Here is a 72089-nt window from a genome sequence, read left to right on the forward strand (position 1 = left end):
TCATCCCTAATAAACTTTTTACTCCTTTCACATTTTTAGGATCTTTTAATCTTTGTATGGCCTCTATTTTCTTCTTTTGTGGATTTAGCCCATGTGCAGTCACTTCATGCCCTAGAAAGTTCACTTTTTTCTTGCACCATTGTGCTTTTTGCAAAGATACTTTGGCGCCTGCTTTCTGCAATTGGCCAAGTACATGTCTTATTTCATCAAAATGGCTTTTCAGGCTTTTATTTTTTATCAGGACATCGTCCACATAAACTATTGTTCCTCTTTCCGCTGCATCCGGCATGGCCTTTCTCAAAAATATGCCAAATTCACTCCCACTATTGATTTACCCGAACGGAGCTCTAAGCCAGGCATATTGAGTCCTGTCAAATGTAAAGGAAAATAAATGTTGTATCTCCTCTGCCAATGGCACGCACCAATATCCAGAGGTGAGATCTAATGTGGTAAATACATTTGAACCATGTACCTGAGCTAGGCCCTGATCAATGAATGGCAGTGGCCATCTAGATACTGGTACTCTTTTATTTAACTCTCTCAAGTCTGCACACAGCCGTCATTGACCATTTGGCTTTAACACACCTAAAATAGGTGTATTGGATGTGCTATGAATGGGCCTGATGATTCCCCGCGATTCCAAATTTTTAATAATCTCTGCCAATGATTCTAAACATGCCAGCGGTAGTCTATACTGGCGTACAAACACTGGATTTCTGCTACACCCTTCTGGTAGTGTGGCCACATGTAAATCAGTTAAACCACAATCATAAGCATCTTTTGCAAATACATCCTTAAACTCCATAAATATCTCCCTCAGATTGTCCCTATCTTCATTGCTTTCACACGCATTCGCTAAGGAGATCTGCTCTTCTACCATTTTGGAAAATTCTGGAAAATCTTCTGGTAAGGGAATCTCGGCGCTTTCCTCTAACTGTGTGGCTGTGTCTTTTTGTAAAGCTGCCACTTTTAAATATTTTGGCATATCAGCTTACACTTCAATGGGCTGATTTTCTGTTTCATTTTCATTTAAATTAAATATTATGCAATCCTCTTCATGGCAGCACACTGTCTCATTTGAATCATAAGAATACACAGAATTAATTTTAAATATTCCTTTGGGCTGAGAGTCCAGGTGTTCTGGCAACTCACCCTTGGCATCTACATACTTTTCAGGAATATTTCCAATCACCATGTTATTTAAATCTGCCGTATAATGTGATTTTTGTATGGCCATTCCTAATGGGGAGTTTTCCTCTAAATGAATATCCTGACAACCTTTATTATTTACCATAATTTTTACAGATCCTTCACCAATATCTACCAATGGAATGTATTCATAATCCAGGCCTTGCTGTTTTATGGATTCATTCAGGCATACAAATGCATCAGAGCCTTTCATCTGCTGTCCATTTTTGCATTTCAGTGTTATTGCAAACTGTTTTGTAAATGCCGGAATAATAGTATCTTTCCTCATTTGTAATTCGATTGCATAAGGAACCAGTTGTGCACAATGATAAGCCCTTCTTTTGTCTTCAAATTCAGGTGCCGGACCACCTAGGCGTGACCATATTTTTTGATTAAGGAAATCTAACACCATACACATTCTGTGCATGATGTCATTGCCCATGTAAAATTCATTTTGTGCTCCACTCACTATCCATACATTATGGTAAATTGTTTTCTGCCCAATGCTAATTTTAAGCATGCATCTGCCTGCAATTCGGTTTTCAAAGTCTGGACTGTCCAACCCAGAAACATATTGGTTTTTAATCCTAAATCTCGGGATTTCTTCCCTCTCCATTATTTTTTGTAACAATTTCTCATTAATGAAACTCCTTTCATGTTCAAGCTCTAAAGTGGCTTTTATTGTTTTAAAATAGTCATTTATACCAACATGAACCCATGGTTGCTCATCTTCCATGTGTATTTCTGCCAGAGTGGTAATGTGTTTTTCTGAATCTGTTTTAGGAGCAATATTCGGTTTGCATGTTTTCTCTTTTAAATAAAAACGTAATGTGTGCTCAACTATGGCAGTCGGCCAATTTTTCCTTGGGTCCAAGTATATTTGTACAGGTAGTTTTTCATTGTCGCTCTGCATTTTGTCTTGACACATTAATATAACAGTGACACTAGGTATGCAGCTATTCTGGAGATATACCTCCACAGCATCATTTGTTTTGGCAACAGTGTGACATTCATTTATATTGCTGTTTTGTGATTATAGTTTCTTAGGCCTCAATGGTTTTTTGGTTAAGGACCACAGCACTCCATTCACCCCATCTATTAGAGGAGACAATCTTTTCAGACAATCTGTCCCCATCAGAAATGGAATTTCACAAATAGATGTGATCAATACCTCTTGTTTCATTCTGTGCTTTCCTATTTTCATGTCAACCTCAGGTACACCTATGATGGGCACCTCCTCCCCATTAAAGTTATGCACTGGGCCTTGATTTTCCTTCACTGTGATCTGACTCCGTGGGGGTCTCCCTTCATTGATACTCTTTACCAGCTCCTTGGACATAATTGTGGCCTGTGCGCCAGTGTCAATCATAGCAAAGGTGTGGCATTTTTCTTCTACAGTGATGGGTGCATAATATCTGTCCTCAACTTCCTCTAATACACATAAGAAATGTGAATTCTTACTGATTTCAGGGCTCACCTTTCTCAGGTCTATTTCACTTTTGGCTAAACACATTGGTAAATGGAAAGACATTTTTCCCTCCTTTTTACCCATTTCTGCGCGAGAGACTTTATTCATTTCTCCATGATCAGAGGTTTTTTGGAGTGTGGCCACTGTTCGCCCATCCATCTGGGTAACATCAGAGACCACATTACAACCTTCCAACTGAACATGTGTAACAACATCATTCAGCAATTTGTCATTTTTTAATTCTGTGCATTTGTGATCATTTAGTGTGATACCAGCCCTTTCAGCCTCTTCAAAAATATGTGGCTCAAAGAATTCTTCAGGTGATTGACTTGTACCCTCCTTGTGAGTATTTCCTTTTTCTGTCTGTGTTTGGTCATTGTTTTGCTTGCCCAGGGAAGGAGCTATAGCATCCCCACTTACTGCCTGTCCACTGGTATTCCCCATGCATGAGTCATTTTTTTTAAGTCCCTTTGTTCTTTTGGAATTCCTAATGTTTCTTTTTCATTTGTACAAATCTTTACTGTTTTATTTAGCTCTAGGTTAAACCGTACCTCTTTTTTAGAAGTATTTGCACTTTCTGTCACAAGTTCATTTACTGGCACTTTCACATTTAATCCATTAGGCATCTCAGAGTCGTTATGCAAAATTATATCAGAGCAATCTGTCATTTTGGCACTGCAGTTATCATGAGTACTTAGTCACTTTTCGGAAGCATCCCGGTCATTGCTATGGCCATCAGCCCCCTCTTTGGAAGGTTGTTTTTGCGCTGTACAGAGCTTTCCTATTTGCTCAGCTAACATTTTAACTTGGGCCTCAAGGCACTGGAACCTTTCCATCTCTCTAGGATCCTCTTTCTGTGGTCTAGGTCGATATTGGTTGTTTTCCCCCTGATTGGATCTATTCTGATACCTCTCAGGTGAATGATGTCGGTTGGGATGGTTTCTGAACTCTTGATTCATTTGTGGAGGGGAGCGGGTTGCACCCATCCTTTGATTATAGTCCCCTGGTGGGGAATCATTGTACTGGCGTGGATTGTAGTTCACGTTTTGCCTCATGTCCTGTCTCTCAGATTGTGGGTACTGGCCCCTAGGTTGATTTCCATTATCAGTAAATCGATCCACATATCGGGGCCTATCCTGATTACCATATATCATGGTGTTGGGATCAAATCTGCTCTGTGTCCCCAATGACTGGTAGGGACCATCATTTCTTTGATCTTGATTTTGTCTCTGGTTATTGTTCATACCTGCCATATCATGCCGATATCCTACCCGGGGTCTGTCCCCTAAATACCTAGGGCTGATGTAGCTCTCTCTATTACTAGGATCATGTGATTGGAACATTGGTACAGGAAATGGCGATCGTTGTTGATTACCCCTTTGTTCAGGTGTCACATTATTTTTACCTTGGCTTTGAGCAGACTCAAGGGACATTTTGGCTGACCTGATTTCCATTACTGTGGCTGAGGGTTCTTTAGATTTAGGTCTAGTATCTTTAATTTTATCACTTTCTCTACCCTGACAATAGAGTACCTCATATAGTTTTGTGCTTTGATGTACAATCCATTCAAAGGACTTGTCACGGTCAAATTCACGGACCAATTGGGATATGATGTCTTTCTGTAGCCCATAGAAGTATGCAGTTTTAAACTCATTGGAATTTGAGTCAAAAGATACATCAAAGCGAGAAAATGCTCTTTTTAAGTCTTGTAAAAATTGGCGAGAGGATGTATTAGGTCCAGCAGTAATTGTGTAAGCGACTTTATTTGCCTCCTGCAATGACTGAAAAGGAGAAAAATGACGCCTAATTTCTTTTTCAAACTCCAACCAGGTCATATTCTGCTGTTCATTTAATCCCCTTATGATGCTGGCTGTGGGGGCATCTAAAGTTAAATGAAAATATTGTCTGTACTGTTCCTTAGGTATCTGGAGTGCTTTAAAAATGTCATGCACCGCTTCTAAGTGATCCTCAATGTAGCATTCACCTCCCTTTTTAAATGGTTTGATCAGGGCTTTAATGGATTTCATTATTTTTATGGGGCTACTTGTTGCAATGCATGGAATTGCACTATTTTGTGATTCAATCCTGTTTTCAGGTGTATGAGATTGGTGGCTGCCCCCAATGGGAGTATCAAATCCCCCAAGGGCGCTGCAACCAAGTTCAGTCACCGGCCCAGTCACTGGAGCACTAGCTCTTTGGGCAGAGCTAGAATTCACCTCCACTCCATTGAATGTGGTACCCTGCCGCCTCTCCTGGGACCTGGGAATGCACATTTGCTGTTCTAAGTCCTTACACTTTTTAAGGAGACCGTTGGCTTCATTTTGCAAATAGTTGTTTTCATCACTCATCTTATTAATCACCTCCTGCATGTCGCACATTTGCATTTGGCATTCATTGAACTCTTTATTTCTCTTGTCTCTTTCTTGAATCATTTTAATCATTTCTTGTTCTGCACTCTGGAGATCACATTCTTTTTCACAATGTTCTTTTTGTAAAATCTGCATTTCTGAAACAACCTCATCTTTATCCTGTCTAATGTGGTCCATTAAGGCTTTTAAGTGTACCAATTCTTGCTCACTATCCTCAAATTGTTTCTTGCTTTTGGATAACTGAGTATCAAAGTCTCTGCATTTTAATTGCATGTCTTTTTGGCATACATCCAATTCTGCTCTCAACATTTCCTGATTTTTACTTGTCCCATCTAATTCAGTCTTTATCCTGTTAATTAGCTGAGTATCATTCTCCTGCATTCGCAGGGACTTATTCAAAATAAACCATATTTTGCCGCATAGCCGTATTAGACATTCTTTCTCTGCACTTTTATCGGCTGCATTCAATAATCTTGTAAGGCAGACCTGAATTATGCTGCCTTCTGCAAAAATATTGTCTATTTTTTCTTTCTGCACCTCACCCTGAATGCGTTCACGCCATTCTAACGTGCTATTCGACGACCAATTCCCGTGTGCAAACAACTTTGCCTCTAAATATTGCACTAGATCTGAGAATGTGGTTTCCCTTTGTGACATTCTGAAATTCGTTTTTAGTGGCACACTGCTATTATAAAATGGGTTCCCTTTAATGTGCAAATGGCAGTGTGAGACACGCTTGCCACGCCCAGTAGGTACTCTATGATCACTTTCCCGGCCTGCAACGCACCATAAATATGTAGGGTATTTTGTGGAGATTTGGGGCCTGACGGTATTTTCTTACCGCCGAAAAATAACTTAGCAACAATCACTCCTTGTATTCAGATTGGGCCATGTACAACAATAATACAGTGGACATGCATTATTTCAGCACCCAGACATGCGTATTTGGTATGCGTGGTTGGTATGCGTGGTTGGTGGTATTTTGGTGAGCATAATTCCCTTGTTTTTTTTGTGGCCCCAATATCCAGAATCCCTTATTTTTGCTTAGATTTTTCATGTAATCACTAGAGAGACCTCAGGCTTGCATTTCAGGAACACCACATTTTCATTTTTAGTGTGCCACCATGGCCAATTTCTCTCTGTCTTATCTACGGCAGCGAGCTATCATGTGGTATTTTCACTATCTTATATACGGTAGTGAACTATGTCCCGGGCCTCCCTTTTTGCCGACTCATAGACCTCCGACAAACTACAACACACACAGTTAGTTATAATTGCTCATACTGAATTACATTGTGCACACGGCTGCAACCAAATTTGATGTTTAGCTAGCTTGAAAATGACAATTGCACTGTCTAAAAATCTCCCCACATCATCAGCACTGTTTTGGTAAATATAAAACACACCACCCGTCTGCTTTCAAATATTTTTGTGTATTATAAAAGTTGCATTTAAACACGATCTCACTCTTTACAGAAATAAATAAATAGCACAGTAACAGCATTGTCTGTGATACACTGAAAAGAGAGTGGCGGAGACAAGAACTCAATTTGCAACATTAACATGTGATTAAAGCACAGGAATCTCCTTTCCTACACTGACTGAATATTCTCGTACACACTCAGCCCCCACACTTCTGTAATTACCTTATCTGTTCAGCCTGAGTTTTCTTCAGCTGTTCTCTTTCTGAATTTGGCTCCCTTGAAGATTAACCCCGGTGAAAACAAGCGTCTTTCGTTCTCAAACCGGGGTTATTGCCTGGAATTCTCAGCTTTTGCAGCAGGAATGCTCCAGCCAGGAAAACAGGTCCTTCTCCCAGCTCTGCCAAATCCCGACTGTCCTCCCCCTCTCTTCAAACTCCCCCCAGCAAAACTCTCATCACTGCCTCTAGCATGATACTTGCTATGACGCTGCTCCAATCAGAAATTAATCATGCCATCTCCTCCCTCACTACACAATGGCTCCTTTTTACAGTAACCATTTGTAACCAACTGATTTCCTGTACCTTCGAGCCCTTGGCTTCCTGTAGTTATGTGGACAGAGCAGCAGAGAAAAGAAAAAAAAAATGAATGTGCGTTTAAAAGTTCACTTTCAGAGTAGGCCTATTTCTGCAGTGGAGACACATTTTTATTAGTGGGTTATGTTAAATGCAGTTTTATTAGTCAGGTTAGTTATTAATAATGTTAGTTATTAATTTTCAAATGTGTCTCTTGCACCATAGGCATTTCAGGTGAAAAATAGTGTGCATTTTTGAATGTGCACGTGTGCTTTTAACTGCAAAAATAGATTTGCATCTTATATGTTAAAATCGTTTTTGACTGAATAGCCTGTCTTTACTTATATGTCCATGTTAATCTGGTAACACATATAGCAATGCACCGCACCCATGTGGTGGTGCTGCATAAAAAAAATTGCTACCTGTGCAGTAGTGCTGTACTCTGTGCTGTAACACGCCAAATATCCTTACATACCCTCCTTTTGTTTTTAGAACTTGGCTACAATCCAAGCCAATTCCTAAAAACAACTTGTTCTTTTTTTTCTTTTAAAATGCATGTGTATTGGGATATCTTTCTCTTCCTGACGTAGCTAGTAAAATCAGTAACATTTTCATTTTTACTGATAGCACAATCAACCATCCACCCATGATTAGCACCAGGACAGCCAAACCCACTATTGAGCGTTCCCCCCAGGTTCCCCAATCAAATCTTTCCACTTCTATTATCCCCAGATTACTAATTGTAATATTGTTTTTTCTCAAATTCATTTTTATAACATGTCTTTCTTTGTGATTCAATAAATATTCCACATCCGGATCTATTGGAAAAGTATCCCTTTGAAAAAAATCGATATTTTCCACTTGGCTTTCCCAAACATCATTTGTTACATGAAACAATGTTAACCCCCCAATTGACACAATTGTATCCTTTGGAACCTGTAAATAAAAAACATTATATTTCACCTGTTTAACCACGTATGTTCCATGGTTTAAATGTACTACCGTCATGTTCTTTAAACAGGTGCTGATCAACCATTTACCTCTGACCATCTTAGCCTGTGCCATTTCTTCACTCCCCATATTGCTAATAATCACTTCACATCCCTCTGATATACTTGGGTCAGATTTCAAACCACAAATAGCATCTGTGGCATCAGGAACAAACGGTTTACCTGGACACATATAATTTTGTTCTTTAAATTTTACACATGTTTCCAGGCTTGGTATTAAATAAACTTCAGGTTCCCATGACTGAAATGCCACCACTTCTGGAGTCTTAATCTTAATAAATTTGTCCTCTTGCCAAAATCCCACATTGTGTACCCACTTCGTTTGATAAATAAGTTCAGGGGCTACATATGGGATGCATAGCAAAAATCCGATCTCTAGTCTTTCCAAGTCCACATATAACGGCATTGCATTACCCATTTCGAATGCAATTTTTACCTGTATTATATCAATTTCCCTCCTGGTCAATCTTTCTATCATTTGACGAATAATATCCTGCGAAACAAAATACAAGGGGATACGTCCTTGAATCAATTGTGAAACTGCAGTTTGAACTTCTCTCATATAATTCGTTAATAGTCTATCAACAGGACCCATTATGTTCAATATTTCATTTAAAGTTCTGTCATGCTTAAGTATTATTTTAGTCGCCCGTTGCATTACATCCGCTTGTTCATTTAGAATGATTGCAGTTTCATTTATGAATCTTACTTGTTCATCCAGTCCCCCTCTAATTCCATCTAATGTTTTTTGTATTATTTCTAGGTCAATACTCAGTTGTTGCGCTTTAGTACTCAGTGTTCCTATCGAAATAGAATTGGCTGTTGATATTGTGGTACCTATTATGGCTCCAACTATAGACATTACCAATGATATCGCGAGCATCACCGCACCTCTCTTTCCTCTCTTCTTCTTAATGTCTGCTGAATTCACGAATGGTTTTTCCAATTGCATTAATATATCTCTTATTGACTGCTTAATGTCCTCTTTTCTTATTTCCAGCCTCTCTTTAGTCTGTTCAATCTTAATTCCGGTATTGTTCAAGTGTTTTTCAATCAAAATCTCAGGATTCAATGGTATGTATATATTTTGGAAAATCATCCTTCTAGCAACTCATGATGAATCCTGGTGCCTCATTCACCGCGATACCAGATGCTGGTCCAGGTTCAATGACAACCCGTGCTTCTGAATTCTTGAAGATCCCTCCAAATATCATCATCATTAACCATATCATCGGTATTATCTTCAATGCTGATCGCTTTGCAGCCTTGGTCTTCACCCCTCTTTGGGGCTTTCCCGGAATCCGTCCACGTGGGCTCCAGGACTCCATCGTCCCCCGTGGGCTCTGATCCCGGAACCTCCGACCAAATAATGTTAATTTTCTAAATCAAATAGAAAATAAACAAATTAAGTACATAGCACAATACTAACTTCACCCTTTTGCCAAAAACAAAACATGCTTGGTAAAAATATTTCCTTTTTTTTTTTCTGAAATTAAACACAAGTTAAAAGAAAACAAGCACATATAAAACAGCATTCAATATTTAATACATTTTCTCTCTGCACACCAACCATGAGCTTCCATTATATATATTTATTTATTTATTTATTTTATATTATATATTTTTACATATATTACAGTGTTTATGTGCCATTATAACAATCAACTTTTTAACTTCTTTGTCACTGCCTCCTGATTGTACCCATTTATTTTCTCGTTTTGTGTTCAAGGGACTTTATCTGTTTCTACATGCTCAAGCTGCCTGATCTCATGTCTGGGATGGCATGGTTTGATTTGATTTACATGGACAAATTGCTCTATTGCCGTTTCACCTTCATTTTTCAAAATTTTATAAACTACAGGAGAGACCTTATCTATAATTCGAAATGGCCCCTGCCAGGCTGCTAGAAATTTAGAATTTTTCTGTTTACTTTTTCCAAAATGAAACTTGTACACCTGATACCCTACACTGTATTCCTTTACTGATGTCTTTTTGTCATAATAAGACTTTGCACTGTCAGCAGCTCTTTCCAGATTTCTCTGCACAAAAGCAAATGCATGCTGCAAATGCCTCCTCAGTTCATCAATATATTCATGAACTGTGGATGCACTCACAAGTGTCTGCTCATGTGTTCTGTATAGTAGGTGTTGTGGTAACACCATTTTCCTACCTGTCAAGACCTCATGGTGGCTAACACCTGTTGCCTTGGCAGGAGTTGATCTGATTGCCATCAAAACCAACGGTAAACGTAAATCCCAGCTGGAACCTGCTTCTGATACAAATTTCTTTAAAATATCCACAACAGACCTATTGCTTCTTTCAACTGTACCTGAAGACGCTGCCCGATATGCGATATGTAGTTTCCTTTTCACACCTATTATTTGCCATACCTTACTCATTAGAGTACTTGTGAAATGACTTCCTCTGTCTGACTCAATTCTTTGTGGCAACCCAAACCTTGAGAACACATGGTTCACCAGCAATGTGGCTGCTGTTTGCGCACTACAATCTGGTGCAGGAATGCATTCAATCCACTTCGACATCAAACATACCACACTCAAAATATAACGGTGTCCCCTGCTCGACCTTTTTAAAGGACCTACATAGTCTATTTGCAAATCTGACCATGGGAGAGTTAGGCCTCTTTTCATCAATGGTGCTCTATGCATTGGTAAAGCAGGTTTAAATTGGGCGCATACTAGACATCCTCTAGTATATAATTCCACATCTTGGGACATATGTGGCCAGTAAGCATAATCTTTTAGTATTTCTAATGTTTTTTGTGAACCTCTATGGCCTGTAGTTATGGCATCATGTGCATGGTGTAGCATTAGCCCTCTGAATGAAAGGGGTACTACCCAAGGTATTTGTCCTGTTATGGACTCTCTAATCATGAGTCCGTCCTGTAATCTAATTCGTGTTTTGTTCTTTAATAACACCCTCAACTCTTCTTTTCCCATACAATCATTTTCTGTTAAAGAATTTTGTTCGGGATCTATCAAATGATTATAATAGATTCCCAAAATTTGATCATTCTTTTGTGCCTCAATCAAATTTTGGTCTGGCGTGTCATGACTCCACTGCACCACCGGTTGATCTACCTCCTTTGGTGCTTTAGAACGTGTGACTGCATCAATTTGTATTTCACCCATTAAATAATCAATAGGTAGCAATTCTCCCATCACAGCCCCAATCTTAGCCAGGTGGTCTGCCTTATCATTTCCCTCCTTATCCTCTCCTGGTGTTTTTAAATGCCCACGAATTTTTCTCCAGTATATTGTTAACTTATTCTCTGACACCAATTTGTCTATGGCTTGTATCATTTTTCCATGCTTAAGTGGCTTTTTGTTGTATGTAACCATGCCTCTTGCTTTCCAACCAGGCAAATACTCCACAAAGCTATTCCGTGCATAGTCAGAATCAGTCACCAGGACAATTTCACTGAACTTTTTATCAACTGCAGTAGCAATTGCTTTATAAATGGCTGCCAATTCCGCCACCTGACTGCTCCTAGCTCCAATCCTCATCCCTATACTGGGGACACCTTCACATTTCATCCAGACATTTCCTATTCCTGCCACTAACTGTTTATTACTGTCATTTTCAATGTGAAAAGCACAACCATCCACATATACAGTTGGCAAATCCTTGCATGTTTTTTCATCAAAAGCTTTGTGTGGTGATTGTTCAAATTCCTGCAAACTAGTTTCCACTTTCATTTCGTTTGGTATTTGTTCAGCTGCACAGTCATGTAAGTCAGCTAACCCTTGAGCAATTGGGTTCTTTTTATTTTGTCCATATCTCACTTCTACGGGAAAACCTTGTAATGCCAGTGTCCATGAAGTGATTCTGGATTGCGCTAGATTACCTGATCTAATTCATTTAATCTCTAAAAATTGCAAAGGTTGGTGATTTGTTTCAATAATCACCTTTTCTCCCTGAACAATGGGGCGGAAATGTTGTAGCGCCCACACAGTGGTTAATAGGGCCTTTTCACATTCATTAAATTTCATTTCAACTTGGGAAAATGCCTTACTTGCATATGCAATGGTTTTGTGATTCAAATTGTATTTTTGTGATAACACTGCTGACATACAATGTTCAGAAAAACCTATTTCTATAAAGAAATCCCTGTCCTTTATGGGGTATGCTAAACATGGTGCCTTTACAAGACATTCCTTTAATTTAGCCACTGCATCAGACTGCTCTTTTTCCCATTTCCAGGGAGTATTCAGTTTAAGCAGTTTAGTCAATGGTTGAGTGATTTCTGCATAATTTTCAATGAACTTTCTGTTATAGCCTGTCATCCCTAATAAACTTTTTACTCCTTTCACATTTTTAGGATCTTTTAATCTTTGTATGGCCTCTATTTTCTTCTTTTGTGGATTTAGCCCATGTGCAGTCACTTCATGCCCTAGAAAGTTCACTTTTTTCTTGCACCATTGTGCTTTTTGCAAAGATACTTTGGCGCCTGCTTTCTGCAATTGGCCAAGTACATGTCTTATTTCATCAAAATGGCTTTTCAGGCTTTTATTTTTTATCAGGACATCGTCCACATAAACTATTGTTCCTCTTTCCGCTGCATCCGGCATGGCCTTTCTCAAAAATATGCCAAATTCACTCCCACTATTGATTTACCCGAACGGAGCTCTAAGCCAGGCATATTGAGTCCTGTCAAATGTAAAGGAAAATAAATGTTGTATCTCCTCTGCCAATGGCACGCACCAATATCCAGAGGTGAGAACTAATGTGGTAAATACATTTGAACCATGTACCTGAGCTAGGCCCTGATCAATGAATGGCAGTGGCCATCTAGATACTGGTACTCTTTTATTTAACTCTCTCAAGTCTGCACACAGCCGCCATTGACCATTTGGCTTTAACACACCTAAAATAGGTGTATTGGATGTGCTATGAATGGGCCTGATGATTCCCCGTGATTCCAAATTTTTAATAATCTCTGCCAATGATTCTAAACATGCCAGCGGTAGTCTATACTGGCGTACAAACACTGGATTTCTGCTACACCCTTCTGGTAGTGTGGCCACATGTAAATCAGTTAAACCACAATCATAAGCATCTTTTGCAAATACATCCTTAAACTCCATAAATATCTCCCTCAGATTGTCCCTATCTTCATTGCTTTCACACGCATTCGCTAAGGAGATCTGCTCTTCTACCATTTTGGAAAATTCTGGAAAATCTTCTGGTAAGGGAATCTCGGCGCTTTCCTCTAACTGTGTGGCTGTGTCTTTTTGTAAAGCTGCCACTTTTAAATATTTTGGCATATCAGCTTACACTTCAATGGGCTGATTTTCTGTTTCATTTTCATTTAAATTAAATATTATGCAATCCTCTTCATGGCAGCACACTGTCTCATTTGAATCATAAGGATACACAGAATGAATTTTAAATATTCCTTTGGGCTGAGAGTCCAGGTGTTCTGGCAACTCACCCTTGGCATCTACATACTTTTCAGGAATATTTCCAATCACCATGTTATTTAAATCTGCCGTATAATGTGATTTTTGTATGGCCATTCCTAATGGGGAGTTTTCCTCTAAATGAATATCCTGACAACCTTTATTATTTACCATAATTTTTACAGATCCTTCACCAATATCTACCAATGGAATGTATTCATAATCCAGGCCTTGCTGTTTTATGGATTCATTCAGGCATACAAATGCATCAGAGCCTTTCATCTGCTGTCCATTTTTGCATTTCAGTGTTATTGCAAACTGTTTTGTAAATGCCGGAATAATAGTATCTTTCCTCATTTGTAATTCGATTGCATAAGGAACCAGTTGTGCACAATGATAAGCCCTTCTTTTGTCTTCAAATTCAGGTGCCGGACCACCTAGGCGTGACCATATTTTTTGATTAAGGAAATCTAACACCATACACATTCTGTGCATGATGTCATTGCCCATGTAAAATTCATTTTGTGCTCCACTCACTATCCATACATTATGGTAAATTGTTTTCTGCCCAATGCTAATTTTAAGCATGCATCTGCCTGCAATTCGGTTTTCAAAGTCTGGACTGTCCAACCCAGAAATATATTGGTTTTTAATCCTAAATCTCGGGATTTCTTCCCTCTCCATTATTTTTTGTAACAATTTCTCATTAATGAAACTCCTTTCATGTTCAAGCTCTAAAGTGGCTTTTTTGTTTTAAAATAGTCATTTATACCAACATGAACCCATGGTTGCTCATCTTCCATGTGTATTTCTGCCAGAGTGGTAATGTGTTTTTCTGAATCTGTTTTAGGAGCAATATTCGGTTTGCATGTTTTCTCTTTTAAATAAAAACGTAATGTGTGCTCAACTATGGCAGTCGGCCAATTTTTCCTTGGGTCCAAGTATATTTGTACAGGTAGTTTTTCATTGTCGCTCTGCATTTTGTCTTGACACATTAATATAACAGTGACACTAGGTATGCAGCTATTCTGGAGATATACCTCCACAGCATCATTTGTTTTGGCAACAGTGTGACATTCATTTATATTGCTGTTTTGTGATTATAGTTTCTTAGGCCTCAATGGTTTTTTGGTTAAGGACCACAGCACTCCATTCACCCCATCTATTAGAGGAGACAATCTTTTCAGACAATCTGTCCCCATCAGAAATGGAATTTCACAAATAGATGTGATCAATACCTCTTGTTTCATTCTGTGCTTTCCTATTTTCATGTCAACCTCAGGTACACCTATGATGGGCACCTCCTCCCCATTAAAGTTATGCACTGGGCCTTGATTTTCCTTCACTGTGATCTGACTCCGTGGGGGTCTCCCTTCATTGATACTCTTTACCAGCTCCTTGGACATAATTGTGGCCTGTGCGCCAGTGTCAATCATAGCAAAGGTGTGGCATTTTTCTTCTACAGTGATGGGTGCATAATATCTGTCCTCAACCTCCTCTAATACACATAAGAAATGTGAATTCTTACTGATTTCAGGGCTCACCTTTCTCAGGTCTTTTTCACTTTTGGCTAAACACATTGGTAAATGGAAAGACATTTTTCCCTCCTTTTTACCCATTTCTGCGCGAGAGACTTTATTCATTTCTCCATGATCAGAGGTTTTTTGGAGTGTGGCCACTGTTCGCCCATCCATCTGGGTAACATCAGAGACCACATTACAACCTTCCAACTGAACATGTGTAACAACATCATTCAGCAATTTGTCATTTTTTAATTCTGTGCATTTGTGATCATTTAGTGTGATACCAGCCCTTTCAGCCTCTTCAAAAATATGTGGCTCAAAGAATTCTTCAGGTGATTGACTTGTACCCTCCTTGTGAGTATTTCCTTTTTCTGTCTGTGTTTGGTCATTGTTTTGCTTGCCCAGGGAAGGAGCTATAGCATCCCCACTTACTGCCTGTCCACTGGTATTCCCCATGCATGAGTCATTTTTTTTAAGTCCCTTTGTTCTTTTGGAATTCCTAATGTTTCTTTTTCATTTGTACAAATCTTTACTGTTTTATTTAGCTCTAGGTTAAACCGTACCTCTTTTTTAGAAGTATTTGCACTTTCTGTCACAAGTTCATTTACTGGCACTTTCACATTTAATCCATTAGGCATCTCAGAGTCGTTATGCAAAATTATATCAGAGCAATCTGTCATTTTGGCACTGCAGTTATCATGAGTACTTAGTCACTTTTCGGAAGCATCCCGGTCATTGCTATGGCCATCAGCCCCCTCTTTGGAAGGTTGTTTTTGCGCTGTACAGAGCTTTCCTATTTGCTCAGCTAACATTTTAACTTGGGCCTCAAGGCACTGGAACCTTTCCATCTCTCTAGGATCCTCTTTCTGTGGTCTAGGTCGATATTGGTTGTTTTCCCCCTGATTGGATCTATTCTGATACCTCTCAGGTGAATGATGTCGGTTGGGATGGTTTCTGAACTCTTGATTCATTTGTGGAGGGGAGCGGGTTGCACCCATCCTTTGATTATAGTCCCCTGGTGGGGAATCATTGTACTGGCGTGGATTGTAGTTCACGTTTTGCCTCATGTCCTGTCTCTCAGATTGTGGGTACTGGCCCCTAGGTTGATTTCCATTATCAGTAAATCGATCCACATATCGGGGCCTATCCTGATTACCATATATCATGGTGTTGGGATCAAATCTGCTCTGTGTCCCCAATGACTGGTAGGGACCATCATTTCTTTGATCTTGATTTTGTCTCTGGTTATTGTTCATACCTGCCATATCATGCCGATATCCTACCCGGGGTCTGTCCCCTAAATACCTAGGGCTGATGTAGCTCTCTCTATTACTAGGATCATGTGATTGGAACATTGGTACAGGAAATGGCGATCTTTGTTGATTACCCCTTTGTTCAGGTGTCACATTATTTTTACCTTGGCTTTGAGCAGACTCAAGGGACATTTTGGCTGACCTGATTTCCATTACTGTGGCTGAGGGTTCTTTAGATTTAGGTCTAGTATCTTTAATTTTATCACTTTCTCTACCCTGACAATAGAGTACCTCATATAGTTTTGTGCTTTGATGTACAATCCATTCAAGGGACTTGTCACGGTCAAATTCACGGACCAATTGGGATATGATGTCTTTCTGTAGCCCATAGAAGTATGCAGTTTTAAACTCATTGGAATTTGAGTCAAAAGATACATCAAAGCGAGAAAATGCTCTTTTTAAGTCTTGTAAAAATTGGCGAGAGGATGTATTAGGTCCAGCAGTAATTGTGTAAGCGACTTTCTTTGCCTCCTGCAATGACTGAAAAGGAGAAAAATGACGCCTAATTTCTTTTTCAAACTCCAACCAGGTCATATTCTGCTGTTCATTTAATCCCCTTATGATGCTGGCTGTCGGGGCATCTAAAGTTAAATGAAAATATTGTCTGTACTGTTCCTTAGGTATCTGGAGTGCTTTAAAAATGTCATGCACCGCTTCTAAGTGATCCTCAATGTAGCATTCACCTCCCTTTTAAATGGTTTGATCAGGGCTTTAATGGATTTCATTATTTTTATGGGGCTACTTGTTGCAATGCATGGAATTGCACTATTTTGTGATTCAATCCTGTTTTCAGGTGTATGAGATTGGTGGCTGCCCCCAATGGGAGTATCAAATCCCCCAAGGGCGCTGCAACCAAGTTCAGTCACCGGCCCAGTCACTGGAGCACTAGCTCTTTGGGCAGAGCTAGAATTCACCTCCACTCCATTGAATGTGGTTCCCTGCCGCCTCTCCTGGGACCTGGGAATGCACATTTGCTGTTCTAAGTCCTTACACTTTTTAAGGAGACCGTTGGCTTCATTTTGCAAATAGTTGTTTTCATCACTCATCTTATTAATCACCTCCTGCATGTCGCACATTTGCATTTGGCATTCATTGAACTCTTTATTTCTCTTGTCTCTTTCTTGAATCATTTTAATAATTTCTTGTTCTGCACTCTGGAGATCACATTCTTTTTCACAATGTTCTTTTTGTAAAATCTGCATTTCTGAAACAACCTCATCTTTATCCTGTCTAATGTGGTCCACTAAGGCTTTTAAGTGTACCAGTTCTTGCTCACTATCCTCAAATTGTTTCTTGCTTTTGGATAACTGAGTATCAAAGTCTCTGCATTTTAATTGCATGTCTTTTTGGCATACATCCAATTCTGCTCAAAACATTTCCTGATTTTTACTTGTCCCATCTAATTCAGTCTTTATCCTGTTAATTAGCTGAGTATCATTCTCCTGCATTCGCAGGGACTTATTCAAAATAAACCATATTTTGCCGCATAGCCGTATTAAACAGTCTTTCTCTGCACTTTTATCGGCTGCATTCAATAATCTTGTAAGGCAGACCTGAATTATGCTGCCTTCTGCAAAAATATTGTCTAGTTTTTCTTTCTGCACCTCACCCTGAATGCGTTCACGCCATTCTAACGTGCTATTCGACGACCAATTCCCATGTGCAAACAACTTTGCCTCTAAATATTGCACTAGATCTGAGAATGTGGTTTCCCTTTGTGACATTCTGAAATTCGTTTTTAGTGGCACACTGCTATTATAAAATGGGTTCCCTTTAATGTGCAAATGGCAGTGTGAGACACGCTTGCCACGCCCAGTAGGTACTCTATGATCACTTTCCCGGCCTGCAACGCACCATAAATATGTAGGGTATTTTGTGGAGATTTGGGGCCTGACGGTATTTTCTTACCGCCGAAAAATAACTTAGCAACAATCACTCCTTGTATTCAGATTGGGCCATGTACAACAATAATACAGTGGACATGCATTATTTCAGCACCCAGACATGCGTATTTGGTATGCGTGGTTGGTATGCGTGGTTGGTGGTATTTTGGTGAGCATAATTCCCTTGTTTTATTTGTGGCCCCAATATCCAGAATCCCTTATTTTTGCTTAGATTTTTCGTGTAATCACTAGAGAGACCTCAGGCTTGCATTTCAGGAACACCACATTTTCATTTTTAGTGTGCCACCATGGCCAATTTCTCTCTGTCTTATCTACGGCAGCGAGCTATCATGTGGTATTTTCACTATCTTATATACGGTAGTGAACTATGTCCCGGGCCTCCCTTTTTGCCGACTCATAGACCTCCGACAAACTACAACACACACAGTTAGTTATAATTGCTCATACTGAATTACATTGTGCACACGGCTGCAACCAAATTTGATGTTTAGCTAGCTTGAAAATGACAATTGCACTGTCTAAACATCTCCCCACATCATCAGCACTGTTTTGGTAAATATAAAACACACCACCCGTCTGCTTTCAAATATTTTTGTGTATTATAAAAGTTGCATTTAAACACGATCTCACTCTTTACAGAAATAAATAAAATAGCACAGTAACAGCATTGTCTGTGATACACTGAAAAGAGAGTGGCGGAGACAAGAACTCAATTTGCAACATTAACATGTGATTAAAGCACAGGAATCTCCTTTCCTACACTGACTGAATATTCTCGTACACACTCAGCCCCCACACTTCTGTAATTACCTTATCTGTTCAGCCTGAGTTTTCTTCAGCTGTTCTCTTTCTGAATTTGGCTCCCTTGAAGATTAACCCCGGTGAAAACAAGCGTCTTTCGTTCTCAAACCGGGGTTATTGCCTGGAATTCTCAGCTTTTGCAGCAGGAATGCTCCAGCCAGGAAAACAGGTCCTTCTCCCAGCTCTGCCAAATCCCGACTGTCCTCCCCCTCTCTTCAAATTCCCCCCAGCAAAACTCTCATCACTGCCTCTAGCATGATACTTGCTATGACGCTGCTCCAATCAGAAATTAATCATGCCATCTCCTCCCGCACTACACAATGGCTCCTTTTTACAGTAACCATTTGTAACCAACTGATTTCCTGTACCTTCGAGCCCTTGGCTTCCTGTAGTTATGTGGACAGAGCAGAAGAGAAAAGAAAAAAATAAATGAATGTGCGTTTAAAAGTTCACTTTCAGAGTAGGCCTATTTCTGCAGTGGAGACACATTTTTATTAGTGGGTTATGTTAAATGCAGTTTTATTAGTCAGGTTAGTTATTAATAATGTTAGTTATTAATTTTCAAATGTGTCTCTTGCACCATAGGCATTTCAGGTGAAAAATAGTGTGCATTTTTGAATGTGCACTTGTGCTTTTAACTGTAAAAATAGATTTGCATCTTATATGTTAAATTCGTTTTTGACTGAATAGCCTGTCTTTACTTATATGTCCATGTTAATCTGGTAACACATATAGCAATGCACCGCACCCATGTGGTGGTGCTGCATAAAAAAAATTGCTACCTGTGCAGTAGTGCTGTACTCTGTGCTGTAACACGCCAAATATCCTTATAGAGTGCATTGAAGTGAGCCCAAAAGGGATACAGCAGCGTGTCACTGGTTCTGCACACCCATAGTAGTGGTGCAAGTCAACATGGTACTGATCAGTGCAGTAAGACAAGTATGCTACTGACTACAGTCAACACCCCCTGCCACCAAATCTCACAGAACCCAACACATCAATGAATTCAGTCCAACACTGCTGCACGCATATACAGTGCACGTGCAACAAGATGTGAGTGCACACCATAAGCCATCTTGAAGAAGCTACCCCTCCATCATTCCATGGCACAGGACACATAGCCGGGCCAGTAATGGGGTTGATGCAACCAGGGACATGTGTGTATGGCCAGGAATCACCAGCTGCCATGCAAGACTGCTACAGTTCGCCACCATCAATGTACAAACACTTACCTTCATTCCCCTTCCATGCAGGTGATGGTGGCTACCCTTTGAAGCCGTGGCTCAAGGCCCCTATCCGCAACCCACAGAACAGGCATGAGGAGGACTACAATCGAGCCCATACCCGTACACGGGTGGCCATAGAGCAGCCATTTGGCCTGTTGAAGGCACCATTTTGTTGCCACAGCCGTTCGGGTGGAGCACTCATCAACAGCCACGAGAAGGTGGCCAGGATCACCATGGCATGTGTAAAGCTGCACAATATGTGCATCTGTCGGAACGTGCCACTGCCCCCTGACCTGGGACTGCTACCACCAGATGATGATGAGGGGGTGGATGAAGAATTGGCAGGACAGCATCACAGTGCAGATGCACAGGAGGGATGTGCCGTGTGGCAATCATTGATTGGACAATATTTCTGACACTCAAGTCAGCTGAGGGTGTCAGGATGACAGGGCATCGGGCACTGGTTGTGGGGATACATGTACACCATGCACTGTGAGTCATTAAAAGACACATGCACATTGATCAATGTCCACTCTGATATTTTTTATGCACAACCAGTGTATTGTATTAGTAGGTTCACACGTGAACAACAAAACCTCCACCCTCACCCCCCTCCCCCCAACTCCCATACACACCCTCACCCCCCTCCGCCCAACTCCCATACACACCCTCACCCCCCTCCCCCCAACTCCCATACACACCCTCACCCCCCTCCGCCCAACTCCCATACACACCCTCACCCCCCTCCCCCCAACTCCCATACACACCCTCACCCCCCTCCCCCCAACTCCACAACAGTAGTCCTGTGTGGCACATTGAGGCCACATGTGGCAGCATTGTCTATTGATCCATGCTCCCGGTGCCTGGGGGGGGGGCATGTTCCTGCGCCGCTGAGAACGCAGCAAGCGGCGCGCTGGGCTTGCCAGGGTGGGGGGACTGGTTGAGGGGGTGTCCTCCTGCTGAGTCGTATGAATGGGACGTGCTGCCACAAGGGTGTCTGCAATGCGTCCAAGTGCCTCACACACACGGTTGGTGCTTTCTGTGAACACCTGACACATTTGCCTGAGCTCCTCGAGTAACTCCAACCTGCCCTGGCAGTTTTCCTCATTGAAGTCAGTGATGAGGGCAGTGAGCTGTCCTGCACGTAGTGCTTCCTGGGATGGCGTATCATCCCTGCTGGGGATTGGGTCGACATGCCCTGACAGGGCCTCGAATGGGGTACTGGGCACGGGATCTGCGTCTCCCGGTGCATCGCCACGTGCACTTCAGACTGGTGTGTCACCCTCCCCAGAGTCCCTGCACGACACCTGGGGGACATTGCAGGGCTCGGGGGTGTATACAGTGGGGTAGGAGTCCTCCTCTGACGCCCCACATATGGACAAGGGGCTGTCCACGATTTGCAGAGGGGCCGTGGCTGCCACCTCCCCAGAGATGCTGGACTCCTCTGACCTTGGTGTGGTGATTGTTGCAGGCGCTGATGCAGTGAGGGATGGGGGTGGTGCAACCTCAATGGGCTTCGGAGGAGCTGTGGTGGTTTTGTCCTTCCTGGCCGGTACGCAGTGGTCCCTGCCTTTGGCACTGGATGTGGTGGAACAGCTTCTTTCAGGCTCATCGCCCTCATGCTCACTCCCTGTGGGTGTAGAACAAAGGTACAACATGAGTGGTTGTGTGAGACGCTAATGTCATTAATGGCAGCATTCACATTTCAGTCATTTTGGATTGGTGGCATTTTGGCCGTTACTACATCACTGGTTTCTACGGATGTGTCGGATATGTACGCAGGTGTGGGAGTCACTAATCCTGGCCTGGTCATGTGCAGTCTGACTCGCACACTGCCAAGCCTGCTGCACAGTGTGCTTATTGGGATGTGCTAGTTACTGCACTGTGGTTGGTGGGCATTATGTGGTAGCACTTGTCCCTTGGTGGCAGTTGTCTTGCCATTATCAGAATGGGTGGAGGGCAGTGTGACAAGTTGCATTGGACGGGGCTTGGAAGTGTATTCAGCATGTATTTGCCATTGGCGGTGTTGACTTTGGACACTCACCTCCATCAGCAGACGACGGAGCCCCACACTCCATTTCACCGACGCCCTCGATTGATTCTGTGCCAATCAATGCAGCGCAGGTCTCCTCCCATGGTGCTAGTTTCATTGGTGAACCTGGTCTACCTCCAGTCAGCAGTGCCTGGCTGCAGTTGGCTGCGAGGATGCTCCGCACCCTCAACCGCAAGTCGTCCCACCGCTTGCGGCAGTCCCTGGGGTGCGGGGGGTGGTGCCTACTGCGCTCACCGTTTGAGCAAGTTCTGCCCATATGTTTTTCTGCCGGACCACTGCCTCTCTGCGCATGTCGCTGCTGAACACTACGTCTGCGTGCTCCTCCAGGTGGCCCACCATGGCCTGCAGCTCCTCGGGGCTGAAGCGCTGCTTGCGGAGGTGGTATGCTGACTTTTTCGGGGCTTTGGGCATAGCTGGCGGTTGTGTAGGCCTTTTCCGAGGTTCAGGTTCGTCCCAAGGGTGCTGCCTGGAGAGGATGGCAATGGATTGTGTTTTTAAAGATGGCCGCCGCGCTCCTTCCCATTCTTGTGCGATGACGTAATTTCCTTATCCGTTAATTAGCAGTGACCGTAATTTACGGTATCCGTAAATTACGGTCACCGCTAATTACGGACGGCGAAGCTTCGATGGCGGTGTTGTTAAGAACGTCTCGCTTCATGCCGGTAAGGGGTTTAACGGGCCCTTTAGCGGTATGCCGCTAGGGGATTTACCGGCATGGCGGAAAGCTCGTGCCCGCAAGGTCGGAGTAGCCTGTAATTAGCGGCGTGGTACCAGATCGGACTCGCTCTTTCCGCCATGCCGGTAGAATCCAATACTTACCTCCAACCTCGGAATGACCCCCATTATGTCTAGTAATGCAGTTTCTCACAAGAATCCACAAAGGCAACAATTAACTTACGAGCCATCAAGCACCTTTAAGCTGCAATTCAACAGACAATTTCAAATGCTCTACTGCTGCCTGAACTTTGACCCCTGCTTCACACCTTGAACTGTCCAACAGAGCAGGAAGAGCCAACCAACTTCAAAATGATCATCGCTGAACAACAAGACACTGGCACTAGGAAGGCTGTGCATTATTATTCAGGTGTCTAATGGCACCTCTGACTATATCAGGACTCAAAGGTTAAGATGAGGGAACATATAATACAATTCAAGAAAGTTTGACGAGGCCCGAACTGCCTGCAAGACTGAACCTTCCTTTTAGTGTGATTGAGCGACACATTGGAACCACCAAGATGCACAACTCTGAGACACCACAGCCAGACACAACAAAGTTGAGACACCAAGCCAAGCAGACAAAGACCCTCAAACCCATTTAACGACAGCTCGAACACATGAAAAGTGCCTTTAAGAGCAGCTTGATGCTGTTGGGAAATCAATAAATAAACTAAGGTAGAGAATGTGTAGGTTAGATGTCATTGCCAGTTACCCAGGGAACCCTAAGCCCCTGACCTTGTATTTGTCCTTAGAGATTGGTAAGACTCCCATTCCCTACCTTGGACAATACAGTGTATTGTACTATTATTGTGTGTGTTCCCTATTTAATATAATTGCCTATTTTCCCACCTACAGTACAATTATTACTTACCTAGACTACCTATTGCAACTAATTGGCAATTTGTGACAAGGTGTCACTATAAGAGACCACTGTGAAACCAGCTGATGGACAATGGTGTTTATTCATGTTTTTTTACAGATAGAATGGACGGGGTTTGAGTCACGATACTGCTGGAAAAACCCTTTGTCTGGGGAGTTTTGGCGCTAGGTCATGCCCCTCTCCTCATCCTTTGGTCTTCTGCTAGAACGGACTGGGTTTGAGTCACGATACTGCTGGAAAAACCTGTGTCTGGGGAGTTTTGGTGCTAGGTCATGCCCCTCTCTCTCCTCATCCTTTGGTTTTCTGCCACCATAGCCCACGCATCCCTAATTCTGGTCAGTACTAGCGATGTCTGTTTGTCTGACTGTCGTTATAGATGGCTTCCCCAAATGATGGCTATCTAACTCCGTAAGGGCCTTCTAACTTTCCTACTCCTAGACCCACTTAGTGTTCTACGGGAGTCGCAGGATGGTGCATTCTTGCATATGAGGTCACCTGCTCTCCAAACTTGCTCAGTCTCACCTTACCCTATCTTACTCTGGTGTTCTCCTCATCCCTTTCTCTCTACTCTCATTACTTTACTCGACTACCACCACTACTTCTCTTCCTCAATAATATCACTTCTCACTCCCACTACTACTACACTACTCCAAGTACTACTCCCACTGCTTCCACTTACACCTACAAATACTGCCTCTCTGCTCCTACTCTATTACTACTACACTCACTCCTCTCACCCATGCACAACCATTCCACAGACCCCCTCTCTCAACTACTTTCAGACTCCTTCCGCACTCTCCTCATCTGGTCTTTTGGGTGTCCTTCACCTCCTCTGCTTTGCCAACTACAATACACACTAACTTTCCCAAGGTTTACCTTTAAATACCCAACTTAAACCCAGGATATGCCTACTGACCCTGACAAATCAACTTACCTTTCTTGAGGGGGTGTGACTGGGAAGAGCTTTGGGTGGCTTATTAAAGGCATGTAACCCCCCACCCCTTCTCCATGCTGTCCTGCCACGTTTCTAACCTGGGTAAGATAAGGGCCCATAGGGAACTGCTGTTCTCTAATTCTCTAACCTTCAGAGAGCCCTTTTCTTATTAATAACAAACCCTGGTGAGCAAGTGGTGATTCTCCATGCAGTCCTTCTAACTTTCCCTCTCCTCTGCCTGCTTAGTGCTCTAAGGAAGTCTTGGGATGGTGCCTTCCTCCATATGAGGTTACCTGCTCTCCATGCATGCATGGTCTCAACGTACTCTATCTTACTCTGGCGTACCAAGATGTTCTACTCCCCTCCTCTCTCTCTACTCTCACTACCACAATTTCACCTCGAGCATCCGCGCCGACATTCAATCTGAAAACAAAATGTTGGGCGCGATGCAGTGCCATAACGAGGCTGGGCATCCCTGTGGTTGCCAATCAACCATTGTTTAAATTACCCCCATATCCGCATCAAAGGCCATCCAAGGCCCTGTTTGCCTCACTTTCAGCAGATTCACCAGCCTGGTGGCGAGGGCGGGAGCCCCCATCTACCTGCAGCACCAGAGGACCAGACCTGTGCCAGTGCCATAATGAGCGAGCAACGCCGAGCGACATCCTTCTACTACTGATGCCCATTCTTTCTGATGCTGAACCCCTATGCTGCTAAGATCACGTATTTCGTGAGATATACCCCGACCAGCAGCCCATTTCACCTCGAGCAGCCCGGGTCTTGCGCCGGCATCCGCGCCTACATTCAATCTAAAAACAAAATGTCGGGCGCAATGCAGTGCCATAACAAGGCTGGGCATCCCTGTGGTTGCCAAGCAACCATCGTTTAGATTACCCCCATATCCGCCTGCAGCCCTCATCAAAGGCCATCTACGGCCCTGTTTGCCCCTGTTCACACCAGGGGCACTTACTCTACCCCTGCAGCTTCTTCTCCGGCTTGATTTTTCGGATGAAAGACGCTACCTATCGCTAAACTCTCCCACCTCCACTGGATCTATCCTGGATACAACACTTGCGTGAGTACGATCAATCGCCAACATTAAGTTTATGCTTATTGTTTGCTCATGTTACTGGTATATGAATACCCAACACGGCACATGTAACTAACTGTACTTACTCGCCGTGCTGTGACCCAAATGGGCACAATTTAAACAGCATCCAACCACTACCCAACCAACCATTATACGGCATCTGACTACGATGTACCCGTAACACCAGTTGCCCAGCTTCCCTTGGCTGCATTAAACACGAAGCAGGAACCTTTCACAATGGACCTATTAACTGTATTGACTCTCCCCGCATTGTGACTGCTAGGCCAGTCCACTCTGTCGAAGGGCTGCTATGCATGACTCACTAGTGCGCTGCCAATATAGCCAAATGTAAATTGTCAGATTAGCTTACGTATGCTGAAAATCCTAGAAATGACACTCCCTTACAGCCCACTCCTAACTGCATTGAACAAAGTGAACCTGTGCTGAATTAGCCCACTTTAATTAACACAACAAAAATGTACATGAATGTATGCTGATATTGACTACCCTTTACTAGTTGTAAATCTGCATTAGCTCCGGACTAGCCTATCTTGATTGAAAATTGCCATACATATGCTAGACATGCTCATTTAAAATTGCACTTGCCTATGCTAGACCTGCCTACTTTCGATTTACATCTGCATTACCTATGTCGGACTAGCCTATTTAAAAATTGCATTTGCCCTGCCTTTGCTAGACCAGCCTACTTTCGAGTTACAACTGTGTTACCTATGTCGGATTAGCCTTTTAAAAGTTGCACCTACTTTTAAGTCAGACTAGCCTATTTTTGACTGTTGACTATTCTGATTCATAACTGCCACACCTATGTTGGACTAGTATCACAACGCATAACTGCCTGCCAATGCCAGAATAGCATACCTCGATACATATGTATTGACAAACCCTCCTGACTGTACTACCACATCCTCACCACCTTATACTACACCCATCTAAAAACGATGCTCCTCAGAAAGACCCTGGTGTCCTTTCTGCTGTTGCTCACCCTACCAATAATCTACTTAACTATGTCCCAAACTAGGCACATACCATGTCCCACACCTGATAGAAACACTAGGCTTCAAGTTAGATTATCCTGCCTTCATGAACCTAAAACTAACAGTAAAAAGGACCTAAACTCCTGTTCCACCTACAAACTAAATACTTCGCATACTGAGCAAGTCCCTACACTAACGACACCCTGAATCAAAACTAAACAACATAAATCAACTACCATGGACCCCCAAAAACCCCCCAACACAACTACAGTACCTGGAGCCTTGATTAATGCCAGGCCTGTAGTGGCGTATGCCATAAAAATAGTGCACAGCCTAACTACTGATGATCTAGACTTCCTGGCTGTCACAGAATCCTGGCTTCACGAGACAGCAGGCCCAGCCCCCAATTTTAGCCACACCTGATAATTATCAAATAATCAGAATGGACAGACCTAATGCTAGAGGAGGTGGCTTAGTGTTGATAGCTAAAACTGACCTTGCCTTAAGACTTCTAGCTCAATCCCCACTCAAATCATGCAAACTCCTCAATGCCAAATTGCCTATAACCCATTGTCACACCCTAACTATCTACCTAATATACAGGCCACCAGGGCCTAACGGCACATTTGAGGAGGACCTATCCAGTCTCCTAGCCAATAATACCAAAGACTCCTCTCAATTACTCATACTGGGCGACTTCAACTTAGGATTCAATGATCCAGATGACAAACAAGCCCAAGCAATAGCGACAATGCTCACTGAACATGGCCTAACCCAAAAAGTCCTCTCTCCAACTCATGACAAAGGAAGGACCTTAGACTGGGCTGCCACCTTGAACTGTTCTACATCCATCACTAAAATTACTCCCAAACTATGGACTGACCACCACTTAATTGACTTCTCCATAACTATAGACAAACTAATAGCCAAAGATAAAGTCATGGCACCTCCTCTTCCCACCAGATAAAAAAAAAAACATTACACCTGACAAACTTCTACCACTCATTCTTCCTGCTATTAATGCCCTCTCAATTTGCGCAGATCCCGATCGCCTGGTGGATCTTTACAACAAAACAATGACTCAGGCCCTTGACACCATTGCTCTACTCAATTTACGCAAGAGTAAACAGCAGGCACACCTGAACGCCTGGTTACCCCTCACCTTAAAGTACTAAGACTGCAAAAGAGAAAATTAGAAACCCTATGGCAACACTCCCCTACTGATGAAAACAAACTGCAACTCAAGTACTTTGCTAACAAATATAAAAAAAGAAATTATCCAAACTAAAAAAGATCTCTTCAACGAAAGGATCTCAAATGCCAGCTCCAATACTAAGGAACTGTTTGTGATCCTTCGGGAATTAGAATCCCCTATACCTCCACCTGACAATATACCCAAAGACAAACAATGGTGTACTAGCATTCAGAATGCCCCAGCCAACAAAATACCAACACTTCAAATTAAAATTGCAAAAAAAGCCCCCCTGCCTCCCTCTGAGACACCACCTACCAACCATTCTAAAGACATGCCTGGTCCAGCACCGTTCAAATGTACCTAAGTATCCATTCAGGAAACCGAAAACATCATTGCATCCTTGAAGCCTTCTAACTATGAAGGTGACAATTGCTCTGCCCAAATAATAAAAGATGGTGCAAGAGATTTAGACCCCTTCATTTCAAAATTAATTAATGCCTCCTTCTCAACTAATACTGTCCCAAGTAACTTAAAAAAGTCTTGGGGCTTACCTCTTCTTAAGAAACAAACGTTAGACCCATCCATACCTTCTAACTACAGGCCCATCACCACGGTACCCTTCCTTCTCAAGATAATAGATAGAGTAGCCTATATGCAAATTCCAAACTATCTTGAAGCCAACCAACTCTTAGGCTCCCCCAATCCGGATTCAGACCACAACATGGTACGTAGACAGCCTTAATCAACCTCAAGGCTTAAATTGGCGCGCTCAATGACAAAGGTAACATCTGCCATGTTGCTCCTTTTTGACCTGTCAGCAGCCTTTGACTTGGTGGACCATGCAGTATTATGCAAACACCTAGCACTGGCTGCCCACTCCTCGAGCGAAGCCATAGCGTGGTTCCAGCCATTCCTAGACAACAGAACAATGAGAGTTTTCTCCCCCTTGGCATCAGCAGACCCAATCCAGACAACATGTGGGGTTCCACGAGGATCTTTTCTCTCACCAAATATGTACCATTTATTTACTAAGCCCCTATTTGACAAATTGGACAGACTAGGTGTCACCTAAACGAATTACGCAGATGCACCCAGATCCTCATTCTCCTTTCGGGCAATTTTGTTTCTGATATGGCCTTGGTAAATGAAATATACCTCCTCATTCAGGCATGGATGGCAACCCATGGCCTCTCCTTGAATAACGATAAAACAGAGATCCTGATTCTTGGCTCCGCCACTAATTCAAAAAATCTTGACACTAGCTACTCTGCTTTCAACATCGATGGCAATATAATCTCAGTAGCCAAAGAGGTTCAGATGCTAGGCTTTTACCTTGACTCTACCTTAACCTTGAGAAAACAGGTAAACTCTCTGTTTTCAAACTTATTAGATCATGCAGGCCATTCCATACACAAACCAGTTGCATTATCTTAGCCAATGCTCTAATACTATCTAAACTTGACTATTGCAACGCCCTATATCTAGGAGCCAATAAATACATCACTAACAAAATCCAGACACTGCAAAACAATGCCCTCAGAATGGCCCTTAACTTTCCTTCCAGAGAACATGTATCAAATATGAGAAGAGATCACCACTGGCTCAAAATCAGTGATCGGATCCTTCTCAAAAATGTCTCGCCAACTTTCAAGTGCCTTAATAATGCAGCCACACCCTACCTTGAGGAAAGAATAGTCAGAAGAACATCGACCCGCCCTTCCAGAGTGGTTAACTCCCACTGCCTACAAATGCCTAGATTCAGGTTAAAAAAACAGGTGAAAACAGCTTTCTGGTAAAAGCTGCCCAGCACTGGAATACACTCCCACTTGATCTCAGAACAGACCCCCACTGACACTAGCTTCTGAACCCTCTCTTGCACTTGATGGTACCTCTGTATCTGGCTCCTGAATGTACTTTATCCTGACTCTTGTAATTATGTAGGCATTTACCTCACCTGACCACCTGTATATACAATGTATATATGTATGTACCCTACCTTGCCTTTCTCTACTATGTAACTAAGCTGTAAGTATCCTTTATATTCTGTTGCGCCCAGTTACCTAAGGGTTTGGTGCGCCCTACAAATTAATAAACAAACAAACAAACACTCTGCTACCACCATCTACAACTCCCCCTCACTAATTCCACTTTTCACTGCCACTACTACTCCACTAGTCGAATTACTACTACCACTACTTCCTCTTTCACCTACTCTCGTCTCTCTACTCCTACTCTACTATTACTACAGTCACTCCTCTCACCCATGCACAACCATTTCACAGACCTGCTCTCTCAACTACCTCCAAACTCTCCCGCACTCCCCTTATCTGGTCTCTTGGACGTCCTCCTCCACCTCCTCTCATCACCCAACTACAATCCAAACTAACTATCCCAAGGTTTACCTTTAAATATCCCATCCTGACCCAGGATTTACCTACTAACCATGCCCAATCAGCTTACCTTTCTTGAAGGGGTGTCACTGGGGAGGATTTTGGGTGGCTTCTTAAGGGCTTGTACCCCACCTCTTCTCCATGCTGTCCTGCCACATTTTCCTATCTGGGCAAGACAAAGGCCCATAGGGAAATGCTGTTCCCTAATTCTCTATCCTTCATGGAGGCCTTTTTTTTTTATTAATAACAAACCCTTCTGGGTGATGTGCCAACATGTGGTTCTCCTGTGGCACTCCACTTTCACCTGGATCGGCCCCCTCCCCTTGGTGTGCTGGGAAGTTGGGGTTTTCTCCAGCATTGCTGTGGTGTCGGTCATGCTGGACCTGGCTCGTGCAACTCAGCGTTTTCAGCTTCCTGTTGTGGTGGTGGTGCCACCTGCTTCTTTTCGCCACCCTGCCACGCCTCCTGTTTGACTGGTGCTGTGGGATCGGCTTTCCAGTTCTGGCTGCACTGCCATCTTGATAGGTACTGAGGGGAAGGGAGTTGGCTTGTCCTTCACTCGCTCCAGCAAAAGAGACAGTGTTAGTGGCCAGGCACCTTACCTTCGCTGACGGGCCAAATAAGCGGCCATGTGACAATGTGCTAATTTTATATTCCTTTGCAGGATGATAATTAGTACTATAAGTTTCACTATTTCTTTTTAGTAGGGACCACATTCACTTTTAGTATTTTATAAATCAATGCTTGGATATTGATTTTATTTTTGTATTTACACTATTATTGCTTCCACTGGTGAGTCACATCTTTGGAAAGTATTGCCTGCCCAAGGCCCAGGTTTCCAAAGAAAAACAAAGGAGTTATATTATTTAAGTTTGTCTTTTTTGTTCTTGATTGCAATTAAATGTGGTACAAATTTGGACACTGTTCATAGAACTCAATGATTACATCGACAGGTGTTCTGCACAGGGACATCATTTAACCAAAATGCCAGAGGTAGCGGAAGTGACATCACATGACCATTGACCCCTTGATAACATCACAGGAAGTGATGTCATTTGACCCCACCCTGAAGTGATATCGCGGTAAGTGATGGAACACAACCTTTCACCCATTGACAAAACAGGAAGTGGCATCACATAGCATTGTACACTATGAAAAAATATGGTTACGATATCACTATAATGTGATGTACATTTCATACAAGAATGGATCGCCATATGTATCATTAAGATCAGTGTGTATAGGCCCATATTACCAAATTACTGTGAATGCAAGCAGATGTCCAAGACCATATGATAATGATGTGTTATTACGCTTAAGCGCTTTATATAGAAAGAATATACACCCAATATCACCCATCCTTTGTTGGTACTCATTTATCGACCTCAGAAGGATGAAAGGCTGAGTTGAGGCGTTTAAGAACAGACTAAATCAATGACCCCCCCCCCTGAAGTGTGCCTGAAATAAACCTTTAATGAGTCTAGCAATTATTATATAGAATTCCAGAAAGACACATTATTTGGTATTCCTATTTTATATCCTTTTTTAAGGGGCCTGAACAAGAACGCCAGCCACTCCAGAAGAAAAAAGCCACATGGTGCTGGCCACAGCCCAGGAGCTTGCATTCCAAAAAAAATTTTTTTAAAAAATATATATTTTTTTCTTTTTTTTAGAGGCCGCAAGGGAGACCACAGAGGTCGCAAGGGAGACCTCAGAGGTTGCGGTTGCGACCTCTGGCGACCCCTAAATTACGTCCCTGAAGATTGCCTCATGTGATTCTTATCGATTTATGGGTTTTAAATTGAAATTCAAAGAGTTTTACAAACAAATTCTGGACTCGGTTACTGGTCATATTTGACGGATATATTAGCATGACAAAGGTGTGAGCTATTGTCATGGTCCAAGAGAATAATTGTCGTTTGCTGGTCTCGGAGTGCTTTTTAACAGGAGTTTTTTTAATGACTTTCTGAATTTTAGACCGTCTAGCATTGTGCATGTTACCCAACACACTGTTACACTTTTCGTAAGGGTTCGTTAAAATAAATGCGAACCAGTTTATTGGTTGGTGGGAATTATGAGGCATTTTTGATCAATTGATCACTAAATTATTTCGGGCCTATATTTGAAATTGCTTGCAGGGTGATGCACATGGTCTTGAACTCTATTCAACATACAGGCCTCTTGTGGAGCAACTTGAACAGTCCCGAGATGGGATTGTATATCTCCAAGCCAATAATGTGTTGTGCAACCCCGTTTTGTATTGTCTAGATTCTTGTAATTTCTCTTTTAAGGGTGGTTTCCAAGACACTGTTGAAGAAGTAGGCAGTCCCCTTGCAGTGTAAAGACTCTGGTATGAATTTGTTTTCGCACAACTTTGCCCAAAGGGCTTGTCTAAACTCCTAACATGCAAGACAGGTACTCTAGAAGAATCCAAATGAGAAATGGGAAGAGAATTGTATTTTGGCATGTCTCTTGGTCAATAGAAAAAGGTGCGAAAGCATTCCTTCCCACTGTTTGAACACCTTATCAGACTAACAGCGTCATTAGGAAAACAGCAGTGCAGGAAAAATGATGGACATGCAGTGGTAATTTTGTTACCATTGCATTACTGCTGCCTTGCTGCACCATACCACAACTTTGGTGGTAAAATGGAGGACTTTCCTCCCGCAATATGATGGGGGTAATCTCTCAACCTTACTGTCAACAATTGTCACATTCTGCTACAGGCAGTAATTCCACCGAAATCCCCATGGAGTCCTTTGGACTCCAAAAATTGGGGACTTAAATCGGCTATCTCTACTTGCAATCCTGCTGTAAATCCACGTGACCAAGTGGCTGGAATGGTAATTGGGTTTGGGAGTATTTCATTTACAGCTGAAATATCGCCAAAGTTGTAATGGGGGCCCTAAATCTGTTAAGAGTAGGATGGGACAGTAACCCTGGAATTCCTCCTCCCTGTGGTGTAGTGGACTATATACTTGGACACAGAGCCGGGATGGCACAGTACATGCACAAATACAAATACATCTGAAAGCCAGTTACAAATTGTTGATCATTGGCATGACTAGAAAGCAACAACCTGGTCAGTTCGTTTAGATCATTGAAACTGTCAAACATAGTGCACTTTGTTTCGCTAGGACGCGCAGTGGGCTACAGAAGATCAATTATATCAATTGTGTTCATCACATCTGGACTCCTATTCAAGCTTATTGGATCTTTCAAGTCAGCAGGCTGAAACCACATTGCATGAGAGACGAAATGGTAATGCTTCTCACAAGCAGCGATTGAGCCGAGGCTGAAAGTGATTCTCTCACACATCTGTGACATGCAGGAGTTGAGGATGAATCAGTAGAAGGGTTCACATTTCTACTCAACAGAAAGAAGAAAAACTGCAGCACTGTGGCAAGTGCTTGAGAGGTTTGCAGTTTCGTTTTCCAGGTCTAACAGACTTCTCTGTCCATGGTATAAACACAGTAGGCAGCAAATGATTGAACAGCATGATTCTCTAGATGTCAAATAGGGTGTGGGGAAAGCATTAAGGAGGGATTTTTCAAGATGTTAGCAATCGGGGATATTGAACCATCCTGCAATTCATCGGTATGGCCTGCGGTAGCTTTACCCGAGGAATGGGGCCAGGCCAGAATCACCAACGTTATTTTTGTCTTGTGGAGTATGAAGGGCTCCATTCTGTCACCGAGACAGATGCACATCCCATGCCCAGAGCGAATAAGGTAAGTTGCGAATTTGGTGCTATCAAGTACATGAATACCATCTGCCTCAAAGTGTGGACTGTCAAGTGGGCCTAGCGAATAGTACCAAACATAGGTCATAATTTTTGTCAACAGTGTTGGGACAAGCTCCCAGGTAGGTTCGAGGGCTACTTTGCAGACTCAAAATTTATGGAAGGCCCAACACCTTTCCCCAAAAAGGAATGCAGACCCAGCCAGACGGCAAGTTCAACCTGCGGTTTATTGCAGCCAAAACGAACAGCGATCAGTACAAGGTTAGACCAGAATCCTGGAACATCTCAGTGTTCACTGGCTCGCAGGCAAGTTTTGAGGGCACATTACGTCATAAGGATGTCAGCACCTGGGCCCCTCTCCAGAAAACCTATCACCATCTGGGATTGAGTGTTGAGTAATAGTGTCTCTATAGAAAACCCTATACGTGTTAGTTTACTGGCTCTCATATGTCAGATATCAGGCCTGGCCCACCCCAGAATTGCTGTAACTGAACAATGTTTCAGTGTGAGGGACTTACCATTTGTGCTTGCCCGTTGCTAACCACCACTAGGATACTGAGTTTTTGTTGGCTAGAGCTGACGTCCCCAGGCCTGGGATCCAAAATGATTCTTAGCTTGAGGTGTACCTTCTCAAGGTAATAAGAACAATTATTTGTCTGCATTCTAACTTATGTGCACCACCAAAATCTATGAGAGTGCCTGCTCACATCATGCAACCCTTGCCTCTTGCTGTATCGACTTTGTTGCAAGCCTTCGTCTAGCGGAATCACTCCCCTTTCTCAGCGATGGTTTCGATTCATCATCCGAGTCTGAATTATTCTGAATATTGGAGAATTATTCACATGTACGGCAGCTGGTGGTACTGTTGTTCAGGTAATGTAATGTCACTCGTATCTTGGTGGCCTTTGCAGCCGGCCCTGCCTCACGTGGTGGCTCTCCTGTTCAGCAAGAATTCACCTTGGCTCAGCTCTTACTGAGACGTTCTGTGGCCTACTGTGATTTTCCTAAGGCATGGAGTGACTTCTACATGTTTGTGTTATTCTATAGTTCTCCATATGTTAGTAATACAGTGGTTCTGTCAGATCCCATAGGTGCTCCTGCAGTTGCATAAGGTTGTTTGCATGTAAGCATCTGCAAGCTTGCTTCGGATCTCTGGCTCCTTGCGGTTTCTGCCTTGCTGCGTTCAAGCTAATGGCAAAATAATAAAGCAAAGGCAGCATGTATATGTATTTGTCCTCTAACTTATAGAACTGTTGCACATATGTTCTTCATATATTCGGGTGTGTGATTGTGTCACGATATGCGGATGGCACTTGTGCTTCGTGTCTAACGTTGCTATGTCATGGTGTCTCTAACGACATCAGTAGCAAACATTCTTGGTGCTTTAGTCGATACTGTCAATTGAAGTCTCCTTGGTTGCATCCTGTGGCTCCTTGTCCACTCTGGGTAGCGTATGCATTGCTCCTGGGCTGTATGGTTGGCTGAGAGGGTACCTCTTGACATACTTGTCTATCATAGGAGCACCAGGAATCGGTCCAAAAAGGGTATGGGTGATCTTGGTATCTTCGGTTCTTCTTCCGGGCTATGTATCTTGTGGGAGAGGGAGCAGGTGTAGGGTTCAACCATCCCTCTTCAACAGCAGTGAACTTTTAATCAACTGTGATGGCCTGTGGGCTGTAAAATGTTCTTACCAATATAAGAGTGTCACCTGCTTAGTTGATTCTGACTTTTCAGTCACATTTGGAAAGATCATCTGTTTCACCTGAAATAAGTTCTTCAGGCCATGTAGAATGGAGGTGTGACTGCCAAGGCTACTAAGGGGCAGAAAGTGCAGTGAACTGCAGCTTACTTTGATCAGTCATTAAAATACAGCATTTCCGGGCTAATGTCCAGGCTGCCCAAAAATGGGACATTCCCACAATCCAGCTCCCTGTTGCGGGCATTCTTTGGTCTTACTGTGCTCGATCTCTCCTTTATGAAAGGCAACAGTACTACAGCCATTACCTTTTATGATTGTCATCAAAGAAATTGCCACAAGTGGTACTCTGAACCACACAAACCGTGCCTGTAAAAAAGCCTTTGAAAGCTTGACAGATGATTGTGCAGGGCTAGTGATTTGGGAATTGGTGATGATTCAGTGCAGAAACAACTCTAGAATGGCATAACAACCCCTCATCCTCATTAGCAAAAGTATAACAAATAGAAAGAAAAACTTGGCCACTATTGAAAAAGAAGCATTTGCTGTTATGAGTTCTGTCCACAAGTTAATACACTGTATCTTTGGATGCCTCTTCATAGTTCGCAATTCCCACATTCCTCTAGGGTGATCCATTGCAACCCAAAGGGAGAATCCTAAACTTGCATTGAGTAATATTCCTACAAAGATTACATATGAACCTCATCGCACTCCTGTATTAAAATTCTCCCAAGCTCACAGGATCAGTAGATGTTTGTGCTTAGAATATGATACTGGACTTTAAAAGGATTTCAGCAATAGGTTTTAGCTGTGGCATAATGCTATCATGCAAACTGTATTCTCCTGGAGCTTTTCTATTTTTTGGAGAAAAAAAGAGTTTTTTTTTTTAAGACAGTCTGCTCTTCCAAATGCATACATACTTTCTGGCAATTTATTGTGGTTAAACATGTATTTATTTATACGAGAGGAACAATGCTCTTTTGATCACAAAAGAACATACAATAGATAAGAAATCAGATTTGATGGGAAGTAGTGAGCTTCTTACAATGGGGTGAGTTAGAGGAACCTTCTGACCAGGTTGTGGAGGGGAGTAAATGGAGCAGTCACCGAGGACAATACATAAGTGGACATACACAGATTAAGGACAATGAACAGAGAGGTAGGTTAAGACAGTAACTCATCTGTAGAGGTCGGCTTTTAGTTTGCTTTTGAACAAATCCATGTGGTCTGTTTTTCAGATGTATGGGAGAAGATAATTCCATGCAAGCGGAGCAAGGAGAGGAGCAGACGTGAGAGGAGGCACAGGGAGGCCCAGGAGCCACAAGGGTAGCAGATAAGGCAGAGCAGAGATTACAAGAAAGCTTTTAGAGTTGGATAGAGGAGAATAGATACAGTGGTGCCCTACCATTGATTGATTTGTTAAACAGGAAAAGACATTTACATCTGGCACTATTTTGCATCATCAGCCATCCAGCCTGGTGATGGTATGAGGAAGTAGGTGTGAAGTAAGGGAATTGAAAGAGTCCTGGTAGCGAAGTTAATGATCTTTTGTTGAGACATATAGTTGGGAAGACCTAAGAGGATGCTGGCACGGTAGTCCAGTTTAGAGAAGACAAGAGTGTTTAAGAGATGCTTGGCAGTGTTGAAAGGAAGGAGAAGTCTGATTTTCATAATATTTAGGAGGTTGAGGTGAGCTGTTGTTCCAGTTTTGGAGATGAAAGTAGAGAAGGTGGGAGAAGGGTCATAGATGATGCTGTGGTTTCTAGCTCAAGAAGAGTGGGGAGAGTGTCATGTGAGAACTGGACAGGCAGAGGAAGAGATGAGAGAAAGTGTTTGGCAGGGAAGAAGAGCACCTTTGTTTTGGTACAGTTTAACATCATAGAGTGTGAAGCCATCCAATATTTAACGGCAGAGAGACAGGTGGACATTTTTGTATAGAGAACAGAGGAGAGTTCAGTAAAAGAGAAGGACGATATGTGTGTCGGTATGACTCAGAGTTGGTGCGAGAACCGAAAGGAGGAGATTAGTGCTCCAAGAGCAGAGGTGTAGAGTGTAAATAGGAGTGGGCCCAGGACAGAGCCTTGTGGAACACCAACAGTTAGAGGAGTGAGTTGAGAGATGCTGTTGCTCCAGGAGACAGAGAATTGGGGAGGTGCAAGGTACGACTTAATCCAGGCAAGGATGTGATCATGAATCCCAAGAAGAAAGAGAGTATTAAAGAGATCAGTGTGATCAACAGTGTCTAAGGCAGCATACATGTCAAGGAGAATTAGGATAGAAGATAGGTTGGAGTTCTTAGCAGAGGCAATGATTTTGAAAACATCATGAGACCAGTTTCTCTGGATTGACAGGAGTGGGAACCTGCTCGTAGGGGGTCGTGAAGGTTGTGGATATCTAAGAAATTGTTAAGATGGAAGAAAACAAACCTTTTGAGCACTTAGAGTAGTGCAGAAGGAAAGACACAGGGCAAAGGTGAGCCGGTAGGTTCGAATCAGGTTTGAAAACAGAGGGAAAACAAGCTGAGTCGAAGAACAGGTTGAAGATTTCAGCAAAGTGAGAGTCCACTAAAGGGGCAATAGGCTTGACTAGTTAATGAGCAAGAGCGTCTCATGGGCACAAGAGCGGTTAGGCTTCATCAGTAGAGATAGTACTTAGTCTGTATTATTGTGACTAAAGTGGGAGATAGAGGCAGAGGATGATGTTAGAGTAAGCAGAAAGTAAAATGCAGGCGGAGGGAGTGTGAGGATTGTCAGGAGAGAGTTTCTAATTTTGGAAATGTTCACAGCAAATATTTAGCTAGGTCATTAGCTGTGAGAGTGGAGTTCATGGTAATAGATTTAGGAGGAATGAGGATTGAGTTTAGGGTGCCCTGTAACAGGCGAGGATGGTTGGAGTGAGAGTCAATGAGGGTTAGGAAGAATTATCTGTTTGCCCTATCAAGAGTGGAACTGAGAGATTTTAGGGCAGAGAGGTAGAGTTGCAGGTCCTAATGCAAGTGGGTATGCCTCCATGTATACAGCATTTGATGCACGTCTGTGCAGAGAGAGCATATACATGAGGTGACCCATGGATGAGGATGCTGAGATTTAGGGATGCAAGAAAGTAGTGGGAAGTGAGCATAGAATGAGTCATATAGTAGGGATTGGAAGCTGGAGAAAGCAGTGTTGGTGGAAGAGGGATTGGGTGTAAAGGAGGAGAATGATAACTGTAAGCTGGAGAAAAAGAGGGAAGGGTTTGCATTTTCTTTTAGTAATTTGTGAAGCAAGTTGTGAGGAAATGTCAGAGGGTGGAAAGGAGAAGGTGGTGGATACAATTGAGTGATCCGATATGAATGTTGTTACAGTAGTATTAGTGATGAGAGAGGTGGAGAAAAATAAGAGATTGAAAGAGTTACCCCTGGTTTGGTAGGTATGTTATAGTGCAAGGTGTGGTCACTAAGAAAAGATTGAAGTTCAGATTTCTGAGAAGTGGTTGGAGAGGGAAGGTTAAAGTCACCTAAGAGAATGAGGTGAGTTGTAGTGGAAAGAGAATCAAGGAGTTTCCCGTGATCATCAAAGAATGGTCCAGTGTGACCAGGTGGGTGATAGATGGAGATGATCTGAACTGAGTGAGTCAGAGCAATAGTAGAGCTAGAGAATTCAAAAAAGGTAGGAGATGACGTGGCTCTGGAGATTTTTAAGGCATTGAGGCGGGAAGTGAGTAGGTGTCCTATGCCTCCACCTCTTCCAGTCAGTGAAGGAGAGTGAATGAAGGATAGTGTGGAATCTTGTAGAGCCACCAGCGTGGCAGTGTCAGATGGCGAAATCAAGGTTACAGTGATAGCAAGAAGGAGGAGAGCTGGAGTGAAAGTAGTCATTGATAAAGGGCGTTTTGTTACATACAGACTGAGCATTCCAGAGTGCCATGTTAAATTGATGAGGTAAGGAAGAGTAGAGAGGTTGAGTTTTCGAGGAAGAGAGGTGAGGTGTATAGGTGTTAGTAGATAAGTGGTGTTATGGCTAGCTCGTCACCTTTGTTGGAAGGAAACAAATTACAGATGGCGTAGTGGGAGTTTCGAGTTGTGAGTTTTTTTACTAGAGATAGAAAAGGAGGAAGTTGTAGTGTTATTAGAGAAAGCATGGGGAGCATGGGGAGAGGTGAGTAGGAGGAGCAGCAGTAGGAGCAGAAGTGAATGCATTATAGGTGAGTATTACAGTGTGGAGAGACAGTACACTAATTAGGAAGCTTGGAGTACTCACAGATGTAACAGGGAGAAAGGCAAAATCAAAGGCTCAGAGGCAAAGAGGCTAGTCAATTACTGGTCTTCACCCTTTAGTGTTCCTCCATTCACTGGGATGCCCCAGGCTAGACAACCCTAGGAAGTTCAGAAGGGATGTCAAACAATCTTGTTACCTGATCGCCTAGTCCATCAGCAGTTGGTCTCTCTGATATTGTCCCTGGTGTTGCTGGGATGAGGCAATTTCTTCCTGATTGGTGTTACCAGAGAAGCCTTGTGTGGCCTTCGGCTGGAGGTTCGGTTGATGGAAGACGATCGCAGAGAGTGATGTCACTGATAAAAGATGGCCACAGGTAGATATATCACCAAATATGGTTGTCAAAACATGTTGGTGGTGGTTACACTTTTGTGTACTTCTAGTACAAGATGTTAGCAACATTTTACTTCTGATAAGTGCAGTCCAAAGGCACCCCAGCAGCTAAATGGTGAATGGCCACATGGCAGATTTAAAGTTGCCTGTAGCCTTTATGTGCAAACGGGAAAGTGTATTATCTTCCTTGAAAAGCATATTGGTGTTACAAGAGCAATTACATATACAAGAAACACATGTACAATATTTAGCTAGAATGGGCTCATGACTAGTATACAACCGTGGATTTGGTTATAACTGACACGACTGAGCACACCTAAGAGTTCTTAATTCCCAGGCACTGATTCATCTTGGGGGGGTCTGGCGTTTGGTGAGACCTCAGGTCCTTTATATGTCTCCAGGAAAGGCGCGCATTCCATTTCTCCACTTGGGGATCGATCATGAATGGCCCCTGTAATGTGCTCCATTTCATAAAGTTCTCTGGCTTTCTGGGCCCATGTACATTCAGTGGGGAGGAAATGGGTCATGTGAGGGACTTTCAACAGCCGCCCTTCTTGTTTTTTCAAGCCCAAACAGCACTAGCCTTGGGTCAAGGACCCTGACAATTCCATCTATGTTCTTGATCCATGCCAGCACTTAATTCCAGAATGTCTGTGTTTTTGGGCAGGACAACCACATTTGTCAATAGTTTGCAGTGTCCCCACATTCCCTCCAGCATTGAGGGCTGGTCTGCTCGAACATTTTGGAGAGCCTCATTGGATCGTACTGCCACCTATGCAGGAGCTTGATACCATGTAGTTTGTACTGTGCCGAGGTCGAAATTTTTTGCGCTGTTGTGCACATTCTGGTCCAGAGCTGATCTGACATTAACGGGCCCAGGTCATTACTCCATCTTTTTTTTTAGGCTCTCTATATTATTTTGTCGTTCTGCTATCAGTGAGCCATAGAGGTTTGAGGTGAGGCCTCTGCTCGATTGAGTCTCGTTGAGTATCCGTTCAAAGGCAATGAGATATCTTTGCAGACTGTCTTTCCATGCTGGCGCAGTGAGTGCCCCTTTCAGTTGAAGGAACATAAGCACTCCCAGAGGACCCTGCTGTATTCCTGCCTCCAGTTCGTGGATTGTTATACAACCTTCTTTCTTTATGATTTGCCCCGCTCTTTCCAGGCCGCCCTAATACCATCTCTGATATCGTATCGGGTCTTGGAATTTATCTATGAGTGGTGGGGCCCAAATGCAACTCAGCAAAGAGGGCCACATTGTAAGACCCCTCATTTCCCTCTTGTTCCACCAGATCTTCATGAGGGGACCCATTGCAACATGATTCAGTACACTCTTAGGGAATGCTTTTTCCGGAGCTCATAACCATTCGCCAAGTGATACTAGGCTGAATCTACAGTTTTTAATGGCCACCCATTGCTTCTGCTTGTCCCCTCTCAGATGTGGAGTGAGAGCCCGGTATTGAGCCGCCCGGTAATAAGTATAGGGGTCTGGTTGCCCAACTCCTCCTTTTTCCTTCGGCTGGATTAAGGTGTTGTAGGCGATGCGTTGCTTCCTCCCCTGCCAAAGGAATTTCATGAACATGCGTTGCAGCTCAGCAAAGTGCGTTGTGGGGCAGAGCAATTGACAACATGTGATACTAGTATAGAATCTTGGCCAATATAACCATCTTTATAGTATTCAGGTGACCTAGCCAGGATACCGTGAGCTTACCCCACCTTTCTTGTTCCTTCCTTAGTTCCCGTAGCAGCGGGGGCAGGTTTGCCTCCTAAAGATTAATCCCCAGATACATGAGGTTCTGCTACGTTGCGGGAATGCCCCCTGCCAGCACGCCTGCGCCTCTGGGGTCCACCGGGGCTTTGTATGTAAAGAAGGATGATTTCTCTTCATTTACCTTGAGACATGCCCATTTACCAAATTCCTTGTTTAGGCGTATTAGACATGGTATTGATGTTCTGGGGTCTGTCATGAAGAGCATGATGTCATCGGCGAACATGGCTAACTTATGTTCTGTGTCACCACTCATAACTACCTTGATTGACGGGGTGCTCCTTATCATGTTGGCTAGAGGCTCAATTGACGGGGCACACAGAAGCGGGCACAGGGGGCAAACCTGCTTAGTTCCTCTGGTTAGGCTGAATTCTCTTGAGAGATGTCTTTCCTAATCTTTTGTTCCTGCAATTTCCTTTCTCTTTTTCGCAGGGCCCCTTGTTTCATCAGGTGTCCCCTCCAGACTGTTTTCCCCGCTTCCAAAACTGTTGTGATCCCTACTTCTCCATCCCCATTAATCTGGAATTATTCTTGAATCACCTTATTTATGTCCTGAGAGTAGAGCTTATCCTTTAAAAGGAATTTGCTGCACCGCCATTTGGTTTCGCGTCTGCTGAGCCCCTCCATTTCTAATGTCGCTAAGACCATGTCATGGTCCGACCACCCTATGGGGCGGATCTCACTGCTTTTGATTGAGGATGCCATTTCTCTGGGTACTAGCAAGTAATCGATTCTGGTGAACGTCCCGTGGACCGCTGATCAGAATGTGAACCCTTTCGCAGTTGGGTTTATCAGCCTCCAGGCGTCCACCAGGTTCACCTAGGCTATTCTGGAATTCACCCGCTTCCTCCTTAGGGGGGATCTATTAATCACTTGTGTGGTTTGTCTGTCCATGTGAGGCATCGCCCATGTGTTAAAGTCTCCCCGTATTATTATACAGCCCCTGGCATTTTCCACTATTTTCAAGAGGGCTTCCCTAATGAATTTCCGCTGGCCTTGGTTAGGTGCGCAGACACCCACTAGCATCACTGGGGTCCTTTCCCACTCCCCCCTCACTACTAAGAGTCTCCCTTCCATCGGTGATTGTACGTCTGGAATTTCTAATTTGAATCTCTTGGGGAGGATCATACCCACCCCCCCTTCTCTTGTGGTGCGCCAAAGTCCAGAATATTTGTCCCACTCCTCTCCCTCTCAATGGTTTTTCTTCTCCCTTCTTTAGCCTTGTTTCTTGAATCAAGAGCAGGTCTAGGTCTGCTCTATCGAATTCTCGCACCACTAGAGACCGTTTGGTAGGTGAGTTAAGCCCTTTAACGTTGAGGGTGTCTATTTTTAGAGTCCCCACCTCTGGCCTTTGATTGTTAGGTGGCGTCACTTTCATGATGGGTCCCACCAAGTTCGCGGATTCCCTCCCAGCCTTCCTTATGCTCAGCATTTCATTTTGTGCCTCGAGACTCCCCTTTTAGACTGTCCCATGTGTCTCCCTCCCTCCCCTTTCCCCCTTGAACAGGTAAACAACTTAACCCCGCTAAATGAACTGGGGCCAAAAAATTACCCAATGATTGAACCGCCGTCATTGTACCTGACCTAGGTTCGCTGGGTTGGGACGCCCTCCTAAAATTGAGGGCCACTAGGTTCAGGACTCGACCCAAGCGGCTGAATTACAATGCGATTCCTTTTTCTTCAAAGTGAGTGCATGTGATTGGCTCTTAACGTACTATAGTCTTTTCACACCTTCACAGAGGATTTGCAGGTGACTCTGGGCTCAATTTAGCATACTTCTTACCAGCCTTGGCACTTTTATGCCACTGTTGTGGCCTGTCAGTCTCTTGCATTTTTGGGGCATGATCCAGGCCGGGCCCCACTCGGTTTTTATCGGGCTGGTCTGTTAGGTGCTGAAGTACCTGCTTTGCCTCCCCTGGGGTGATTACTCGGTATTCCTCCCATTATCATTCGAAGGTAAGGTCAAGTGGATAGCCCCATCGGTATCTCACAGAGTTTTCTGTTAGCCATGCAGTGATGGATCTGCATGATCTCCTTCTGTTTAGCCTGAAAGTTGATAAATCCTGAAATATCCTTATTTTAGCACCTTGGAACAGAATGTCTTGGGATTGCTTCGCCTTGATGAGGATTTCAGTTTTCGGCTTGTAACTTAGGAATTTCACTATTATTTTTTTGTGACCCCGCTGCAAACGCCCGTCCCCCTCTGTGGGCCCTTTCAATGCGCACGGTCTTGCCCCCTTCTGATAGAAATATCTGATTTATCATTTCCGGAATTTTCTTCTCACCATGGCCGGTGTCTCCCCATCTGTCTCTGGCATTCTGATTATTCTCAGATTGGCCCTCTTTTCCCTATTTTCAATGTCATCCATTTTCAGGGCGAGTTCTTCTTTCATTTCTATTTCTGTCATGCGTGCATTCAGCTTCATCTCCATTAAGTCTGTGTTGACCTGATTGTGCTCCAGGTTCTCAAATTTATTCTCAATGGATTCCACTTTAACCCTGATTGCTGAGATAGAGACTTGTATATCCTCACCACAATGCTAAGATTTCAGCCATAATTCCTGCCATATCATCTTTTGTTGCTGCCCCACTCATTTTGGTGGCTGATCGCTCCAATGTTTCCCCCATCCTGTACTGCTGTAGTCTGTCTAGGCTTCTCTCTGTGGCTGGCTTTGCTCTCTTCTGCCTGACTTTGGTGAGGATGTTAACAGGACAGTGGGGGGGGTTCCCCCAGAGCTTCTCCTCCATATTCAAGGTTTCCTACTGATTATTTCGGGATTTGTTGGAGGCGTTCGCAGCACACTTTTTCTCCTTTCCACCGTTATTTGCAGGAGAGGGGTGAGTGTGTTGAATTTATTGCTGGCGCTATGAGCCCCTTTTGCTAGCTGGGTCTCCCAGGTTGTGTGGAAGATTCTGGGTGAGTGTGTTGAATTTATTGATGGTGCTATGAGCCCCTCTTGCTAGTTGTGCCACCCAGGTTGACTGGATGATTATGGGGCTCTTGTCAATGTTCGGTAGGGACCTTCAGTATCAGCGTCCCCGTTTCAAGTTTAGCCTTGCTGTGTTAAGTTTATCCGGCGGTTCACCCCCCTTTCAGATTTAGCTATTCACTCGTTCAATTTACTCATAACAGCAGTCCACCCGAGTGCGATCTCGCGGCTCCGGGGGTGAAGGTGATTTGTGCAACAGCTAGCCAAACTCTTCCTCTCTGCGTTTGTTGTGCTGTCCCCCGTTATTGCTAATCACCTCCCTGCCGCGACTGGGTCTTTCCCCGTATCTTTAAGTTTGTGTGATGGGGATCGGTAGGTGTTCCAGTGTCCTTGAGTGCTGTGACTCTCCCCCTTGTGAAGTGCCTGGCGTGCTTTTGCTGAATGCATGGAGTAAAATGAAGTGGCAGCTGCTTACCTTCTTTCCCTTCGTTGCTTCTTTTTTATGCGAGGCTCGGACACCTCCAGGTAGCCTGCGACATCTCTGCAGCTGTCCGCTCTAGTTGTGTGCCCCACCGGTCCGTTTCACTATCCGGGCGATCATGCTGTCCGAACTGGGTACCTCCCTGCCTTCAGTTTGCAGGGTTTCCGCCGGCTCTGCTTCAGCATGTGTTATCAAGTCCCATGCTTTGGATCGCCCCTCTCTCCCGGCTCCATTGCTGTTCAATATTGCGGCATACTTCCTCCGCCATGCCTTTGATGTGGGCTTTCTCCTTCAGCCTCTCATCTTTAGGCGGCGAGCCACGGTGCCCACCAGGAGCTTGCTGCTGTGTTGTAGTCCGTGGGGTGCGGTACGTCCACCGCTGGGCTTTCATGACCTCCCAGCCCTCTGCAGTTCTTTTCAGGCATCCCGCAGGGATCAGGATGGCCCGGTGTGGGAGGGACGGGAGACGGGCACTGCCTCCCCTGCTTCTGCTCCTCTTGCTTGCTGTTATTGAGGTCCGCCTTACCAAGCACCACGGACAGGGACAGCGCAGGCCGCGCCTCAGGTCCGATGCTTAGTTCCAGCTCACTGAGGGGGCGGCGCCCGCTCCACACTCAATCTATTCCATGGGCTGGTCCTCTATGCGTGTGATGGAGACGGCTTGTTGCCCTCGGCCAGGTATCCTCTGGTTCTCCCTGCTCTCCGGTATTTGCACCGATATCACCAGCTGCTAACGTTCACACATACATTTTGTGTGTTTTCATACCAAATGAACATCGCAAACTGCTCCTTTTCATCTCTATTTTACCCGCTGGGTCGGGAGCTCCGGATCAGGCAGCCATTGCCATCCGTGCCCCCTAGTGGTCTCCCTTGCTGGGATTTTTGATAGCCTGAACCCCTCCTCCATAGGTTGTTAGACAACTGACAGGTGAGGAGAGAGACCATTCCCTTTACATCCTTGAGAAACATAAATGCCACCAGCTGGAAAAAGAAGGAGCTTTTTATGATCTAAACCAAGAGACCATGAACTGGGTACCCAGAAGGATACAGTGTGTCTGTAAGTGCCTCTGTTCGCGTCAGCCTGACGCGACAGTAGCAGAAGGAAGTTGCGTTTTCCAGCTCTGTTTGGTGCTATGATGGACACCCAGATTGCCTCCAAATGCATAGACATTACCAAGGGGATCGCTCAATGTTTTGCAGACTCTACAAGAACAAAGAGCCAGTTTCAAGCAATCAAGCAAATTCCAGACAACATTGCACAACCGTTGATCACATGAGCTTGGCGTTCCGCTTTGCACCTAAAGATGCCCAATAGAGCCCGGTGAGTCTTCTTGCTTAAAAGCCCTCTAAGACCAATTTAACCCTCTTGAAGCCAATGGACCAAGCTTTAGTTTTCCTACCAATGATTTGGACATCAAAACTATAAAGCGTATCAGACTCAAAGACATTGCAGCCATGCCCAAACAAAGTTTGTCCATGTAACCACCAACAATTGTTACTGTGTCGCGTTAACCAGCTCACGACAATTGCACTGCAGTGCAAGCACCTTAAACGCCAACAGAAGACAAGCTTGACTGTGCCGAGCCATCATCAAAAAAGCAAACATAGGTAATTATTACTCCTAGGCATCCTAAGGTCCCTCATTCACTGGCTTTATTTAAAGCTTAAAATTTGAATTAATCAAACATTAGCTGGTTGTGTGTGTAGGAAATTTACTCAACATCAAAACCATAAATACAGTGATAATATCGTATGCAGTAAATACCACAAGAAGAAATATGAAAATCCTGAGGACGTCCAATGGGACTCCAAAATGGGAATCAAATGAACAGTCTGCTTGATTAAATATTGCGGACTCTTGCCAGTAACACATGCTTACCACATGCAATAACAGTATTTTAGTTTAACAGTATTTTCATGGGATTGACATAATATTAAAATGGCACGGTCTTGAGGACTAAAGCACAGCCAATAGATCATTGCCAATAGATAAAGGATGGAAATGTTAAGACATTGAAGTATTGGTGTACAAAAGGTGTACCAAATTCAACCACTGAGCAGGTCATTCACGATTATCTCACCTCATGGTATAAGACTGTAAAATTGTGCACATCCCTTGTCTGTGTCTTGGTGCAGATTGAGAAATGAAACAAATTGTACCTAACAATAAATATCATTATTACCTGGCGAGGGTCAATGCGCTTGCAAACATAGGCGATCAGTAATGCCTATGGGCTCTCCTTGGGCATTTCTACATGTCTGACTGTAAAACAGAACAAGATAAAATAGCTTTGCATCATTTTAGATTACAGAGTGTAGAGGAGGAGACAAGTATCCCCACCTCAACCATCTTGCCCACCTGACCTATATGTTGAGAACTAGAGTGTGAGACACATGCAGTACCAGTGAAAATACCAATACCGAGGAGAGCCCTGGAGGCAAGGTTCCCATTGAGAAAGCCATACTTGCATAAAAGACAGCATGATGGCCATTTGAATGAAATCCCAGAAGAAGCAGGATCACTAAATGAAAGAGCGGATTGGGGACGTCACACACAGGGCTGAACTGATGTTCATAGAAGAGATGTAGAGACAAGAGAATGCAGATATTCTATAAGGCATCAAGAAAGTATCAAAGATAATTGACATCTCGGGCTCGAGATTAAAAGGCTTATGCTACAGAAACAATGAAGATATCAAGTCATTTTACAAGTGTACATATGCAATGAAACGCAAGCAGATGAATTATTCTTGAGGCTAGCTACGTAGTGAATAAATTGCTGTGTGTGCCTGTGTATACATATAGGAATAAACAAAGAATGGATGTGTTATAGCAGAGCTTGACCAAAAGAAGAAAGGCCTATTTTCCAGTGTGTTGCAGTTAAAAAGCAATTGAATTACAGGAGCAGATCACAGAAAGGTGAGGTTGGATGGATACTAAGGAGCCGAGGTTTTATCAGACTTGGATTAGCAGAAAGTAGTTACTAATCGTGTGAAAGAACAAAACTCCTGTTCAGAAGGCATGGACAAAACAAGGAAGATGCCAGAGGTCTATTAAAAAATAGTATTTTAATACACCACAGCTCGAATTTGTAGTCTTCAGTCACATGGAAGGATGAAGTTGGACGAACATAACGGACCACACCTACGCATGAAGGCAGAGCGTGCCTTCACTCCCTTGAATTCTCCAGAGCAAGGAACATTTCCAAGGACGAGTTCAAAGACTTAATTGACAACAGACCACTGAGGTGATGATAGATGATATGCTAATTGGTGGGAAGCTATGGTTATGACCAGCCCACCAGCACCTGGAAATCTGGTCTGCATGCTGCTAACATAGGTGGAAAAGTTCTGGCAAATGTAAGAGTGTCAACCAATTGTAGGGGGCTGCATGATTAAGAGCCCTATAGTGTGTATAACCAATGGGACGTCGTGTATTTAGTGAAGTTCATAGTGACATGTTGAGGGGAGGGCTTAGTTGCCCCACCTGATGTTAAGAAGTCTATCACTTCCTTAGATTAGCATGGGAAATATACCTTGATGTTCCCTCTGAGGCTATCACATTTGCCACTAGTTTAAAGTAGTTTGCCACATAGGGTGATGTTAGTAAATACATAGGCTCGTGGCATCCGGTTGTATACAATTGTAAACGAACAATTTGGGTAATACCTGTCATCCATGAAGAGTTTTTGTTATATAACGCATGCTTTTTTCTGAAGCAAACTGTGAAGCCATGCTATGAGACATCTGTTGATGTCCGTTGTACTCCCTGTTTTAGATATTTGAAATTAAAACAGTTAGCCTTTTTGCCAACTACCTGAGTCATTTCAGTTATTGATGTTTGAGTAACTACTGAATCCCTATTCCTCTCACTGTATTTCTACCTTGTCTTAAAGGGCTGAAGTGATTCCTTCAGTTCATATGGTAGCAGAGTGATGATGGTTAAAGATCCATCGAGATAGTAAGCTTTGGGTTCCCAGTAATATCGAGCATCCTCTGCCATTTAACTGAAAGGACGTCAAGCTCCCTGTAGATAGCGGAATTAGTTTAAGACACAAGTCTTGCAAGCACAGGTTAGACGGGTCCCTTGTTTTCAGGCAGAGACCCCTCTCGACTTCTAAAGGAAGCTAAAGGGACGAAAGATTGAAGAGGCTGATAACGAGGCAGCGATCCCGAGAGTCGGAAGTCGAAAAAGCGAATGGTGAGTAAAACTGAGTGAGGTGGCAAAATTGTGAATGGACAGTGAGTGGGGAAAGTGATAAGGGCAAACGAGTAATGGAGGGAAGTTTGTGGTAAAAGCAACTTGAGACGATGAGCGTCAAGTTATTAAATAATTGACTTGAGGAGAGGAGCCAAGCAATTGAGAAACTGTGAGAAGATGAACATCACAGTAGAGTAAGCCCAGTGTCCTGCACCGTAAAGACGTAACAAATGGAACCATATCTAGAGCCCATTTATGGCTGACGTAGACTACAGATTTGTTTAAAGACAATGCAAAGAGAATGGTTCACATCCCAATCGGGGTATTTATTAGGGGCAGGATAAGTCTCGAGGATCGCAGACTGAGATATATGTGGCCGGTCAAGTATGTCATTTTGTCTGTTTGTTTTATGTGTTTGTATAGCTTTATATGTGGTGAAAGAATAATAGAGAAATTAAGAGATGAAAAAAGGAAGATGCAAGTTTTAAGAAATAATTATTTATTTGATGAAATTGAATTGATGGTGTTTTTTAACAAATAAAGTAGTCTGGAGTAAAAATGTGATAAAGAGGATTTGGAGCCTGCAGCGATTGGTGCACGTTCATATTGTATTATTTTCTTGAAACGTAAAATTGAAAAAAGTGCAAAGTGTAAAGGTGAGTATTGACAGTCAAGAGTGATGAGTCAAAATGGAGGATATTACACCACTTACACATCTCTGCAAACAGCTGCCAAAAACATGCACCCAAACTTAAACAGTATAGTGCGAAATGGGTTAAGGGCACTGCAGACAAGATGCTCATGCCATGGCCACTAGGGGGATCACTATGAAAAGTAGTTTTGCAGCATATACAAACATACTTGTATGCAGCATACACAGGGAAAAAAATAGAAAAAAGGTTAGCGAGCTTAGAGCTCTGGAATCTGTACCAGGAGGAAAGGAAAGAGCCACCTCCTGAAGACTGGATACTTAACATATGCAAAGAGGGGGGTAAGGAGCCTTCTGCTCCCCCACCATGCCTGAAGTAGATGGCGAGAGCAAAAAAGATGACGGACTGTACCCATTAAGAGAACTTAAGGCTGCGACCGGGTACAGCAATCCGGCACATGAGTTACCTGCGCAAAGCAGTGATGAGGGTGCAGAGAAAAGGCCTGAGAGAGATGTGATCTCTAAAGTTCCGAGGGACAAAGAGACGCGACAACGTGAGAAGTGATTGAGCGAGCCCATCCTTAGATATAGTAAGGGAAATAAAGAGGTGGAAAGAAAAAACGATAGGGCTGATGAGGTAACGCTCATACAGAACGAGTGGATGTGAGGTCAGATTTTGCTTAAATTCGATGGTGAAAGCATTGAGGATGTAAGGCAAAGGGAAGATTGAGACGAACAGGACAAAAAGGATAGCAAAAGAGAGGAACAATTGAAAGAAGATGGGCCAAAAAGAAAAGATAGACAAAGACGGGAACAGTTGTATCAAGACAAACATCTGAGAAAGCAGGAAAGAGAAGAGGAGCAACGAAAATATGACAACAGACAGAGGGCAATTGAAGAAGGAGAGAGACTAGACAAGAAAAGAGAGGAAGAGGAGGAACAGAAATGAAGGGATAAAAGAATACAGAGACGAAGGGATGAGGAAATACAAAGGGCAAATGAGAGAAGAGATAAGAAAAGAAAAGACGAAGACAGGGTGAGAGAAGAAGCAAGTAAACAAAGGGACTTTGATGATGACATAGAACGAAAGAGAAGGCAGAGAGCATGCACTCTTGAACGTGTGAAAAATGTATTAATGGATCCTAATCCAGCAATGGCATGGGAGGATATAGAAAAATTCTTCCCAACACAAAAGCTAATAGCAGGCCCGTCTAGAGCAAATCTAGAGAATGAGTTTGACTCTAGATGCATTGGGGACGCAATCGATAAAGTCTATCATAATATGAGGACTAAAAAAGAACTGACAGGAAAGGGCAAGAACGATTGTGTTGAGAGTACACAGTTGTACGATAAAGAGGGAGCCTCATGTAGTTTTGAGCCAAAGGCGCTGTCTTTAGACAAACTGACTCTGACTAGAGATGAAGAAGAGAGAAGTCACAAAAGTTGGGGACAGGATATGTCAGACGAGGACACAGAAACCTTCCAAGGTGAGGAGGGAGATAATGCATGTGATCCCGAGGGATGCTCTCCAAGAGATCAAGAAGTAAGATGGTCTGATCTAGATCTGCCCAGAACACGGGCGCCAGAATCTCTGATGCGACTAGATCAACCTAAAGGGCAATCACATGGTGAGATGGGGGACTCGCCACCTTATGTGAGCAGGTTAAGGTCCGTGGAACCATTGTCCCTGCTATGGACGGACAGGCAATGAGGGTCGAATGTGAGTATGGGATTTCACAGTTTCCTTTGTTAGAAAAATGAGGAGCTAAACCACAGTATATACTCTAGCTGCAGATAGATAAGGATCATTTAAGGTGTAAACTCCTGAGTTTAACTTCGGGCGCTGAGAAATGGATACATGAGTTAGAAAAAATGACAGGAGGAAACACGCTAGCTGTAGGGGACATTAAAGTTCTAGTTGCTATCCTTAGGGAGAGAGCTGATGATGTTTGGTCAAGAGCAGGGTATTCAAGTGTTACCGCATTGAGCACTGCTTGTAATGCTCACCTGACTCCCACGGAGGCGCTGGTCTGGTCTGGGTTGCTGTGGCCTCTTCGAGCGTGATGCGCAGAACTCGGAACACCGACTGAACAGGACCCTCAAATCTTGCTTGTCTGGCCCGTAGGAATATCCTCTGCAGATGAGAAAGGGGATTAGCAGTCTGCAGAATAGTGTGCTTGCTCCCCCCTCCCCCCTTAGTTCTTCTCTAACTTCCTCCGAAATCCCCGGTTGAAGCTCACCTTATTGTTTGAAAGGATGAACTCTCCATCCTGCTTCTGGTGCAGGGGCGCATGTTTGTCCAGTTACTTCACTGGTTTTCAGAATGGCGCTGGCAAAATCCACTTGACTTTTTCGAGCGGAACGCCGTAAGTATGAAGATTACAAAAGTTCAAGTGTTGAGCCTCCTTTTCTGTTGCCTTCCTAACCTGTGATTTGTCCTTTATTTCAGGTGCAGAATGAAGGCGATGCGTTGAGGGATTGACTTGCCGATGGTAAACTCAGGTGAGTTAGCGATGGGGGCGATCCCTCTTAATGTCTTTATATCCCTCCAATAATGTCTTTTGTCCTTTCCCCATAGGGGCCGGGGTGCGGTACCTGCAACGAAGCGGCGCCGACCCGAAATGAGGAATGATCCACCAACAGAAGACCGGTAAGTGTTATGGCGGAAAATTAGGCTTTCCTCATATGTTCCTTCTGCTCACCTTTTGTCTCTTCTTCTCTCCCTTAGGCGCAGAGATGTGGCGACCGGTGCAGACAGTCGCGGTGGAGCCAGAAGAACTCCCGAGGACAGGTGAGTGAAGCGCGGCGCTGCAGCGAGCAACGCGGTGCTTTTAAATGAAAGTCTTTTCTCAGGTACGCTGGCGTGAAGGTTCCGGATGCAGGTAAGAAGTTTGATCAAATCCTTGGTTTTCACCTTTCTCTTCTCTTCTTTCCTTACAGGTTTTCCAGGATCGAGGCGGGCGTGGCTGGAGACCAGATGCAGGAGCAGACACGGTGACCGTTCAGCTGCTTGGATGCAGAACAACGCGAAGCGTGAGCTACTGTCTGGGCGTGGCTTAAATAGCCCCCAAAATAGTTCCAGGTAAGTATCCTTCCCTGGCCACGCCCGAGTGGCAAAATAGTCCCAATGAAAAAATAGTCCCTTTCAGGTCTCAGGGAGGCCTGAATCTTGCAGCATGGTCTGCATCAGGTAAATGCACCAAAACACCTTCCTTTATGAGCCTGGCGCCTATGGCGCCAGGACTGATGTCCAACATGAGCCTAGCGCCTAAGGCGCCAGGGCAGAGTCCAAAGAGCCCCTATAAGGGGCCGCTGGGCTTTTACCCGGGGGCATGATGCCTGCTCCCGGGGGTGCTGGGCCTGGCCTGGTGCTCCGGGGGTAGGCATCATGACAGCACTCCGCCCCAAGGCCCCTTCCAAGGTTGTTCCCTCTGGAGGTTTCGGTTTGTTTGGGAAATTCCGATGGAACCTTTTTACCAGCCGAGGTGCATGTACGTGGTCGCTGGGTTCCCAATAGATGTAATGGATACAATACTATTGTATCCATTACAAGGGGGGAGGCCCGTACCCTTTCCAATCAATTAGAAAAGTTTTGATTTTGAGATCTTAGAATCCAAAATGTTCTTCACCTCAAATTCAGGCTCCCCATCTATCTGGATTGGTTCTGGTGGCTTTATTAATCTGGTTCCTGGTTGCACTGGTTTTAAAAGTGACACATGAAAAACAGGGTGAATCCGCATGTTAGCTGGTAGATCGAGCTTGACTGCCACTGGGTTAATTATAGCTTTGATCGAGTAAGGGCCCAAATACCTTGGATTAAAAGTTTGAGGTCCCTTGAGCAATAAGTGTTTGGTAGCCAACCATACTTGATCCCCCATTTGGTATGGAGGCGCCTCACTCCGATGCAGATCCGCATTCTTTTTGTATTTCCCTTTCGCTTGTTGCAAATGTGCAGTTGCATCCTTGAAGGCTTGAGTTATCGTGGAATGCAAATGGTCCACTGCGGGCATTTCAAGGCTCAGAGGTGAGTTTAGGTCTGAAGTACGAGGGTGATGTACAATATAGGGAATAAAAGGGGCTTTGTCCAGTTCCAGAGTGTACCGAGTTATTGTATGCATATTCGGCCACCCATAAAATATCCTTCCAATTACCCTCCGATTGGTGCAACATACATCGTAAGTATTGTTCAAGGGTCTGGTTCGTTCTCTCCGTCTGACCATCGCTCTGTGGGTGGTGGCTGGTTGAGAGTCTTACGTCGATTTGTGCCAGTTGACAACACTTCCTCCAAAAATGAGAAATAAACTGGCTTCCCCAGTCAGAGACTAGTATGGACGGGAATCCATGCAAACGGATGATATTTTCGAGGAATTCCTTGGCTAGGGCAGAAGCTGAAGGTAATCCTTTCAACAGAATAAAATGGGCCATCTTGGAAAATAAATCCACCACAACCAGAATAGTATTGTATCCATTACAAGGGGGCAGGTCTGTGATAAAATCTAGTGACAAGGTGTGCCAAGGTGCTGGTGGAATGTCTAAAGGCTGAAGAAGACCGGCGGGTTTTGTCTTTTGGCCTTTGTTTTGGGCGCAAACTCCACAGGACATCACGAAAGATTTAATATCCTTTCGCCAGGAAGGCCACCAGAATTGTCGTTTAATTTTTTCCTCAGTTTTGGCAATGCCAGGATGTCCTTCCATCAGGGTATCATGATGACGGGAAATAACCAGTTCTTGCAATTCCTGTTCTGGCAAAAATAAGCGTCCTTGGAAGTAAGGTAGGCCATCGTTGACCGAAAAGTAAGACTCCCTTTGGATCCAATCCTGCAAGGCTGTAGAGTCCAGGAGTTGTTTTACCCGTGCTTGAATGTCTTCAAGGGTTTGTAAAGAGGTTATCCCCAAAATCCTTTGTTCGGGAATTATCGGCACAGGTTCTGAGTTTGTGTCTATTTCTCCCATTCCTATTCGATATTTGCCATTCTTACAGCCGGGGCGGTAAGTGATTACAAAATCGAACTCAGCAAAGAACAAAGCCCATCGGAGCTGACGTGACGATTGAGCCTTGGCAGTTTTTAAATATTGTAAGTTTCGGTGATCAGTGATCACGGTGATGGTATGCCTGGCGCCAAGACGATAATGCCGCCAAGCCTTAAAGGCGGACTTAATGGCTAATAATTCCTTGTCGGTGATTGCATAATTTACCTCAGGCGGCGAGAACTTTCTGGACCAAAATGCTACGGGGTGCAGTTGGTTGGTTTCAGGGTCTCTCTGAGACAGGACAGCTCCCATGGCTAAGCTGGACGGGTCGGTTTCGACTATATATGGGAGATCGGGACGCAGGTGCTTCAAAATAGGTGCAGACGTGAATTTAGTTTTCAATTCCTGAAAGGCCTGTTCGGCTTCCTCGGTCCATTCGAAGCGTTTATTTTTCCGCAAGAGTGCAGTGATGGGTTGTACCACACGTGAAATTTCCGGGATAAATCTGCGATAAAAATTGGCAAAACCAAGCATGCTTTGGACACCTTTCACCGAACTAGGTGATGGCCATTTGAGGATGGCATCCACTTTTCGTGTGTCCATTCGGACCCCTTTAGGTGTCAGGATGAATCCAAGAAACTCAACCTCGGTGGTATGGAAAACACACTTTTCCAGCTTTGCAAACAGTTTGTGCTGGCGCAATTTCTCAAGGACGGCCCTGACATGCTTTCTGTGATCAGATTCCGAAGAGGAGTACACAAGAATGTCATCGATATATACGACAACACAAACATCTATGAGTTCCCAAAGGACATCGTTCATGAAGAATTGGAAGGCAGCAGGAGCGTCGCACAACCCGAAAGGCATCACCTGGTATTTGAATAATCCATATTTTGTACAGAAGGCCGTTTTCCATTCGTCGCCTTCTTTTACTCGCACCAGATGATAAGCCCCCCGGAGATCTAACTTGGTGTATACGCAAGCGTCCTTCACCTGGTCAAGGAGTTCAGGGATCAGAGGCAGAGGGTAACGGTTTTTAACAGTTATCTGGTTCAATGTGCGGTAGTCGATACAAGTTCTAAGGTCGCCTTCTTTTTTGGGCACGAAGAACAAAGCCGAGGATGCCGGAGACTTTGACGGGCGAATGAACCCATTGGCTAGGTATTGATCTAAATATTGTCTCAAATGCAGATTCTCAGGTTCAGTAAGGGCATAAATCCTGCTACAAGGGGGTTGTGCACCGGGTGCCAGATCGATTTAGCAATCGTACGATCTGTGGGGAGGTAACGTGTTGGCCTGTTCCTTTTGGAAGACGTCCTGAAAGTCTTGGTATTCCGGAGGTAGTTGCATGGAGACAGAGGTTACAGACGCTAGACTAATCTTCAGATTTTCTGGATAGCAGGTTTGTGCACAATCCGGGAAGGTTATTCTCTTCGCTCGCCAATCAATTAGAGGATTATGTGTCTCTAACCAAGGGATTCTGAGAATAACCTGAAACTGTAGAGCCTTGATTACATCAAACAAAACTGCCTCCCGATGGCTGTCCGGACCTATAAGTGTCATCTCAGCAGTGGAATGTGTTACCGGTCCAGAGGCAATTTCGGTTCCATCGACTGTGGTGATGACATCTTTGCTGGTTTAAGGACGCAGAGGGCGGTTAATCCTAGAGACCAATTCACGATCCACGTAATTTCCTATAGCCCCACTATCGATGTATGCCTTTATTGCATGCAACCGCTTAGGCTGTTCCGGATCTCCGAGGACCATTGGCACAATGAAATGCGAGGTCTGAGAGTTAGTTTTCAAGCTCGGCAAGCTGACCCCTACACTTGTCGGGCGTGGTCGTTTCCCGAAACAGAGTCTTCATGGTTTTTATCAGCGGCTCCTACCACCTTCTTGGACGGTTTTGCCGGGCAATCTCGTAGAAAGTGTCCAGAGGACCCACAATAAAGACATAATTGCATATGCCATCTTCTTTCATGTTCTTTTTGAGTTAAAGGTCCTTTAACCCCTCCGATTTGCATAGGCTCAGAGACATCAGCACCCTTGGGGTTAGCGTGGGTCTTGACCAACACCCGGGTCTCAAACTTGGACCGATCGGCTTTTCTGTTTTGAAGTCTGTGATCCAATTGGACCACTAAGTCTATATATTCTGTGCATTCTTGGGGCGGATTTACAACTTGGGCCAGGACATCGTTAAGTTCTCTGCGTAGACCGCGATAAAATAACGTGATTCTTTTATCCTCTGGCCACCCAGTTTCCACAATTAGTCTATTAAAGGTTGCAATGTAGGATAGGAGGTCCTGATTGCTCTGTTGCAGGGATAGGAGTTCATCATCCAGAGCCTGCCCCTGAGAATGTCGAGCAAATAACCTTTCCATGCTTGCTTGAAATCCTTGAAAATCACGGAGAATCGGGTCATCTTGAGTAACCAGTGGAACTGACCAATCGGCAGCACAGCCGCTGAGATATGACAATACAAAGGCTACCTTGGTCTGGTCATTAGGGAAGGCCCCAGGTCTGCATAGGAAGTGCAAACGACACTGATTCATGAATACGGCAAATCGTTTGGGGTCCCCAGCAAAGCGTTCGGGTGGGGCCAGCGGCATGTTTCCAGGTAGATTAATCTGCACAGGTTTACTGGGAACCACAGGAGCGGGGTTCCCCCCGGAACCGGGTAGAGGAGTGTGTCCAGCTTGACCTTGCAAAAACTGTCTAGCCAGGTCATCAGTTCTTTCCTTTGATACAATCACTTCCCTCCTGAGAGCATTAGTCTCTTGACGAGCGGCATGTACTTCGGCCTGTAATTCCCCCAGTAGTTGTGCCAACTGATCAGTCTCAGAAGTTTCCATAGCGCCTGGGTGGGAATTTGTAGGAAGGCTTCGCATTCTGTAACGCTCACCTGACTCCCACGGAGGCGCTGGTCTGGGTTGCTGTGGCCTCTTCGAGCGTGATGCGCAGAACTCAGAACACCGACTGAACAGGACCCTCAAATCTTGCTTGTCTGGCCCGTAGGAATATCCTTCTGCAGATAAGAAAGGGGATTAACAGTCTGCAGAATAGTGTGCTTGCTCCCCCTTACCCCCTTCGTTCTTCTCTAACTTCCTCCGAAATCCCCGGTTGAAGCTCACCTTATGGTTTGAAAGGATGAACTCTTCATCCTGCTTCTGGTGCAGGGGCGCGTGTTTGTTCAGTTACTTCACTGGTTTTCAGAATGGCGCTGGCAAAATCCACTTGACTTTTCCGAGCGGAACGCCGTAAGTATGTAGATTACAAAAGTTCAAGTGTTGAGCCTCCTTTTCTGTTGCCTTCCTAACCTGTGATCTGTCCTTTATTTCAGGTGCAGAATGAAGGCGATGCGTTGAGGGATTGACTTGCCGATGGTAAACTCAGGTGAGTTAGCGATGGGGGCGATCCCTCTTAATGTCTTTATATCCCTCCAATAATGTCTTTTGTCCTTTCCCCATAGGGGCCGGGGTGTGGTACCTGCCAACGAAGCGGCACCGACCCGAAATGAGGAATGATCCACCAACAGAAGAACGGTAAGTGTTATGGCGGAAAATTAGGCTTTCCTCATATGTTCCTTCTGCTCACCTTTTGTCTCTTCTTCTCTCCCTTAGGCGCAGAGATGTGGCGACCGGTGCAGACAGTCGCGGTGGAGCCAGAAGAACTCCCAAGGAGAGGTGAGTGAAGCGCAGCGCTGCAGCGAGCAACGCGGTTCTTTCAAATGAAAGTCTTTTCTCAGGAACGCTGGCGTGAAGGTTCCGAATGCAGGTAAGAAGTTTGATAAAATCCTTGGTTTTCACCTTTCTCTTCTCTTCTTTCCTTACAGGTTTTCCAGGATCGAGGCGGGCGTGGCTGGAGACCAGATGCAGGAGCAGACACGGTGAGCGTTCAGCTGCTTGGATGCAGAACAACGCGAAGCGTGAGCTACTGTCTGGGCGTGGCTTAAATAGCCCCCAAAGTAGTTCCAGGTAAGTATCCTTCCCTGGCCACGCCCGAGTGGCAAAATAGTCCCAATGAAAAAATAGTCCCTTTCAGGTCTCAGGGAGGCCTGAATCTTGCAGCATGGTCTGCATCAGGTAAGTGCACCAAAACACCTTCCTTTATGAGCCTGGCGCCTATGGCGCCAGGACTGATGTCCAACATGAGCCTGGCGCCAAAGGCGCCAGGACAGAGTCCAAAGAGCCCCTATAAGGGGCCGCTGGGCTTTTACCCGGGGGCATGATGCCTGCTCCCGGGGGTGCTGGGCTTGGCCTGGTGCTCCGGGGGTAGGCATCATGACACTGCTTATGACGGAGCACCATTCAACACCTGTAGAGTGGCAGTCTGGAAAGCACTTAGAGTGCTGTATCCGGACATGTCAATTATGGGAGCTATAATGACAAAAAAGTTGCAGGAAGGGGAGGCTCCTCTTGTTTACATTCAGAATTGTCCGGAACTATGGAGTTTGGAGACTCGCGAGCCGTGGGGTAAATCTATACCTGTATTTTATCATAAATTATGCCAAGGGCTGCCAGAGCCAGTGTAGAAGCAGCTCAAGAAATTGGTGGGCATGGAACCAAAGCGATGGTCTGAAATTTAGTTGACCATTACACATAATTGCAGGCTTTTGCAAGAAAAGAATCAAAAGAAAGACGATACTAGGAAAGGTGAAGAGGCGAAGTTAGTGCAAAAAAAGTGATCAAAGTATGCCATTGAAGGGGCGATGTTAACTAGCAGAGAAGGATTGGGTCCACAGAAAGTAACAGGTATGCCACAAGTGAATAACCAAAGGCAGTATGATCAAGGAAACAGTGGATTCAAACCACGGGGTAGGGGAAACTTCCGAGGTAGAGGCTTCCAGAGTAATCAGCGAAACTTCCAGAATAGCCAAGGTGGGTTTCAAAACACACAGATTGATAGTCAAGGCATGCAGGACGGGCAAATAAGGAGACCTACTGTATTTTTGACATGTGGTATGACAGAACACATTGCAAGTATGTGTAGAAGCCAAGGGTTTGTACAAAATTGGCAATTCTCAAGAAGGCAGAATGCATACCCTCCTGCATATACGAAACAGAATGAAAGTGGGTTTGCTCAAAATCAGACAGGGCAGCAAACACAAGTGCTGAGAGCATAGTAAGATTTCCACATGCAGAAACCAGCAATGAATCCGCCCCAAGGGCAGTCACAGCAGTCCTCCACTCCTAGGATAGGAGGTGTCACTGTGCCCCTGTCACCTTTTACAGGTACATGAATGAGAATGTACCCACAAAGGAAAGCTCACTGGGAGACTTGATGTGTTCAGTACTATCTGTAACGCCTAATCCTCAAGAGGAACCAAGGGTTGACGTTAATATGGGGGGCCATTCTTTTTCTTTTTTAGTAGACACAGGTGCAATATGCTCATGTATACGAGAGGGAAAATTTGCAATGTCATGCCATGAATACTCAAGGATTCACAGGAGCTACAAGTAGAGTTTCTTTTACTGAAAAATAGCTAGTCTCTGTAGGAGAATGTTACTTGTCTGTGCCATTATTATATTCAAGACAGACACCTGTCAGTATATTAGGTTGAGATTTAATGACAAAATTGAACATGACAATTTCATTTACTGATGAAAGCATAGTGTGTTCAACACCAGGAATGCATTCTTTAAACGTGAGTGAATTTGTTATGGCATTTGCAGGACAAATGACCATGCGAGGGGTGCCATTAGAACCAGAATTCTTTTACTATGCAGTATGCATTTTGTTGACATGGCTACCAGGTTTAGTGGGAAGAACTATGAGAATACCTGATGAATTTTTGTTCAGGTCAAAGATACCTATGGATGAAGAGGAAGGACAAGTCTCTCCTTTGGAATTACAAGCAGCCATAGTGCGAGGAGAAATGGCTTTGCTTGAGGTAACCGATTATGAAGGCAGACGATGGTGCACAGTGATTGCCATAGGGGAAGGTTATAGATTCACTAATGTCACTGATGAGGATATATTTGGAGACCATCCATCAGATGATGAAGTAGTATTTGAAATGAGTATTACTTATTGGGTACGAGCAATCAGACACAAGGTTCCTCAAAATATTATGTTAACATTGAAACGTCCCCAGTTTTTTATGAAGATATGGCAAAGGTGCCAGCTTCATTATGGACAACAAGCCGTTATGACGTAGGCCTATATAAGGGAGTGGGAGAAGTAAAGATTACATTGAAAACAGGAGCAATTTTACCTCAAGCACAACGTTATTCCATGTCTCGAGAGGCAGATGAAGGTATTTTTAAGACGATATCGCCATGATGGATCAGGGTATCTCAGTGATGTCCAAGTCACTGTGTAATACCGTGATTTATCCTGCGAAAATAGGGAAAGGGGGGTTGTGGCCTTTAATTCAAGATATGAGGCTGATTAACCAGATTGTAGAGGCTGAGTTCCCTCTAGCACCTAGTCCTGCAACAATCTTATGTAGTATCCCTGTTGAGACACGATATTTCACTGTGATTGACTTGAAAAATGATTTTTTTCAATCCCATTGCATAAAGACTCACAGGATCTGACGTCATTTATGCTCAGACAAACTTGTCTGAAAAGTACTTGCCTACCACAGGGGTACTGTGAGTCTCTGTCGATTTTCAATATTTTCAATAGAGTCCTACAGATGGACTTAAGCAATGTTGATTTGGAAAGTGTTGTGTTACAATACGTAGATGACATATTGGTCTGTAGCACCTCAGAAGAAGTGTGCAGACATGATTTAGTTCAACTGATGATTATTCTTGCAGAGAAGGATGTAAAGTAGATAAAGATAAATTGCAGTATTGTCAAGAAGAAGTGCTGTATATAGGTCAGTTAATTTTGCATCAAGGAAAGAAGATTACTCCAGACAGAGCCAAGGCTATTTTGAAAACAGTAAAGCCACACACGATAAAGCACATGCGAAGATTTCTGGGATTATGCAATTATGTGAGAGCATGGGTCTTTGATTACAGTTCATACATAAGGCCCTTGTTTGCAAGCTCTAAAGAAAGCACAGGCAACATAAGAAAATATTGTTTGGACTGAAGAAATGGAGAAAGTGTTTGATTAGTTGAAAAAAGAAATCTGCACAGGTCCAGTTTTAGGGATTCCCAATTATGCTGAGGATTTCTTTTTGTTTTCACACATGAATGGCACCGTTATGATGGCAGTAAATACACACAGGACCATGTTGTGGTACAAGCCCCTTGCCTATTACAGTGGGATTCTAAAGCAAGTAATGGGTCATTTTCCTTGCAAACAATATTTGGCAGCCGCCGCGTTCACTATTGATAAGGCTCCAACCATAGTAATGGGGTGTTCCATGATGTTATTTGTTGAACATGCATTATTTGCCATTATGGAAAAACCTAAAGCACATTGACTTCTCAAAGGGCTTCTGCTTACGAGGTGGTCATATATAATCCAGCGATTAAAATAGTTGGTTGCAGAATAGTGAATACTGCCATGTTTGTAGCAGAACCACTGACAGAAGGTGAGCATGTGCACCATTGTTCAAACTATAAAGAATTTTATGATGAGATCCCAAGAGTTAAGGAGAATGCGTTGGCAGAAGGGGAAATTCTTTTTATTGATGGTTCATCCAGAATCGATCAAAATAATGGAGAAAAAAAAAACGGTTTCTGCTGTGGTAAAATACCGGACCAATGGGGTATTTGAAGTGTTAATAAGTGCACGACTATGTCTCACTTTTCAGCACAGGCTACAGAATTAGTGGTGCTGATAGTCGCACTCGAGAAGTAATGGTGTACAGTGACTCCACCTATGTGATGTCAACAGTGAATGCAGGGCTAGAATGTTGGAAAATGAGGGGCTACCTCCGAGCGGACGGCACTCAAGTACAGCACGCAGCCTTATTGGACAGGCTCATTAAGGCACTACAACTCCCAGTAGCCATTGGAGTTGTTCAATGCGCAGCTCACACCTAAAGGGCAGATTTTATCTCACGTGGAAATCAAGCAGCAGACGAGGAAGCAAAACATGTTGCGATTTCAGATAACGTTATGAAATTTCCTAAGTCTGATGTGAATGAAAGCATGGTGGTAATGATGACTGTGTCTGATTGTTATAGTAATTTGTCTAGGACACAGCTAGTAGAAATTCAAGGGGAAGTGCCTCAGGATGAGAAAGACCTGTGGACGAGGAGGGGGTGTTATTTAACTCCGTTCAAAGCACTGTGGCGACAAGACAGTACTGGGGTGGCGTTAGAACAGCTATACTACCCTGCACATGTCACTAGAGAGAGCCTCGCCACAACAATTGGAGAGGATTGGTTTGTTCCAGATTTAGTAGAACACATTGCATTTTACATAGTAAATTGTATAATATGTCAAAAGTTTAGTCCTGGGCACACACTGCCTACAGTTAGAGGAGTTATCCCAAGACCTAATGGTCCTTTACAGCATGTACATATCGACTATGTCGATATGCTGCAAGTCTGAAAAGGATACAGATATTTGATTGTAGTAGTATGCCCCTTTTCAAGGTGGATTGAGGCTGGTCTATGTATACATCCAGATTCCACCTGCACAGCAAAACGTTAGTATGAGAAGTGTTTCCTAGATGGGGAATATGTGAAGTATTGAGATCAGATAATGGTCCTCATTTTGTCAATGAAGTCTTCGAAAAAAAGTACAAAGCACAAGTTTTTATCAGCTTATCACCAGCAAGTGAACAGTGTCTGTGAGAGACTCAGCGGCCTGCTTAAGGAAAGAATAGCCACATTGAAACTTACTCTGCAGAAAGGATGGTTCAATTGCCTACAACTGGCATTGTATGCGTTGAGAAATCAACCAGGTTCCGACCACCATCTTATGCCCCATGAAATAGTGACAGTGAGGCGAATGAGGACACCCCTCACACATCCATGTAGAACTAGAAGTGATGCCCAGATGACAGCAGAATTGTTAGGAAAGGAGTTACTTGATTATTTGACTTGTATGACTTCAAGTATCTCTGTCATTTCAGATCAGCTGAAACTAAAGGAGTGTGGGACACAGACCACAGAAGGAGATGCTACAACAACCAGAGTTGAAGAATTGCGTCTGCCTAAACATTTTCCTGGTGATCAAATCTTAATCAGGAATTTTACACATCGATGGCATGAGCTACGCTTTAACGGCCCATTTATCGTTGAGGGCATAAGCAGTGAGGTAATCGGAAGGCGTGCCAGGATATTTCTTGGAGATGTAAAAATATACTCTGGAGAACCCCCTTCACCCACACCCCTGTCGGAAGCAAGCATCGGGGAAGAACCTCAGCATGTGCAGACTAGATATATGACGAGGAAGAAGGATACAGAAACTGTTGAATAAAATAGATAAAGAGTATATTGGACTGTGGCTTGTTTCAGGACATTCTTGTTAAGTTACTAAAAAGGAGTTCTGGGAAGCTATTTGTTCTTGAGCCACAGGAGCGTGCTGACATTGGACTAGGACATGTTTAAGTCTTGATCGAGAAGGAAAGCATGCCAAATTTGGAGTTCATTTCTGACAACTGAAAGAGTTAACAATACCCTGATTCCTTTCTCACTGAGTTTCTTTTCGGAGGTGTCTATGGCGGTGCCTAATTACAACATTCATCGGATCGTCCTTGCTATTTTTATCTAAATTCTTTGTACTTGCCCTGCGCTGGTGGGGAGAACTACTGACATTCATAATTTCCTGCAAGATCCTAAGTTTGGCCCAATCCTGAGGAGATTGCTCGCAGCTATCATAGAGTGAGTTTTTCAACTTCCTGAGTACAGTGGGGAAAACACAAATGAACCTATCTGATGACAATGTGCATAGACTGTCTGGCCTTGTCTTCTACTACCTCAATGAAGAGTGCCCGCATCTTGTTGGAAGACAAATGGATGTCTACACTTATTGAGAGTTCCAAGGAATAATGCAGCACTTAATGGAATACTTAGAGACATAATAACACAGGTGAACCTTTACTCTTGGAGAACACTGAGAACTGAATGAGATTTTCGAGGGAAGAGATCCTGAAATCTTCTGATTAAAGTACTTTGATTCATGCTGAAGGGGAATCTTCATGTCGACTGGTGAAAGGATGATTTGTTATCTTCATTGGGAACTTTTTTCATTCTCTTAAATTCAGCCAGCTGAAGATGATTGAGGAACTTGTGGAGCAGATTCAGTAGCTTCCAGAGTATTGCATGATGTTGCCCGATTAAAAAGTGTGTTTTTCCTTCCTTAAAAAAGAGAATGGGCAGCGTCAATAGCAACAACGTGATGGCAGACAACGAGTGACATACATCTTGTGCAAGAAGTTATTGCTGTAAGAAATGGGCTTAACTGTATATTACTTATACATTCATTGCGTTCATATTGATACATATTTCAGTTACAGTATGCACTGTTTACTATGTGAATCCAAATAGAGAAAGGATTCCTGTGTATTTTCATATGCAGGAGGAGGGTACAGATGTGGCAACTACAAAACCTTATTCAATTATCCCTACTTCAGAGGTACATTCAAAGACACCTAGTCTTGGAATGGATATAGCAAGGCTTCCATTAAGAGGAGGTCAAACGCAGAGATAATACAAGACATCTTTTTGCCTGCATATTATGTTGATAGGATGAGGCTTTTGGAATGTTCTCCTACACAGATAGCCCATGTAAAAATACCTAGTCCACTGACAAATGTTTCTATGATTGGACAAGTCATAAGGAATTTTGCTGAAATATTTCATGAGATGATTATAGAAGCTCAGATGAAAAGAATGAGACTTAAGAGAAGTGCTAGTGAGACTGATCATGAGTTGAATGATTACCTTGACAGTACAGTACACTTGGTAATAACATATGGTATCAGGATTTGAAGGAGGTGGTAAGAAGGACCTTGAAGAAAGAATGTTTTGTATTTGCATGCCTGCCTTACAGCATGGGGAAGTCTAAAATTTTCATAGCTATTGAAATAGACGTCCAGACAGCACATTGTCTATCACACATAGCACTATGCCTGACAAGAGGCCAATTCATGGGTTGAGATGCCTATCTTAAATGGGCAACTGAATGGACAGATACAGATGAAGATGATTATATCCAAGACACAAAGACAAGAAACAGGGCGCATGCCAAGTATCACGTGATCAGATACAAAAAACCTTGAGTGAAAGGAGCTGAAATCAGATGGGAAGTAAACAGAAGACTTTATAGTCCAGGAAACTCTGCCGAGGAAATTCAGAGATGGAAAAACAAAGGCCAGATGCAGATTTGGGGATCAGTGTGGTCACCAGGTGGCTGGGAAGAAGGAGTGGTCTTCTGCAGACCCTCGGTGGTCATTGGTTGTTATCAGCCACCCATTGACATAGTGCAGAATGGATGCGAGCATCTATGGCCCAGACTTGCTAAACTACTGACATGGGTCAAAGATAGAGGAGGACCTATGCATATAGTGCCTCTGGAAAATGCAAAGTTGTGCTTCAGAAACAATGGCACAAGAAAAGTTGTAAAGAACCAGAACTGCAGTCGAATCTTTGATGTACCAGGAATGAAACTTGGAAAAGCAGTAATTATGGATAATTACTGGGCATGTGGATCCAGAGCCTATATGAGACTACCCAAAGATTGGGGAGGAAAGTGTTCATTAGTGCATGTTCATGTTCTTGTGATTGCAAAAAGTGACTTAAGTCTTGACAGCTTCCCGAAAGCAGATGCTCACCTGAGGAAGAAGAGATCTGTGGAGCTGATTATTCAAATGAAGAGGGAGAACTATTTCTCAGACAAGTCAATAGAAGCTTTTGATTCCATCCCATATGAACACAGACTGTTCAGCCAGACTTCATTGGTATGCAAGTTGATTTTCATGCCAAGAATCCAGGTTGAAGCAAATATCAAATTGCTGCAGATTACTAGACGGCAATTGCTGCAGACAATCAAGATTACCATAAAGGGATTCAATGCAATCAGCGAAGAGATGAGAGACATAGGACAGATGACGCTTCAGAATATATACTTCCTGGACATGATTAAAGCTATGGATGGAGGTGTTTGTGCAAAAATCAGAGAATCATGTTGCACGTTCATACCTTCTCATGACGACATAAATGGGACCTTAACTGAGGCCATAGAGATGTTGACAAAGTTAGACGTCCAGATGACAGACGAAGTGGATGACATTGCTGATGACAGCTGGTTTGGATCACTCTTTTCTTGGGTTCCACAATGGATGGCAGACATGTTCAAGTTCCTTGGAGCCCTGGTCGTGTTGGTGTTGCTTGGATTCTGTGTGATTAGGTTAATAACCGCCCAATGAAAGAAGACAGCAAAGAAAGCCATAGGGATGAAGATCATGATCAATGTTGAATTGGGATGGATGGCCAGAGACCTGACAGATGAAGAAATCAGAGACTTTGTGAAAGCCAGTATCCATGCACCTGAGGGAACAAAGTTGCTATATCCTAATAATCATAAGAAGTATGTGGGAAAATGGATTTATTGCAGTCCAAGTGGGCAGTGCATGCTCATGACATGTAATAAAGATGGGCATGTCAAATCAGCTGGGTGCCTGAAAGGAGTTGTAAAGATATGGGTGCCGAAAAAACATTTCTTCAGTAATGGATGTTTGGATGTGAAGAATGATGTTTTCCACGACGTGTTATAGCAGAGCTAGACCAAAAGAAGAAAGGCCTCTTTTCCAGTGTGTCATAGTTAAAAAAACAATTGAAGTACTGGAGCAGATCTAAGAAAGGCGATGTTGGATGGATGGTATCCAGTCATTCCATCGAATGACAATGCATCTAACAGCAAACCATCAAATTCTTTTAATCGAAATACCTGCATGGAATGGCCATTTCGTTGAATAAAATTTGATGGATCCATCAAAATGTAATGTTATGATTAGGGGTTAGATTAGGATTGGGGTTGTGTTAGGGTTAGGGTTGGGGCTAGGGTTAGATTAGGGGTTACATTAGGGTTAGGGTTGGGGCTAGGGTTAGCTTAAGGGTTACATGAGGGTTAGGGTTGGGGCTGGGTTAGATTAGGGGTTACATTAGGGTTAGGGTTGAGGCTAGAGTTTGATTAGGTGTTACATTAGGGTTAGGGTTGGGGCTATGGTTAGTTTAAGTGTTAGGTTTGGGGCTAGGGTTAGAGTAAGGGTTATATTAGGGTTAGGTTTAGGGTTGGGGATAGGGTTAGGGTTAGTTTAAGGGTTACATTAGGGTAATGGTTGAGGGTTAGGGTTGGGGCAAGGGTTAGATTAAGGGTTAGATTAGGGTTAGGGTTAGGGTTGTGGTTTAGGTTTAGGGTAGGGTTAGTTTAAGGACTATATTAGGGTTAGATATAGAAGGGGTGGGCGTGGGGGTTGTGGGGAACCCCCCAATACTTAAAAACATTACAAGGAGCTGGGCAGTGCTCATATTTCAGCACTGGGCAGCGCCATGTAACATTTTAAAGTTACAAAAATAGTATGGAAATTCTACTTTTTACATGTAAAAGTGCATTTCCATTGAAACCAGTCCATGTATATTGTTGATGGACTGGTTTAGATGGAATTGCACTTTTACATGTAAAATATAGGTTGTCGATGCTTTGGCAGACGATTGTTTGTATTAGATGCTTTAGTATGTCGACAGTTTATTTTCTATGCTATCACTATAAACCTGGATGGATACCAAGGAGTCGAGGTCTTATAAGACTTGGATGAGCAGAAAGTAGTTACAAACTGTGTGAAAGAACAAAACTCCTGTTCAGAAGACATGGACAAAACAAGGAAGACGTCAAAGGTCTATTTAAAAAATTGTATTTTAATACACCAGAGCTCGGATTTGTGGTCACCTACTCATGAAGGCAGGGCGTGACTTCACTCCCTTGAATTCTCCAGAGCAAGGAAGATTTCCAAGGATGGGTTCAACACCTTCATTGACGGCAGACCACTGAGGTGATGATAGATGATTTGCTAATTGGTGGGAAGCTATGGTTATGACCAACCCACAAGCATCTGGAAGTCTAGTCTGCTTGCTGCTAACGCAGGTGGAAAAGTGCTGACAAATGTAAGATGGCCAACCAATTGTAGTGGGTTGCATGTTTCAGAGCCCTATAGTGTGTATAGCCAATGGGACATTGTGTATTCAGTGACATTCAGAGTGACTTGTCTGAGGGGAGGGCTTAGTTGCCCCACCTGATGTTAAGAATCCTATCACTTCCTTAGACTAGTATGGAACGATTACCTTGATGTTCTCTCTGAGCTATCACATTTGCCGCTAGGTTTTAGTAGTTTGTCACGTAGGATGATGTTAGTAAATACGTAGGTTCACGTCATCCATGGCGGGTTTTTGTTATATAATGCAGGTTTTTTCTGAAGCAAACTGAGAGACCATGCTATGAGACGTCTGTTGATGTCCATTGTACTCCCTGTTTTAGATAATTGATATTGAATAGTTAACTTTTTGCCAACTAGCTGAGTCGTTTCGATTATTGATGTTTGAGTAACTTCTGCATCCCTATTCATCTTACTGTATTGCTACCTTGTCATAAAGGGCTGAAGGGACTCCTTCAGTTCAGGAGAGATGGCCATCTTGTTGCTTTATGAGTGTGCTAGGCTAAAATATGGGCTTTACACTTTTTTACGGGTTTTCTCACCTATCGATCTTTTGTTAGCATTCATATGATGTATGCTGAGTAGCTTCCATGTGTGGTGCGGGTACACACATTAGGTATAACCATGGACTTTCGCGTGGCATTCAGACTTGTTATCATGCAATATTGACTACCTGCTGCATTTTCTAAATGTAGAACGTGCAGTATTGAGCATTTTCATCGTGGCATATTTCCCACATGTGGTGTGAATGGTAAGAACTGGTAATAAAGAAAAGGTGATATTCCTATCGGCCTGTAATGTGTGAGCAGTCGCAGGTAGCTCCTACGAAAGCCTTTTGTGTCCTCATTTATGAAATTGCAATGGGGCGAAGGATCTTACGGCCCTTGCACTCCAGCTGAGACTCTAAGTGCTGCTCTTAGTGCCTCCATCTATGGAGCAGTGTGTTTTCTAGATACAGGTGTCAGAAATGTACCTTAATCAATGCACTCTTGGTAATGGTCCGGCATTGGGGAGGAAGGATAGCTCAGGGCAGTGGTCGAAGTGTAAACAAATAAATAGTGGAACTATGTTCCCTCTGCCCTTCACCCCATTTTCTGCCCACTGCCCTCATGCTCACCATCACTCCCCTATCCTCCCATTCAAACACCATACCTGGGTCCTTCCTTTGATCCACTCCACCCTGCAAATCTGTATTTTACAACATTTCCAGTAAAACTGAAGAAAACACAAGGAAAGTTAATGGATTTAAATGACCGCCATATGTGGGTCATTGTCCCACTCAACATGCACTTTCCCCTTCACCACCTACCGTTCGTGCCTATTCAGGGCTTTAAGTGGGGCAAGAGCTGGAGGGCGGGGGGCCTCATCTGGGGTGTGGCTTGTGGGATGGGCATGGTCTAAACAAGTACACAAACCATAGTAAGGTAAGCAAACAAATATATAAATGCATCTAAACATTTATATATGTATGCGTGCTTTACTATGGTTTGTGTACTTCAAGATGGCTTGAAAAGTACACAAACCATAGTGAGGTACGCACACAAATATATAACATGTATATATGTGTGTGCATACCCTATGTTTTGCGTCCTTTTCAAGCCATTTTTTAAGACATTTCAAGGTTTATAAAAGATGGCTTGAAAAGTACACAATTCAATTCATCTTTTATAAAGCTTTGAGGACAGACAACGCCCGAGGTGTTTTTGTCTGTCGTCAACGCTTTATAAAAGATAGCTTGAATTGTGTACTTTTCAAGCCATCTTTTGTAAACCTCGAAATATGTCAAGGAATCGCCAGGTTTGCAAAGGGTTAAAGACACCTGATGACCTGGGGAATCAAAGGGACAGTAACTTCCTCTGGTGACCCGTCACGTGGATGAATTAACAGTGACTTAACAGTGACTGACAGAATTGCCAGCCAGCCAGAGCGTCACTGTGGCTGGCTGGCACTTCTGTCAGCTTGCCTGAATTAATGGCTGGCGCATCTCCCGTTGAGGCTTCGGCAGAATAATGTCTATCACCAATGTTGTGGTGGGACAGGAGGGGCCCACTTAAAGCACTGCACCTATTAAAGAACATGGCCAGCCACAGACACGTCCTTCCCTTTGCCTACAAACCAGTCTGCGCCTAAAGCCATTAATACACAGATCGTAATCAAGCTGGGCTTTGGGAATAGGTTTTATATCCCAAGCAGTCTATTGAAATAAATAATCTTTTTTCACACCTAAGAGGTAGCACAGTGCAATGTTACACTGGCTTCGTATGGGCTGGGTTTAGGTTCATAGGTTCAAGTCCCTAGTAGGGACACAAAGTATATATATTTTTTTAACTTGCCAATCTGGGCCATATAAAGTAAGAGAAGGATGATGGGTCACCCCAAAAAGTAAGGGAACGTCGTACCCTTTAGTTCCCGCCCACTTTGACCTCTGGCTCAGGGGCAACGTGTTTGTCTAGGAAGTAAGACACAGCAGCACAGGGTCGAATCGTGATCCAGCATTTAGAAACCACTCGTGATATTAAGGAGTCAT

Source organism: Ambystoma mexicanum, chromosome 3q (assembly GCF_040938575.1).
Source record: "Ambystoma mexicanum isolate Mex_15411 chromosome 3q, UKY_AmexF1_1, whole genome shotgun sequence".
Taxonomy (NCBI): Eukaryota; Metazoa; Chordata; class Amphibia; order Caudata; family Ambystomatidae; genus Ambystoma; species Ambystoma mexicanum.